Genomic DNA, 72089 nt, shown 5'->3' with positions numbered 1-72089 from the left:
AGAATAAAGTACATATGAATACAGCTAAGCAGGGAGGTGAAAAATCTCTACAATGAAAATTACAAAACACTGCTCAAAGAAGTCAGAGAAGACACAGATAAATGAAAAATCATTCCATGTTAATGGAGAGAAAGAATTAATATCATTTAAATGGTTGTACTGCTCAAGGCTATTCCTATTAAACTACCAATGACATGCTTCATGGAAGTAGAAAAAAGCTATTCAAAAATTCATATAGAACTAAGAAAGAACCTAAGTAGCCAAGGCAATCCTAAGCAAAAAGAACAAAGCTTGAGGCATCACATTACCCGACTTCAAACTATACTACAGCCCTATAGTAACCAAAACAGCAAGGTACCAGTGCAAAAACAGACACATACACCAGTGGAACAGAATAGAGAGGTTAGAATTAAGACCACATACCTACAACTATCTAATCTTTGACTAAGCTGGCAAAAACAAGCAATGGGGAAAAGATTCCCTATTCAATAAATGGTGCTGGGATAACTGGCTAGCGATATGCAGAAGATTGAAGTTGGACTTCTTCCTTATACCATACACAAAAATCACTGAAGATGGATTAAATACTTAAATGTAAAACCCAAAACTATAAAAGCCCTGGAAGACAACATAGACAGTACAATCCTGGACATAGAAAGAGGCAAAGATTTCATGATAAAGACATCAAAAACAACTATTGACAAGTGGGATCTAATTAAACTTAAAAGCTTCTGCTCAGCAAAAGAAATTATCAAGAGAGTGAACAGACAACATATAGAATGAGGAAAAAATATTTACAAACTATGTATCTGACAAAGATCTAATATTCAATATAAGGAACTTGAATTTACAAGAGAAAAACAAAAAACCCTATTAAAAAGTGGCCAAAGCCCTGACTTCTGAATGGCACTTCTAGACCCAGCCAGGGACTGAGGGATCTCACTGCCTTAAAGGAAAGAACACAGGTCTGTCTGGCTTTGCCAACTGCTAATTGTAGAGGCCAAAGGCCTTGAGTGAACATAGGCAGTCGTCAGAAAGTGCATGCAGCAGGACTTGAGCAAGACCCATGCTGTGCTAGCTTCAGGTCTGATCCAGGGCATCATAGTGGTGGTGGCCAGGGGTGCTTGTGTCTTTCTTCTCCCAGCTTTAGGTGGCTTAGAACAGAGAGAAAGACTCTGTATCTTTGAGAGAAAATAAGGGTAGGGAAAAAGAGTCTCTGGCTAGTAATCCAGAAAATTCTCCTGGATCTTGTTGAAGGCTGTCAGGGTGGTACTTCTGTGAGTCTGGAAGAATTACAGCATTATTGGGTATAAGGTGCCCCATAAAGCAGATATGGCTTAGATCACAACACCCAACTCTTTTCAAATATGTGAAAGCCTTCCTAAGAAAGACAGCTACAAATAAACCCAGACAATGAAGACTACAATAAATACTCACCTTTTCTCTCTTTAAATTTTATTTTTTAAACCTCTCATATGGTGCTGCATGCCCAAGATTTTAATGTCCAGACATCGAAGAACATCTACTAGCATCAACACCATCCAGGAAAACATGACCTCACCAAGTGAACTAAATAAGGCACTGGGGACAAATCCTGGAGAAAAAGAGATATGTGATGTTTCAGACAGAGAATTCAAAATAGCTGTATTAAAAAAAAAAGCTGAAAGAAATTTAAGATAACAAAGTAAAGAAATTCCAAATTTTATCAGCTAAACTCAACAAAGAGTTTGAAATAGTTACAGCAAATTAAGCAGAAATTCTGAGTGTAAAATGCAATTGGCATGCTGAAGAATGCATTAGAGCCATGTAATAGCAGAATGGATCAAGCAGAAGAAATAGTGAGCTTGAAGACAGGCTCTTTGAAAATACATATAAGAGACAAAAGAAAAAGAATAAAAACAACAAATCATGCCGACAGGATCTAGAAAATAGCCTCACAAAGACAGATCTAAGAGTTATTGGTTTTAAAGAAGATGTAGAGAAAGAGGCAGGGGTAGAAAAATTTACTGAAAGGGATAATAACAGAGAACTTTCCAAACCTAGAGGAAGATACCCATATCCATCTGCAAAAATGTTATAGAACATTAAGCAGATTTAACCCAAAAAAGACTACTTCAAAGCATTCAATAGGCTTCCAAAAGTCAAAGATAAAGAAAAGTTCTTAAGGAAGAAAGAGAAAAGAAACAAATAACATACTGGGGAGCTCCAACACCTCTGGCAGCAGACTTTACAGTGGAAACTCTACTGGCCAGGAGAGAGAAGCAATAAATATTTAAAGTACTAAAGGAAAGAAACGTTTACCTTAGAATAGAATATACAGTGAAAATGTTCTTCAAATAAAAAGAAGAAATACTGACTTTTTCAGACAAACAAAAGCTGAAGTATTTTATGAATACCATACCTGTCCTAAAGGAATGCTAAAGGGAGTACTTCAATCAGGAAGAAAAGGACATTAATGAGTAACAAATGATCACCTAAAGGTAAAAAAAAAATCCTCATTGCTAATAGGATACAAAACAAAACAGAATATTATAACACTATAGCTGTGTGGTGGTGTGCAAACTACTCTTATTCAAAGTAGGAATACTAAAGAATATCCAATCAAAAGTAATAGCAACAACAACATTTCAAGACATAGCACAATAAAATATAAATAGAAACAACAAAAAGTTAAAAAGTTAAGGGATGAACACGACCAGTCCTGAGCCGGCAGATGTGGTGGAAGCCCCGGAGCTCGGGAGCTCGCGGAAGGACTGGAGCGTGGGCGGAAAGGAGGCCGCCCCTAGAGCCGGAAGCCTGCGCAGGGGACAGAGGCCTCCGGCGGCGCCCCCCAGCAACAGCAGGGCGGTGCCACATTGGTCCTGAGCCAGGCCTGGCCGCCGGTGACGGCGGGACTCTCTGGGAGGCCGGCGGTCCTCGGGTGTAGAGGGAGACAGCTGCCCGGGGGCACGGGCGAGCGCCTCTGGGGGTCCTGGATCCGAGACCTGCGGCCCCGGGGTGGCGGTGACGCCTGGAGTCATGTGGGCTTGGCTGGGCCGGGCTCTTGGGGCAGCCAGGCGCCGCTACTGGCGTCTAGGCCACACCACCCTGAATGCGCCCGCTCGCCTCTGATCTGCTGAAGCTAAGCAAGGTCGGGACTGATTAGTACTTGGATGGGATTCCGCCTGTTAATAGCGGGTACCGTAGGCTTTTGGCTTCCCGCTCCCTCCCTCTTTCCCCCTTTTGTCTCCGTGCTTCCCAACCGCCCCCCCACCCCCACCGCCTCTGCTCCCCCTTGACCGACCCCGCGCCCCAGCCGAAGCCCAGGACCTGCTCCTGAAGATCCGCCACTGCAGCACCACCAGGCAGCAGCATCCCACCTCTTCCGACTCGCGGCAGACCCACCCAACCCGGGCGGGAGGGGACCGACCCTGAGGGCGCAGGCGCGGGTTCCCTGAGGTCCCGGGTGTCTTCACGATCCCCGGACTCCCAGGCAATTGTATTCACTCATTCAGCGTCACGCAACCGTCCAAGCTGGTGGAAGGGGCGAGCAGGGGCAGCGGGTGCCACAGACCCCAGCCAAGATCTCCGCTCCAGAACCCAAGGGCTGCTTTCCCCAGAGGAAGGACATTTTCTTCGCCAGCCACGAGGAAATCCGTCCCTGTGCACCCTGTTTCCCAGTGCCACCGACTTCGTGTAAACTCCAGTCTGGAGGACAGGAGAGAGACCCAGGCCTCGCCCCGTGGACACGCTCGGCGCCACGGCTCCCGCCAGACATGCGAGCACACTCTACAAATCTCTGGGCCCACCGCGCCAAGGAGACAGAAAGAAGCAAACAAAGGAAGGACCTTATGAAACGCACCCCCAAAGCAACCAACCAATCCAAGAAAAAAAAACACGTCTCAGGGCTCCATTGGTTTTCCTGGGTGGGGGGCCCTGACCCCCTGTTCTAGCCTGGCCCAAGCACCCTCCACCCCACCCCGGCCTGCTGAAAGGTGCCCTGTCTACCTGAGCAGAGCCTCCCTCTCCAAGGCTCTGTCACTGTCGCTCCACAACTCCCTCACCCTCTCCCTTTCTCTGCTTCCCCCTCCACCTCGCGCTCTACTGTGGCGCTCTCTCTTCCCCCCTCTCTCTCTCCTCCCCCCTTTGCTGTCTCTCTCTATCGCTGTCTCTCTCTCTCCCTCTGGTTCTATTTCTCCATTGCTGTCTCCCTTGCTCTCCTTCTGTAGCAGGAGGAGCTGCAGACAAAACCCCTCAGACACGGAGTTGTAGAAGGAAGGGCTTTATTCAGCTGGGAGCATCGGCAGACTCACGTCTCCAAAAACCGAGCTCTCTGAGTGAGCAATTCCTGTCCCTCTTAAGGGCTTACAACTCTAAGGGGGTCCGCGTGAGAGGGTCGTGATGGATTGAGGAAGCAAAGGGTACGTGACTGGGGGCTGCATGCACAGGTAATTAGATGAGAACAAAACAGGACAGGGATTTTCACAGTGCTTTTCTGTGAAAATAGATAACATAACCGAGTAGGTCAGGGGTCGATCTTTAACTACCAGGCCCGGGTGTGGCGCGGGGCTGTCTGCCTGTGGATTTCATTTCTGCCTTTTAGATTTTACTTCTTCTTTCTTTGGAGGCAGAAATTGGGCATAAGACAATACGAGGGGTGGTCTCCCTTCAAGCTATCTGTGTCTGTGTCTTTGTGTGTCCGTGTGTGTGTGCCCGGGTGTGCTGTGTGTGTGTGCATGTGTGCACCCGTGTGTATCCGTGTGTGTGTCAGGGTGGGTTTGCTCGTGGTAGTGGTGGGGTGTGTCTGGGTGTCCGTCAGCCCCTCTTTCCCGGGATGAGGCTGCCGGGGCTCTAGTGCCAGGGCGGGGCAAAGCAGAGACTTCCTGCCCCTTTGGCCGTGGCGGGTCCTCGTCAGAACAAGCGTCGATGGTGTGAGCATTGTGAGAAAAAGGGCCTGTGGGGCTGGGCCGGCTGTTTGCCCCTGGGCAGCCCTGGTGGCTCTGGGTGTGTGGGGCAAGAGGGGGCCTTGCAGGAGGGGCGGCGAGGAATCCAAAATAATTTTTCCGCAGCAAGGCGGAGGACCGGAGGGGACCCCAGGACCGTGGGCCCTGGGCCCTGACGCCTCGGAGCACACCCCGTCCTGAGCGGGCCCCAGGTGTTGGAAGCTCGGGAGCTCGAGAGCCTGGGGAAGGCCTGGAGTCTCAGCGAGAGGGTGGCCGCCTGGAGACTTCAGAGCCCTGGCAGGGGATGGAGGCCTCTGGCGCCTGGGCTGTCTCCCGCATGGCGCATGGTCTGGCCGCCAGCGACATCGGGACGCTCTGGGAGGTCGGTGGAAAGGGCAGCGCGGCGACTGGTGGTGCTTGGGCGTAGAGGGGGAGAGCAGCCCGGCCACAGGCAAGCGGCTTCGGGGTGCCTGATCCCAGCCTCGCGGCCCCCGGGTTGGTGGTGATGCCTGGAATCAGGCGGGCGTACCTGGACTGGGCTTTTGGGCCAGCCAGGAGCCACTGCCATTGTCTACGGCCATACCACCCGGAAAACGAGAGAGACCCAAGCCGCGGCCCGTGAGCACGCTCAGCGCCACTGCTCCTGCCACAGTGAGGGGCGCACTCTACAACTTTCAGGGCCCACAGCACCAAGAGGACAGGGAGGAACCAACAAAGGAATGACGCTACGAAAAGCACCCCCAAAGCAACCAACAAATCCAAGTAAAAACACGTCTCAGGGCCCTGTTGGTTTTCCCGCGTGGGCGGCCCTGCCCCCCTGTTCCAACCCAGCCCAGGCACCCTCCACCCTACCCTGGCCAAAGGGTCCCCTGTCTACCAGATAGAGCCTCCCTCTCCAAGGCTCTGTTGCTCTCCCTCTCTAGCTCCCTCATCCTTTCCCTTTCTCTACTTCCCTCTCCACCTTGCTCTCTCTCTCAATCTCCCAGGTTCCTCTCTGTCTCTCTCTCCATCGCTGTTTCTCTCCTTCTGTTTCTATCTCTCCATCCCTCCATCCCTCTGTCCCTTGCTCTCCTTCAAGCTGTCTGTGTTTTTGTGTGTCTGTGTGTGTGCTTGTGTTCCCGCGCGTGCGCCCGTGTGTGTCTGTGTGTTTGGGAGTGGGTTTGCTAGTGATTGTGGTGGGGTGTGTCTGGATGTCCATCAGTACCTTTGTCCCAGGATCAGGCTGCCAACTCTATTGCCAGCGCCTGGGTGTCACAGTTGCCGTGATAGTCTCACACACGCAGGTGTGTTCATCTCGTTCATTTTCACGTAGACAACGAGAGCGAAACCACAGAGAAAAGAAACATCCCGTGCATCACGGCCTGATGATGGATTCCTGTTTCCTGCAAAATAGGGAGTCTCCAATATAGCCTGTTTGAAAACTGGAAAGGAGAGCACCGACACGATGCTGGTCTTCCACGCATTCCTGGAAGTTTCTGGGGCCCCACAGAGCTCGGGAAACACACAGTCAACATGGTCACGCTTTCGGGGGGCAGAAACTTGAGCAACAGGCACCTTTACAGAGGGCAAAGAAACGTGGAATCCAGAATCACGCTTCAGTTGGCCTGGGTGTGACTCCTGTGTGGATGGGACTATCCGCCTCGAGCTCTGTTGCAGGGCTCAACGTGGGGATATGTCATCTGTGAACCATGTGGATGAAAAACAGACAACCACCTGAGTCTCGGCTCATTGCTCTCTGGGGAATTCGCTCATTCCTTCGGAAACAGAATTGGTCTGAATTGCTCCGGGATGAAGTAACCCAGGCTGGAGATCCAGAGGGCCGCTGAGCGCCCCGCCGGCCAAAGGGGCTGTGGGCCCAGCACTCAGCCCGTACTGGGCACCCAATATTTTCCCAGAGTTCTGGGTCTTGTTGGTTCCGGAGGCAGAAGACCGTTTTTCTCTCTGCCTTCCGTTCTCTGTTTCTTGCTCCTTTTGTCCCTCGGTCCATCCTTCCCTCTGTTCTTCCCTCCCTCCCCCGGTTTTTTCCTCCCTTTCTCCCTCCCTCTTTCTCTCCCTTCCAGGGTCCCTCCTTCCACCCATCCTTGCCTAGCTCCATCCTTCCATCTCACTCTGTCTCCGTTCCTGTCCTCATCTCTGCCTGCCTTCCCTCTTGCCTGGAAAGGGCAGCACCCTGGTTTGCGCGAGGTCTCCGGTCTTTATTTAGTTGCAAGGCGCTCCATGGTGCTGGCGAGGAGGCTGGCGGGACACGGGTTGGCAAGTGATGGTGAGCGAAGAGGCGGAGGAGTCGAGACGCAGAAAGGAGAACTGGCCTGGTTTCTGCCCCGGCCCAGTGTTTCACGGACTGTGGTCTCCGCCAACCCGACTGAAGAACGCGGGGGGAAAAGGGATGAGAGCTCCGCCTGGGCTAGTTAGCAAACCTAGGCTGCTGCCTGGAAACCCGCGCATGCGCAGTAGACAGCCCACCTCCCTGTACCTGGACCGGCCCTGGGATCCCCGGGATGCTCAGGAATTCTTTCTTGTCATTGTTGACAGCCCTCCTCTGTGTGGAGTCTCTCGCTGGACCTGGAACTCAGGGATCCTAGGCAGGTCAGCTGGAAGGGAAGACACACCTCTCCATACCAAGCCTGACGTTCACCGTGAAAGAGAGGCCGCCGCCCTGCCCCCACCCCGCCCCAAACCCGCCCCAACCTGCTCCTCCAGCAGAGCCCTGTGTTCTTCCTGGCTGAGGAGTGGTTCCAGCAAAGCGGGCTCTTCCACGTCCTTCAGCTCCCCCAGTGGCGCCGGATCTAGGAAAGGTTGTGCCTTTTGCTGAAACTCTGGGGTTGACAGGAGCTCATCTAACAGGCTGGAGGTGAGTGCAGACGAGAGCCCCGGCTCCTGGAGCGGTTGAGAGGTGCCTGGTTGGCTGGCATCTGTGCTTGACGCGGAGGCCTCCGGGGTCGCGAGCTCCGGAGGTGAAGGTGTCCCGTCTTCGGGTTCCCATGCCGCCCTGGCGACCTGGGGCTCCAGCCCCACCACGGACTCCGGTGGGACGTGGGTGGCGCAAGCACACCTTGCCCCTGTGACTCAGCTTGAGGGGCCCCAAGCTGTCCCATTGAGCACGCACCCAGCAGGCCGTCGCACTGCGGGTTCTGGTCTTCCTGTCATTTGTTGGGGTTCGGAGGCCACCAGGGAGTCTGAGGATGGGAGAGCCCCAGTTTCGGAGGAGCCAGGGCAGCGAACACAAAGCCCCGCATGCCCGGGCAGGTTGGGAGAGTCCTTCTGCCTGCGCAGCCTGGCTGGGCTGGAGCAGGGGGATGGCCCTTGCTGCCTGGCTCATGAAAGCCCCCTGTGGGAGAGCCCCAGGAGCGCAGGGCATGTGGGGTGCGGGAAGCGCCGTTCCCCATGCCCCCGTGTAGGTGAACTCGATAGAGGAGGGAGGAGGGTGACACCCACCAGGGGTGCTAATTAGTAACCACAGTGGCCTCAAAGAACTCAAATGAAAGGAAGACTTGCACGTCTCTCACTGTAAGTCCAGAGCTAGAAATGATTAAGCTTAGTGAAGATGTAGAATTTTCATAGCTAGAGAGAAGTCAACGCTTGGCTTCAAAACTTCAAAGGATGGGCTGACTCTCTTTGAGGACCACTGCAGCTGGTGACTTCAAGTTACAGCCAGTGCTCATTGACCACTCTGAAAATCTCAGGGCCCTTAAGAATTGTGCAAAATCTATTCTTTCTGTGCTCTAGAAATGGAACATCACTGTCTGGGTGACAGCACATCTGTTAATAGCATGGTTTACTGAATATTTTAATCCCACTATTGAGACCTACTGCTCAGAAAAAAAAAAACCCGATTCCTTTAAAAAGATTGTTGCTTGGCCAGGCATAGTGGCTCATACCTGTAATCCCTGCACTTTGGGAGGCCGAGGATCACCTGAGGTCAGGAGTTCAAGACCAGCCTGGCCAAAATGATGAAACCCCATCTCTAATAAAAATACAAAAAAAATAGCCGAGCACGGTGGTAGTACCTGTAATTTCAGCTACTCGGGAGGCTGAGGCAGAAGAATGGCTTGAACCCTGGAGGCGGAGGTTGCAGTGAGCCGAGACCACACCACTGCACTCCAGCCTGGGCAACAAGAGCGAAACTACGTCAAAAAAAAAAAATAAAGAAAGAAAAAGAAAAAATAAAATTAAAGAAAAGGAAAAAGGAAAAAAAAGATTGCTGCCTATTGACAATTCACCTAGCTACCCAGAAGCTTAGATGGAGATGTACTTGGAAATTAATGTTATTTTCATGGCTGCTAGTACAATATTTACCTTCAGCCTGTGGATCGAGTGGTTTTGACTTTCAAGTGTTTTTATTAATTAATAAATGCATTTTGTAAAGGTATAGCTGTCATAGATAGTGATTTCTTTGATGAATCTGGATAAACTGAATTGAAAACCTTTTGGAAAGGATTCACCATTAATCCTTTCATGATATTTGAACCTCCTCCCATGAATCACAAATGTCCTTAATAGCAATCCTTACATGCCATTAAGGACATTTGTGATTGATGGGAGGAGGTTGAAATATTAACATTAACAGGAGTTTGGAAGAAGTTGATTCCAGCCCTTATGGATGACTTTGAGGGCTCAGGATGTCAGTGGAGGAAGTCCCTGCAGATGTGGTAGACATCACAAGACAACTAGAATTAGAATTAGGGCCTTAAGGTGAGATGAAATTGCTATAAACTCATGATGAAACTTGAACAAATAGGGAGTTGCTTCTTATGGACGAGCAAAGAAAATATTTTCTTGAGATGGAATATAATCCAGGTGGAGATGCTAGCAACATTGTTGAAATGACAACAAAGGATTTAGAATATTCCATAAACCTAGTTGATAAAGCAGCAGCGGGGTTTGAGAGGGTTTACTCCAATTTTGAAAGAAGTTCTACTGTTGATAAAATGCTGTCAAACAGCATCACATGCTACAGGGAAATCTTTTGTGAAAGGAACAAACTTCATTGTTTTAAAAAATTGACACAGGCAACCAACCTTCAGCAGCCCCCACACTGATTAGCCAGCAGTCATCAATATAGAGGCAAGACCCTCACCAGCAAAAAGATTATGACTTGGTAAGGCTCAGATATTCATTAGCATTTTTTAGCACTGATGTATTTTAACTTAAGGTATGTACACAGTTTTTTAGACATGCTATTAATTACTAATTAATAATTATTAAATACTCATTAGACTACAATATAGTTTAAGCATAACTTTTATAAGCACTGAGAAATAAAATGTTTATGCAACTAACTTGATTGTAACATTTGCCTTATTGAAGTGGTCTGGAACAAAACCCACACTATCTCTGAGGTGTGCTTGTAGGTTTTTGTTTGTAACATTTGCCTTATTGCAGTTGTCTGGAACCAAACCCACAATATCTCTGAGTATGCTTCTAGGTTTTTGGTTTTTCTTTGTTTTGAGATGGGGTTTCACTCTGTCGCCTAGGCCAGAGTGCAGTGGCATGATCATAGCTCACTGCAGCCTCAAACTGCTGGGTCAAGTGATTTTTCTACCACAGCCTCCTGAGTAGCTGGGACTACAGGCATGCAGCACTATGCCTGGCTATTTTTTTTATATATATTTTTTTTCGTAGAGACGGGATCTCACTGTGTTGCCCACCTGGTCTTGAACTCTGGGGCTGAAGCAATCCAGCCACTTCAGCCTCCCAAAATGCAGCCATTACAGGCTTGAGCAACGGCACCCAGCTTGTCTGCAGTTCTTAAAACAAAAATGGCCAGTGTGGTGTCTGACGCCTGTAATCCCAGCACTTTGGGAGGCCAAGGCAGGTGAATCACAAGGTCAGGAGTTCGAGACCAGCCTGGCCAAGATGGTGAACGCAGTCTCTACTAAAAATACAAAAATTAGCCAGGCGCAGTGGCGGGCACCTGCAGTACCAGCTACTCGGGAGGCTGAGGCAGGAGACTCGCTTGAACCCGGGAGGTGGAGGTTGCAGTAAGCCGAGATCGTGCCACTGCACTCCTGCCTTGCAACAGAGCAAGACTCCATCCAAAAACAAAAAAAAAAAACAAAAAAAAACAACGTAATTTCAAAGATTAAAAGTTAAGATAGATTTTTACAAATGTATATATCTACCATTATAGTATCATACAGAATGGTTTTACTGCCGTGAAGATTCTCTGTGCTCTGTGTATCTATCTCTTCCTTCCCCGTGGTCCATGGCAACCACTGATCTTTCTACTGTTCCCATAGTTTCACCGTTTCCAGAACGTCATATAATTGGAATCGAACAGTACATAGACTTTTCGGATTGGCTTCTTCTTTTAGCAATATGCATTTAAGTTTCCTCCATGTATTTTTTTGTGGCTTGATAGTTCATCTCCTGTTAGCAGTGAATAATATCCCGTTGTCTTTATACTTTTGTGAAGACTCAGAACGTACAACGTGAAGAGTAAACGTGAATGTGCCCTGTAAGCTTTGAGTGATAATGAAGGGTCAAGGTAGGTTCCTGGTTGTCACAGGTGTGCTCCTGTGAGGCAGGAAGCTGTAGTGGGGAGGCTGTGTGTGGGGAAAGGGACATATGGGAAGTCTGTACTCTCTGCTCCATTTAGCTGTGAACCTGCACTTCTCTAAAAAATAAAATTAGTTAAAATTAAAAGCAAAAAATTAGAAAAATTAAAACATTACAATGTGTCATATAGTTTTCAAATCACAAGACCGAAAAAGACATAATAAAATAAACTATAGAAAACAACAAGGATAGGAATAAAACATCAGTGATAAAAGGTAGAAGACAGAAACGTGGAGCCAAACACATTAATTTATTTTAATCATTAGTTATACTCATTTATACTAATTTGTATTGATTTAACATATTAATTCTGACTGAATGGAATTAAAGGAGGTCTGAGGAATTTGCATGTCACATTCTGGATGAGAGGACTCAATAATATTAACTCTTTAGTTTGTTGTAAATCATTTAAAAATACGCTAAAATTCCAATAAAAATTCCAAGAAAAATATTTTCGAAAATCCATATATTGAACACACACATACAATGAGAGCCATTATTATAAAATTTACTGTACGATATTTAAGATTATTATCACTATTCAAAATTAAACAAATTTGAAATGGCACAAAAATAAACACATTAATGAAAGAGAATTAAAAACACAGAAATTGAGTGTAATTTTATCTAGTAACAGGGTAACATTTTAAACCCACAAAACAGAGCGATTGTTCCATTTGTGATATTAAAATATTGGGTAATGATTTGAGAATATAAAATGATAGAATTGAATCATTGTCCCACACCTTACATAAAAGTTAATTCCAGCATTAAATGTAAAAAAAAAAAAAAGAGAGAGAGGAAAAAGAAAATTAAATGTGTGTGTGTTTTATGACCTTGAGAATGAATGTCTTCTAAAATCAAAATTTCAAACAGAAACCATATAAAAAGGAATAAACCTAACTTACCTAAAATGTAAATTCTTAAACATTTCAACACCAGGTAAAAAGCACAAAACAAACTGGGGAAACTTTTACAGCAATTATGTTACATGAAAGTTAAAATCCTTATGACATATACAATGTATAAAACAGTATGATTACTGCTATTATTAATAGCATTATGATTACCTGGTCTTCCCACACACCAGTCCTCTTCAGGTTCCCTGTGGTGAAGCAGAGCCCTCCCTCTCTGGCCACAGTGAGGGATCCAGCAGGAACCTGTGCCTAAACCCACAGAGGGTGTGAGCCAAGCCAGGTCATCACATTCCCTCCTGCGAAATGACGCAGATACCCACTCACGACAGAAATTTGATCCCTCTCTGGAAAAGTTGTGTAATAATTATTGCAGAAACTTGTTTCTTATTTTCCCAGACACATGGAGAAAGCTGGTCTGGAAGACTGATGTCCACATGCTAAGAGAAGCAGTCACTTATAACACACACACTGCACACACCACACCACGTGCACACGCACACACACCCCACACACAGACACCACACAAACAGCACACACACCATGTGCACACACACCATGTGCACACACACCATGTGCACAAGCACACACACCCCACAGAAACCAAACAGCACACACACCATGTGCACATGCACACACACCCCCACACCCACTGCACACACCACACACACCACACCTACAGCACACACACCATGTGCACATGGATACATCCCATACAGACACCACACAAACTGCACACACTACACACACACCACATCTACAGCACACACACCATGTGCACATGCATACAACCCATACAGACACCACACACACTGCACACACACCATGTGCACACACACTACACATAGACACCACACACACTGCACACACCACACTATGTGCACACACCCCACACACACCACACACACTGCACACACACCATGTGCACACACACACCAGACACCACACACACTGCACACACACCATATGCACATGCACACACTGCACACACACAACACACTGCACATACACCATGTGCACACACACCCCACACACAGTACACACACCATGTGCACATGCACACACCCCACACAGACACCACTGCACACACACCATGTGCATATGCACACCCCAGACATCACACACACTACACACTCCATGTGCACACATGCACCCCAGACACCACACACACTGCACACACACACCATGTGCACACACACACCCCATACAACACACACACCACACACGCCATGTGCACATGCACACCCTAGACACCACACACTGCACACAGCAGACACCACACTACACACACGCCATGTGCACACGCACACACCCACATACACACACACTGCACACACGTCATGTGCACACGCACAACACCCCACATGCAGAAGCCACACACACTGCACACACCATGTATGCACACACACACACCATGCACGTGCACACACCCCAGACACCACACTGCACACACAACCAAGACACCACACGCACTGCACACACACCCCACACACACTGCACACACACCATGTGCACACGTACACACACACCACACACTGCACACACACCATGTACACATGCACACACCCCACACAGACACCACCCACACACTGGCACCACCCACACTGCACACAGCACACCATGTATACACACACACTGCACACACACCATGTACACATTCACACACACCCTGCACACAGACACCACTCATTGCACACACCACAGCATGTGCACACTCACACACACCCTAGACATCACAGACACCACACACTGCACACACATGTATACACGCACACACCACACACACACCATGTGCACTTGCACACACACCCCAGACACCACAGACACCACACTGCACCCACACCATGTATACATGCACACACCCCACACACTGTACACACACCATGTGCACACATGCACACCTCTGACACCACACACACTGCATACACACCATGTGCACACACACACCCCCACAGACATCACACACACCACACAGTATGTGCACATGTGCACACACCCCACCACACACATGAATCTACTACACATACACCACACACATACAGCACCACACACATCACACACCCCCACAGACATCACACACACCACACAGTATGTGCACATGTGCACACACCCCACCACACACATGAATCTACTACACATACACCACACACATACAGCACCACACACATCACACACCCCATACATACTCCCCACACACACCACACACCCCACACATACTCCCCACACACTGCACACGTACATACAGCGCCACACACAGAGCAAACACATACCTCACATACATACACACCACACACACATTCTACAAACACATCAAGCACACATCAAACACTACACACACTGCGCACACACAGCACCATACACAAAACACACACATCACATACACCACACACATATCACATGCACACCACACCATAGTACACATAAACACCAAACACACATACACCACGAACACAGCACATATACACACCAGGCACCACCCACATACTACACACAGTATACACACATAACACCCACAATACACTCCACACACACATATACATACCCCATGTACCTACTACACACACAGACCACACACACATATCATGCATACACCTGCACACACCTCACAGAATACATACAATCCTCACTTTTAGAAATTAATTTGGCTTTTAAGGAGCCTGGATAGTAAAATATTTTATTGGCGTTTGAGTGTGCCAAGAAAATGCGTATAAATACACATGCGTAACTATGAGGGCACAAGCAGCACTTTCGAAATCACAACATTAGATTAAACCGTGTAAATTTTTTATTGTTTTTAAAGAGGCAACTCTTTCTCATTTTACTAGAAACTATTTACCAGAGTAAACTAATGAGATTCTTCCTGAGGTCAAAAGACTTTCTGGAAAAACTTCTCCTTGATGAAATTGCACTTAAAACATCATTTCCATCGTGAAGTATTTCTTTAAGATGTTCTTGGTCCTTTTCCTGTCATGTGGAATCGTCAATTCAAATTTTAAAAGTGACTTTGAGATGTTTTTCATCCATTATTTTAAAAATGTTGAAGGGCTTTTTAATTCTGCCTTCAACAGAGATCGACACACTCTGATTATGATGTAAAACTGAACACGTTACCCTGACAGGCTTTCTCTTCTGCAGTGCCGCTACCATCATTATTAATAATGATTGAATGCTTTTACTCCATGCACAATCTATATTCCCTGCTTTATAAAGAATAGAAATCTAATTCTCACTATGAAGGCAGATAAAAGTAATCCCTTCAATCTACAGATGACTGAATCATTTACCAAAGCACACAGACTTTAAATAGAATTTATCAAATGTGTCTATATTTCTACGCATAATTCATATAAAGAACATGTAGTTTAAATCATTGCACATTTTATGCTTTTAATCAGTTGTGATGGTCATTAGTATTTTTATCACATTTCCCCAAAGGTAGGCTAATTACTATTATTATTTTCAGCTAGAAATATAAAATGTATTTTCTATTTTTGATGACTTTGAAACATAACCCTTGGAATATAATATCTGTGTATAATATCTGTGGAAAGCATGAAATTAATATTCAAACAGTATGCATTTTTTCCAGAATGAAAATTTCCTCTACAATAACATTCATCCTTTTTTCCTGGTGGACACATAAAAGTCAACATTTCTAACATTGCTGGACGTTATTTACATTAAACTTGCCTCAGCTTCAGGTGTTGCAGAAACTGGGCAAGAGGCCACAAGGTACACAATACACACACACACAAAAAACTTGTATTACTATACTTACCTAAGTGTCTAAAGAGGTGGATAAATATATTAGATTGCTCCAGAACAAGGATTTTTATGGGGCTTATTGGAAAGTATGACTGCAGTTTGAGTGAGATGCCTGTAAGAGATTCAATTTGGCCACTATTTATTGAGTATCCAATTTTAAAAGTACTGACAGAAGGCTCATGAGATAGAAATTTTCACCTAAGTCTATTGGAAATGTGCTACTAGATGCCGTAGTAAAGAGTGGTGTAGTTGTAAAACACATCTGATATCTAAACCTTTGTTTGTTTGTTTTTTACCTGAAATCCTTATGGGGGTGATTGTGTATGTCAATTTGAATCTTTCCATCAACAAGATAAATAAATAAATAGCCAGCCTACCTCGATAAATTAGTTCACCTTTTCGGCAGTGCTTCTCCTCCTTTGACAGCCACAAGATTCACCCGGGGATCTCCTTAAAATGCAAAACCATAGACCACACTTTGACTAGCTTGGATAAGGGGCCAGAGCATTGAAATGAGTGTGTAGGTGACTGTGCTAAGATTCTGCTGCTCATTTGGGCACTGGCTCACCATATAAACAAAGCTTAGGACCTCTAGTCCTTGCTGGAAAAGAAATACACATACATAGGATGTGACTACGGATATGGAATGTCTGTTGTGTTCTGGACATTGTGCTAGACAACAGAGATAAGAAGTCAAATAATCCCTTGTCTCTATCTGAAAAGAGCTTCCTACACAGTGGCTTCTGAGGTCTTTGAAACTAGATTCACTTTCAGATTTGATTATTTTATTTATGATTTGATATTTTCATTGAACTCCATGATATAATAAAGTTTTCCAGAACCTGCTATAACAATTGACTTTTCTTTCAGCATTATGAAGCCACTGGGGCATATAAGTAGTTCATTTATGTTTGTATTTAACCAGACAGGAATAAGTTGAGCTACTTTTCTGGCCACCTTCGTTTAGAGCTGTTTTTTTTTAGTTATTTTTGTTTGTTTGTTTTTGAAATGGGTCTCACTCTGTCACCTAGGCTGAAATGCAGTGGCGTGATCAGAGCTCACTACAGCCTCTACCTTCTAGGCTCAAGCAATCCTCTCACCTCAGCCTCCTGAAAAGCCGTGACCACAGGCTCATACCACCATACCCAGCTAATTAAAAATATATTTTTTTGTACAGACAGGGTTTTTCCATGTTTCCTAGACTTGTCTCCAACTCCTGAGCTCAAGCAATCTGCCTGCCTCAGCCTCCTAAAGTGTAGAGCTGTGTTTTTAGTCTTTTTTGAGCTGTTTTACGATGCAGTTTTGAATTGATAAGTTTGGATTCATTCTGATATTTGCAGATTTAACATCCTACTTCACAAGATGCTCATAGCCTTGATCCATTACAGCCGCTGCCTCATCCATCTCTGCTCATAGCCTTGATCCATTACAGTAGCCACCTTGTCCATCTCTGCTCATAGCCTAAACTAATAGAAGCCAACATGAGTCCAGAACACACATTTTATAAGAGCATAAGAAATTTAAAAATAGCAAAGTATATCATGAAGTTTTTAATAGATACGCGTGGCTAAAATTTATTCTTAATCAATATATTCTATAAGCTGGGAGAAAATATTAAACACATGAAAAGTAAGGAACTTGGGCTGGACGCGGTGACTCACGCCTGTAATCCCAGCACTTTGGGAGGCTGAGGTGGGCGGATCACAAAGTCAAGAGATCAAGACCATCCTGGCTAACACGGTGAAACCCCATCTCTACTAAAAATACAAAAAATTAGCCAGGCATGGTGGCGGGCGCCTGTAGTCCCAGCTACTCGGGAGGCTGAGGCAGGAGAATGCTGTCAACCTGGGAGGCAGAGCTTGCAGTGAACCAAGATCGCACCAGTGCACTCCAGCCTGGGCGACAGAGCAAGACTGTCTCAAAAAAAAAAAAAAAAAAGAAAGAAAAGTAAGGAACTTTTATCATTAATATATAACTAATATGACGAGAATGTGATTTATGTTTTTATCTTTACAAGATTTAGGAACATTTAGTGCAAAGAGGAAGAATTTATAATCATAGGGAGCATGTATGATACTGGAGGGAGCCTTTTGACAAGGGGGAAATGGCATCACGAGATATGCTATGGTCATAGCTATGTGGGAGCACAGCTAGCTATGATCTCCTTCATCAAACCCACTGGGCAGTGTTCAGTTACCAACCTTGAGATAGAGCTCACCCACCCAGGACAGAAGAGAATATATACACTGCAGTCAGAAGCCACTGAGTAGGAAGCTTCTTTCAGATAGAGGCAAGGGATATTTGACTTTTTATCTCTAGTGTCTAGTACAATGTCCAGAACACAACAGATATTCCATATGCACAGTCACATCCTTTGTATCTGTATTTCTTTTCCAGCAGGGACTGGAGGTCCTAAGCTTCATTAATGTGGTGAGCCAGTGCCCACATGAAGAATAGCATCTTAGCACTGTCACCAGGACATCCATTTAAATGCTCCTATCTTAGCTAGTCAAAGTGTGGTCTATGAGTTTGCATTTTAATAAGATCCACGGGTGAATCTTGTGCATGTTACAGAGGAAGCATTGTCCTACATCATATGTGACAGGCTCTCATACTCACCATCATCACGGGAATCTTGTACATGTTACAGGGAAGCACTGTCCTACATCATATGTGAAAGGCTCATAGTCACCATCATCATGGAAATCTTGCGCATGTTACAGGGAAGCACTGTCCTACATCGTATGTGACAGGCTTTCATAGTCATCGTCATCACGGGAATCTTGCACATGTTACAGGGAAGCACTGGAGTCCTACATCATATGTGATAGGCTCTCATAGTCACCATCACCATGGGAAGCTGCATTTAGAGCATTTTAACTATATGGGCTCTGAAATCAGATGACTTAGGTTTAGACTTCCTTCTACTTCTTCCTAAGCAGAGAACTCTGGGGTGAAAACTTTATGAGGCCCAGTTTTATCATGTCCAAATTGGAGGTATAGGGAAATTGTAGCATTTTGCATGGAATATTGTTTTAAGTATAAAATGAAATAGTACATAGGAAGCTTCTGCCATACCTTAACTGCACAATAAATATTAGTTAATATTAACTTATTTACTCCTAAGAAGAGGTCTATAAATTTGTACACAATTTTTTTTTTGTGGCTACTCAAATTTTCATAATTAATCTAGATTTAAAATCAAGGAATATTCTTACTTGTAGTTGGCAATCAATATGACATGCCAAAATTATATGTAAGTATTTTATTGTTGGTGGGAATATAAGAAATTTACCATCAAAAGAGAGACGATAATCTATGCTTGCAGACTCCAGAAAGCTGTCTCTCACATAAGAATTTGCAATTTCTGGGGGAAAAGAAAAAGTTGATTGTACAAATAAAGATTACTATGGAGTCTTCTCTATGGCAACATCAAAAATGAAAGCTGATTCTCATCTTCCTAACAATCTGCAAAGATGAGTGAAACACAACCTACTGAGCATCAAGTTAAAGAAGGAGAGAATTTGAGTGGCACAGGAGGAAATCATGTCACCGCTAGCGAAATCAATATGACCAGTGCTCCTCTGCCCTCCTCCAAGGCTAAGTAAGGATGGGTTAAATATCAGTGGCTGACCTCAGGTAATGGAAGGAGCAAAAAAGCTATAAAAATGCATGCATTACATAATTAAGAGGGTGGGAAGGGATTTTTTTAAAAAGGCAATTCCTACTTGGGTTCCTTCCTGTTCACCCCATTGGTGAAGAAGCTAGTCTTGCCCTAGAATTCTGGGAATGGCTGCAGACAAAACAAACACTGAGAAGAGGAAATTCCCAGTAATTTACTCGTCACACATACTCAGCCCAGCGGGGGATGACACTGCATTTATGCAGGTCTACCCAGGGTTGCACTTCGGAACAGAGGGTGTGGGAGGCAGGCTTGGTAGAAATCAGAGGGTGGGGTAACGGCTGGTTCCTTCAGGGATGTGCTTGACTAATTCAGAGTTTTGCAGTCTGGTGGGGGCATGAAAGCCATTAGGCTGAGGACATGGTGGGGTGCTGCATGAAATTTTAGGTGTCACAATAAAATTGACACGATGCTTTAACATCAGACATTAATTTTCATGATGACTAATATTTTGAGAGGCTGAGAGAAAGCTGCTGAGACATTGTAATAAGTGCTTAGGGACATGAGAGATTAGGAAGGCCACAGTTATGAGTAATGTAATGCGGAAGCCGATGCAAATCTACTGCCCCCATTTATTTAGCAGGAGGCAGGAAAAGTAATCTGGGGTCTCTGGCAGCACAAGTGTGTTCATAAATATTTGGGTGACGTCATGCATTCCCCATGCATTGGTTTAGAGATCTGGGGTCTCTGGCAGCACAAGAGTGTTCATAAATATTTGGGTGATGTCATGCATTCCCCATGCATTGGTTTAGAGATCTGGGGTCTCTGGCAGCACAAGAGTGTTCATAAATATTTGGGTGATGTCATGCATCCCCCATGCATTGGTTTTCATGTCTCCAGTGAGTTGTTGGGCAAGTCTGATATTACTGATCCACACACAGCAGGCAGCTTCCTGCACGGAGCTACCTCCACCCTTTGGACAGTCCAGGACTGAATGGTTGTCAAAAATGTGAACTCCTTGATGTCCAGTAAAGGCAACTGAGGGAACTGTGTAGCATTGGTGTAAAAAGTCCACTTTCCTATGAAGTATTAACTTAAGAGTAATCAAAGCCTGTGGCAACAGTGGAACCCAGCAGGGCATCCACTCGCTGCTTTGTAACTTAAATAGGAATTCTTTGAGGAGCTCAGTCTATCTCTCAACTAAAGCAGCTGCCTGCAGCCTATAGGGGCGGTGGAAGCCCTACTGGACACTTTCACAAGCCTAGCACTGTGTTTTCTGATGAAATGTTGTCTTGGCCACCATCAGTAGTGTCTGGAACTCTGCAGGGGATAAGGAGTGTCCCTGTGAGATCCGCACTGTGTCCTTGGTTAAAAAAAAAGGCATCTGTTACCTTGATTGTATTCTGAGTATCCATGAGGCAAGAAGTTTCTTTAATTCAATGGGGAGGGAAGGTGGACAATCCTTGGCAATTGCCAAAAATTTGTAAAAATGTACAAATGGGGCTAATTGTTGGCCCAGCATCAGTGCTGAGATGACCACCTCAAGTTTGGCCAGTTGTGCTGAGGCTTGGGTGTCATCCTTTATCAGGGACATCCTAGCTAATGGAGGGAAGGCAGCAGCATCCCACTGAGCTCCATCACATCAGATGATGGCATCCATTCAGAAGGTGGATGAACTTCACTGCTGGTCACTCAGTCGATCCCAAGGGGCCTCGGAGACGGGTGACTTCCAGCAACACAGCCTGAGGATGAAGGAGGCCAGTGTTTCCTGCAGATGAGAATGGCAGGGGGTCCAGGTTTGACTCCATTCTGAGGCAAGGAAGTCTCTGCAGCTGTGCCAACGCTGTGGGGTGCTGCTTCCCAAGGCCTGATGGCCAGATGGGCATGAAGGCTCGTGGACATGGATGCAGAGCCCTGTTTCCAGAGGGTCCAGTATGTGGTCAGCAATCACTGCCCTGATGCTGTACAGAGCAGGGTCAAAAGGGGTAGGTTTATCTTTTACATCAGAAGCCCATGGACTACTATGGCCACCATATGCAACCCAGATACTTCAGGAGGCATGGGAACAGGTTGCTAAAGCATCCACATTGTGTTCTCTGAAGGAATTCATAGGAGCACCTGTTAATTTAAATTCGGACAGATTCCACACTTGTTGGAGGAGGCTTCATTCAGGGTGGGTGAGTTTGCCAATGACAGCATCAGTGGGATTAAGTAAGATTTGTAAATAAGAAATATGTTGTCACCTGAACCCCAAGTAAAGAATTAAAGGGCTGGGCACAGTGGCTCACACCTGTAATCCCAGAACTTTGGGAGGCTGAGGCAAGAGGATCGCTTCAGCCCAGGAGTTTGAGATCAGCCTGGGTAACATAGTGAGACCTTTTCTCTACAAAAAAATAAAAAAAATTAGCTGAGTGTCATGGCACACACCTGCAGTCCTAGCTACTTGGAAGGCCGAGATGGGAGAACTGCTTGAGCTCAGGAGGTCGAGGCTGCAGTGAGCTGAAACCGTGCCACTTCATACCAGCCTGGGTAACAGAGCAAGACTGTGCCTCCAAAAAACAAAACACAAATTAAAGAATATTAGGCTTGTATTAACATTGTGGACGCTGAGAGGATGAATAACTATTTTTTGAAAGTCTCAGGAATAGGGCAGCCCCATATTTACCAAGGAATTTTCAGGAATTGAAGCAAAGTGGCAGGGCCTTGCACTACTGTGTTGGGAAACATCCATTCCCTTTGTGTAAGCCTCCTTGTATCTGTGTGTCCTTAGTGGGTAAAGCGAATTTTCTCTGAGAATGATGTCATCAGTATAATGTCACACCTGTGCTCCTGTAGAAAGGTGGTTGCAGTGAGATCTTGTCTGTGAAGATTGCATGCAATGACAAGGCTGCCGAGGCACTCCGTGGGTCACCTGGTCCCTTCAGAGACGAAGGCAGGCTATGACTGAGACTCTGTTAAAATAGGCACAAAAAGAACATGGTAGCCAAATCTGTAACAACAAAATATTTATCAGTTGCATGAATATATATAGGTTTATTGTAAGGAATTGGCTCATGTGGTTATGGAGGCTAAGAAGTCCCAAGACCTTCAGTCAGCAAGCTGGAGAACCAGGACTGCCGATGTTGGAGTTCCAGTCCAAGCCTAAAGTCCTGAGAACCAGGAAAGCTGATGGCATAAGTTACAGTCCACGTCTGACTTCAAAGGCGAGAGAAGATCTACGTCTCAGCTCTGAAATCAAAGAGAGTGAATTCTCTCTCCCTCTACCCTTGTGTTTTATTTGGGTTTTAGTGGACTGGATGAGGCCCACTCACACTGGGGAGGGCAACTACTTTACTAAGTCTACATATTCAAATGTTCATCTCATCAAGAAACACCCTCACAGACACATCCAGAGTGTTTAACCAAATATCTAGGCAACCCAACTTGGCAAATAAAATTAACCATCATAAGGCGAAAGATGTATACAATCTGAAGAGAAACCAGGGATGCAGGATGGTTAAACATCTGCAAGTCAATAAATGTGATACACAATATAAACAGAATTTTTAAAAAAATCACATGATCATCTCAATACATGCAGAAAAAGGATTTGACAAAATCCAGCATCCCTTTATGCCTAAAACCCTCAGCAAAATTGACATAGAAAAAGCATTTGACAAAATCCAGAATCCCTTTATGATTAAAACCCTCAGCAAAATCAACATCAAAGGGACATACCTTAAGGTAATAAAAGCCATATATGACAAACACACAGCCAACATTATATGGAATGGGGAAAAGTTGAAACACTCCCCCTGAGAACTGGAAGAAGACAATGATGCCAACTTTCACCACTTCTATTCAACACAGTACTAGAAGTCCTCACCAGAGCAATCAGATAAGAGAAATAAAGTGCATCCAAATCGGTAAAGAGGAAGTCGAACTGTCACTCTTTGCTGATGACATGATCATGTACCCAGAAAAGCCTAAAGACTCATCCCAAAAGCTACTAGAACTGGTAAATGAATTCAGCAAAGTTTCGGGATAAAAAATTAATGTACACAAGTCAGTGGCTCTGCTATACAGTAATAGTGAACAAGCTGAGAATTAAATAAAAAACTCACCCCCTTTTACAATAGCTGCAATAAAAACCTTAGGAATATTATAATTCCTATAATTATAATAGTATATTCCTATAATTGTCAATTGCATGCAATCTTTGCAGACAAAATCTTAATTATATCTGGAATACTTAACCAAAGAGACAAAAGACCTCTACAAGGAAAACTACAAAACACTGCTGATAGAAATCATAGATACAAACAAATGGAAACATACCCCATGCTCAAGGATGGGTAAAATCAATATTGTGAAAATACCATACTGCCAAAAGCAATCTACAAACTCAATGCAATCCCCATTAAAGTACCAACATCAGTCTTCACAGAACTACAAAAATTCACATGGAACTAAAAAAGACATAGAAGGGACATACCTTAAGGTAGTAAAAGCCTAGAACCAAAAAAGAGTCTGTATAGCCAAAACAAGACCAAGCAAAAAGAACAAATCTAGAAGCTGACTTCAAACTATACTAGAAGGCCATAGTCACCAAAACAACATGGTACTGATATAAAAATAGCCATATAGATCAATGGAACATAATAGAGAACCCAGAAATAAAGCTAAATACTTACAGTCATCTAATCTTCAACAAAACAAACAAAAACATAAAGCAGAGAAAGAATAGCATTTAACAAATGGTGCTGAGATAAATGGAAAGCCACACATAGCAGAATGGAAGTGGATGCTCATTTCTCACCCTATTCAAAAATCAACTCAAGATGGATCAAGGACTTAAATCTAATACCTGAAACCATAAAAATTCTAGAAGACGACATTGGAAAAACTCTTCTAGACACTGGCTTAGGCAAAGAGATCATGACCAATAACCCAAAAAGCAAATGCAACTAAAACAAAGATAAATAGATGAGACTTAATTAAACTAAAAGGCTTCTGCACAGTAACAGAAATAATCAGCATAGTAAACAGGTAACCTACAGAGTGGGAGAAAATCTTTGCAATCTGTACTTCTGATTAAAGGACTAATACCCAGAATCTGCAAGGAACCCAAACAAACCAGCAAGAAAAACATCCCATCAAAAAGTGGGCTAAGGACATGAACAGACAATTCTCAAAAGAAGATAAGCAACTGGCCAACAAACACATGAAAAAATGCTCAACATAACTAATTATCAGGGAAATGCAAATCAAAACCACAATACAATATGATACCCCTTCACTCCTGCAAGAATGGTCATAATCAAAAAATCAAAAACTATAGATATTGGCATGGATGTGGTAAAAAGGGAACACTTTTGCACTTTTTGGAGGGAATGTAAGCTAGTACAACAGCTATGGAAAACAGTGAGGAGATTTCCAAAGAAGTAAAAGCAGATCTATCATTTGATCCAGTAATTCCACTCCTGGGTACCACTCAGAGGAAAATAAGTCATTATATTGAAAAGATACTTGCACACGTATGTTTATAGCAGCACAGTATGCAATTAGAAGAATTTGAAACCAGCCTAAATGCCCATCAATCAGTAAGTGGAGAAAGAAAATGTGGTATAAATATTTACCACATGGATTACTACTCAGCCATAAGATAGAATGAAATAATGCATTCACAGCAACCTGGATGAAACTGGACACCATTATTCTAAGTGAAGCAACCTAGGAATGGAAAACCAAACATTGTATGTTCTTATTCATAAGTGAGAGCTAAGCTATGAGGATGCAAACGCATAAGAATGATACAATGGTCTTCGTGGACTCAGGGAAAGGCTGGGAGTGGTGGAGTGGGTGTGGTGAGGGATACAACACTACACATTGGGTACAGTGTACACTGCTTGGGTGATGGGTGCACCACAAATCTCAGAAATCGCCACTAAAGAACATATTCCTGTAAGCAAACACCACCTGTTTCCCAAAAACCTATTGAAATAAAAAAACAAAACACCATTATATTCCCCAAAAACCTATTGAAATAAAAAAAAATTAACCACAATATTAGGCATTGGGTACGAGGGCCTTAATGGATGGGAGCACTGCAGTCACATTACAGTAATCCACTGTGAAACGCCATTTATTATTTGCAGGTTTAAGAACAGGCCAAATTCTACTGCTAAACATTGAAGCAATGAGGATTATCACCCCTTCACTAATTAATTAGGTCTTATATAATAAGTTTTATTTATTTGAAGTCATGTTGTAATTTATGTTGGACCATATTTCCTAATTTATCAAGATGGGGAGGCTAGGTACGATAGCTCACACCTGTAATCCCAGCACTTTGGGAGGCCGAGGCAGGAGGATTGCTTGAGGCCCGAAGTTAGAGACCAGCCTAGGCAACATAGCAAGACTTCACTTTTTTAATTGGCTGTGTTGGTGCATGCCTGTAATCCCAGCTACTTGTAAGGCTAAAATGGAAGGACTGCTTGAGCCCAGGAGTTCAAGGCAGCAGTGAGCTATGATTGTGCCACTGCACTTCATTCAGCCTGGGTAATGGAGCAAGACCCCATCTCTAAAAAAAATGAAAAATTAAAAATAAATCAAATTAAAAAAAACAGGAGAGGGAGTTTTGTAAGGTTACATTTGGTGAAGTCAATGCGTAAGTGCAAATGATTTAATATCAATTTGTTTCTCATTAGGTCAGAGCATCCATGTCCCCTATGGACAAAGACTTCTATGACTACGGGAAATTTAGTCAAGGTAACAAATGTGAGGCATAAATATGTGTCCTCTATTCTATATGCAGTTACTCTGCTAGGATTAGGGGATGCAATGTTTAAATTTAGTGAAATCTCAGGTATAAACAAAGTTTGAGCTCCAGTATTAAGTTTGTGAAAGTATGCCAATTGGCGGATTTCAGCAGATGTTAAAATTGATTCGAATATGTGCTAGAGAGTTACAAATACCAATCAGCACCCTTTTATCTTTGGACTGTATAAGTTGTTTTAGAAAATAGAACATTTTCAATTAGGTCAGATGATAGACTTCCGTTTTAATTTAAATTTTGTTTTTGTGCGTATCCAAGTTCCTTCCCTTCCTTCCTTCCTTCCTTCCCTCCTTCCCTCCTTCCTTCCACCTTTCCTTCCTTCCTTCCCTCTTTCCTTCCTTTTCTTCCTTCCCTCCTTCCTTCCCTCCTTCCTTCCCTCTCTCCTTCCTTCCTTCCCTCCCTCTTTCCTTCCCTCTCTCCTTCCTTCTTTCCTTCCTTCCTTCCTGCCCTCCTTCCCTCTCTCCTTTCCTTCATTCCTTCCCTCTCTCGTTCCTTCCATCCCTATCTCCCTCCCTCCCTACTTCCTTCCTTCCTCTCTCCTTCCTTCCCTCCTTTCTTCCCTCTCTCCTTCCTTCCCTTTCTCCTTCCTTCCCTCTCCCTCATTTTTTTGCCACTGGATATTGGGAAGGTTGTTCTCTTTCCCGCTCATATTTATAATTTCTTTCTTTGAAACAGCCCCAAATCAGTATCTTCAGAGTTAAGGTCCTCCTTGTGAGCAGATTGTGTGGTTTAAGAACCCTAGACTTAAGTCAGGTTTGGATTTCTCCCTTCTCTGTGCCTTAGGGGTACCGCATGTGTCTTTTCCTATAACCCTGAGAATTAGATCTTTGTTGCGGCAGAACCATAAGTCACAGAGCGATGCAGCACAACCAGCCCACAATTCAGGGGTCAGTGGATTGAAATCATCTTCTGCTACGGCCCCATCTGGTTCTTCCAGGACTTCCCTCACCCATTTTTTTCCTTTTACGGTGTTGAAACTTTAGTGGTATACACATTGCCTCATAATCAGTCAAAACTCCCCTTATCCCACATCATGGATTAAAGAGAACATTGCCAGGAGCCCTTCACTGTCTAGAAGGACTTTATTTGATAGGTCCTTTTTCCATGGTTTAGAATAAAAGAGGTAATAACTAGAAATATCTCCCTCATAATAGGCTCTACAGCAAATTCTACTTTAAAGGCTGTTGTTCGTGTCTTTAACTGTGGCTGCCCTTAATGTTTTGATCATCCACAGACAATTGTTGTCTCATTTTGGTCCTCTTTAAATGATGGTTTTATAATCAGCTATAAAATTTAACAGATGCCCTTAAATGCAGGATTCTGATTAATAACGCTGGAGATTGTGACATTAGAATAGAGGGAAAACTTTCAAATTGAAGAGTGAATGGTGTTTGGTCTACTTTGGACTGTATTTTTATAAATATGTTATTAGTATGTGTTCCAACATTATTGGAAACTTCTATAGAAATGTAATCCCCAGTTTCGGAGATGGGGCCTGCTGGGAGGTGGCTGGTCCATGGGAGCAGTTTCCAGTGGTTCCCAGTGTCAGAGACGGGGCCTGCTGGAAGGTGGCTGGTCCATGGGAGCAGCCTCCAGTGGTTCCCACTCTCAGAGATGGGGCCTGCTGGGAGGTGGCTGGTCCACGGGAGCAGTTTCTAATGGTTAAGCATAATCCCTCTAGCGCTGCTCTTGTGATAGAGTTCTCATGAGATCTTGTTGTTTAAAGTGTGTAGGACCTTCCCCCTCTCTCTCTTCCTCCTGCTCTTGCTTTCCCTTCCACCATGATTGTTAAGTTTCCTGAGGCCTCCCCAGAAGCTGAGCAGATGTCAGCATCATGCTTGCTGTACAGGCTGCGGAACAGTACTCTTGTTTTCTTTTTATTTTTTTAAATTATATTTTAAGTTCCAGGATACATGTGCAGGACATGCAGGTTTGTTACGTAGGTAAACGTGCATTATGATGATTTGCTGTACCTATCAACCCACCGCCTAGGTGCCTAGGTATTAAGCCCCACATGCGTTAGCTATTTATCCTGATGCTTTCCCTCCCCGTCCCCACTGACAGGCCCCAGTGTGTGTTGTTCCCCTTCCTGTGTCCAGGTGTTCTCATTATTCAGCTCCCACTCATGAGTGAGAACATGTGGTGTTTGGTCTTCTGTTCCTGTATTAGTTTGCTGAAGATGATGGTTTCCAGATTCATTCATGTCCCTGCAAAAGACATGATCTCATTCCTTTTTATGGCTGCATAGTATTCCATGGCGTGTATGTACCACATTTTCTTTATCCAGTCTATCATTGATGGGCATTTGGATTGATTCCATGTTTTTGCAAATGGGAATAGTGCTGCTATAAACATATGCCTGCATGCATCTTTATAATAGAATGATTTATAGTCCTTTGGATATATATCCAGTAATGGGATTTCTGGGTCAAATGGTATTTCTGGTTCTAGATCCTTGCAGAATCGCCAAACTGTCTTCCACAATGACTGAACTAATTAACATTCTTACCAAGAGTGTAAAAGTGTTTATTTCTCCACAGCCTTGCCAGCATCTGTTGTTTCTTGACTTCTTTTTTTTTTTATATTATACTTTAAGCTTTAGAGTACATGTGCACAACGTGCAGGTTTGTTACATATGTATACATGTGCCATGCTGGTGTCCTGCACCCATTAACTCGTCATTTAGCATCAGGTATATCTCCTAATGCTATCCCTCCTCACTCCCGCCACCACACAACAGTCCCCAGTGTGTGATGTTTCCCTTCCTGTGTCCATGTGTTCTCATTGTTGAATTCCCACCTATGAGTGAGAACATGCAGTGTTTGGTTTTTTGTCCTTGTGATAGTTTGCTGAGAATGATGGTTTCCAGTTTCATCCATGTCCCTACAAAGGACATGAACTCTTCATTTTTTATCCTGCATAGTATTCCATGGTGTATATGTGCCACATTTTCTTAATCCAGTCTATCATTGTTGGACGTTTGGGTTGGTTCCAAGTCTTTGCTATTGTGAATAACGCCACAATAAACATACATGTGCATGTGTCTTTATAGCAGCATGATTTATAGTCCTTTGGGTATACACCCAGTAATGGGATGGCTGGGTCAAATGGTATTTCTAGTTCTAGATCCCTGAGTAATCACCACACTGACTTCCACAATGGTTGAGCTAGTTCACAGTCCCACCAACAGTGTAAAAGTGTTCCTATTTCTCCACATCCTCTCCAGCACCTGTTGTTTCCTGACTTTTCAATGATTGCCACTTTAACGGGTGTGAGATGATATCTCATTGTGGTTTTGATTTGCATTTCTCTGATGGCCAGTGATGATGAGCATTTTTTCATGTGTTTTTTGGCTGCATAAATGTCTTCTTTTGAGAAGTGTCTGTTCATTTTCTTTGCCCACTTTTTGATGGGGTTGTCTTTTTTTTTTTTTGTCAATTTGTTTGAGTTCATTGTAGATTCTGGATATTAGCCCTTTGTCAAATGAGTAGGTTGTGAAAATTTTCTCCCATTCTGCAGGTTGCCTGTTCATTCTGATGGTAGTTTCTTTTGCTGTGCAGAAGCTCTTTAGTTTAATTAGATCCCATTTCTCAATTTTGGCTTTTGTTGCCATTGCTTTTGGAGTTTTAGACATGAAGTCCTTGCCCATGCCTATGTCCTGAATGGTATTGCCTAGGTTTTCTTCTAGGGTTTTTATGGTTTTAGGTCTAACATGTAAGTCTTTAATCCGTCTTGAATTAATTTTTGTATAAGGTGTAAGGAAGGGATCCAGTTTCAGCTTTCTACATATGGCTAGCCAGTTTTCCCAGCACCATTTATTAAGTAGGGAATCCTTTCCCCATTGCTTGTTTTTGTCAGCTTTGTCAAAGATCAGATAGTTGTAGATATGAGGCATTTTTTCTTAGGGCTCTGTTCTGTTCCATTGATCAATATATCTGTTTTGGTACCAGTACCATGCTGTTTTGGTTACTGTAGCCTTGTAGTATAGTTTGAAGTCAGGTAGCGTGATGCCTCCGGCTTTGTTCTTTTGGGTTAGGATTGACTTGGTGATGCGGGCTCTTTTTTGGTTCCATATGAACTTTAGTTTTTTTCCAATTCTGTGAAGAAAGTCATTGTTATCTTGATGGGGATGGCATTGAATCTGTAAATTACCTTGGGCAGTATGGCCATTTTCACGATATTGATTCTTCCTACCCATGAGCATGGAATGTTCTTCCATTTGTTTGTATCCTCTTTTATTTCACTGAGCAATGGTTTGCAGTTCTCCTTGAAGAGGTCCTTCACCTCCCTTGTATGTTGGATTCCTAGGTATTTTATTCTCTTTGAAGCAATTTTGAATGGGAGTTCCCTCATGATTTGGCTCTCTGTTTGTCTGTTATTGGTGTATAAGAACGTTTGTGATTTTTGTACATTGATTTTGTATCCTGAGACTTTGCTGAAGTTGCTTATCAGCTTAAGGAGATTTTGGGCTGAGACAATGGGGTTTTCTAGATATACAATCATGTCATCTGCAAACAGGGATAATTTGACTTCCTCTTTTCCTAATTGAATACCCTTTATTCCCTTCTCCTGCCTGACTGCCCTGGCCAGAACTTCCAACACTATGTTGAATATGAGTGGTGAGAGAGGGCATCCCAGTCTTGTGCCAGTTTTCACAGGGAAAGCTTCCAGTTTTTGTCCATTCAGTATGATATTTACTGTGGGTTTGCCATAGATAGCTCTTATTATTATGAGATATGTCCCATCAATACCTAATTTATTGAGTTTTTAGCATGAAGTGTTGTTGAATTTTGTCAAAGGCCTTTTCTGCATCTATTGAGATAATCATGTGGTTTTTGTCTTTGGTTTTGTTTTTATGCTGGATTACATTTATTGATTTGCGTATGTTGAACCAGTCTTGCATCTCAGGGATGAAGCCCACTTGATCATGGTGGATAAGCTTTTTGATGTGCTGCTGGATTTGGTTTGCCAGTATTTTATTGAGGAGTTTTGCATCAATGTTCATCAAGGATATTGGTCTAAAATTCTCTTTTTTGGTTGTGTCTCTGCCAGGCTTTGCTATCAGGATGATGCTGGCCCCATAAGATGAGTTAGGGAGGATTCTCTCTTTTTCTATTGATTGCAGTAGTTTCAGAAGGAATGGTACCATCTCCTCCTTGTACCTCTGATAGAATTTGGCTGTGAATCCATCTGGTCCTGGACTTTTTTTGGATGGTAAGCTATTGATTACTGCCACAATTTCAGAGCCTGTTATTGTTCTATTCAGAGATTCAACTTCTTTCTTGTTTAGTCTTGGGAGGATGTATGTGTTGAGGAATTTATCCATTTCTTCCAGATTTTCTAGTTTATTTGCGTAGAGGTGTTTGTAGTATTCTCTGATGGCAGTTTGTATTTCTGTAGGATTGGTGGTGATATCCCCTTTATCATTTTTTATTGCACCTATTTGATTCTTCTCTCTTTTCTTCTTTATTAGTCTTGCTAGCGGTCTATCTATTTTGTTGATGTTTTCAAAAAACCAGCTCCTGGATTCATTAATTTTTTGAAGGGTTTTTTTGTGTCTCTATTTCTTTCAGTTCTTCTCTATTTTAGTTATTTCTTGCCTTCTGCTAGCTTTTGAATGTGTTTCCTCTTGCTTTTCTAGTTCTTTTAATTGTGATGTTAGGGTGCCAATTTTGGATCTTTCTTGCTTTCTCTTGTGGACATTTAGTGCTATAAATTTCCCTCTACACACGGCTTTGAATGTGTCCCAGAGATTCTGTTATGTTGTGTATTTATTTTTTTTAAGGCAGAGTCTTGGTCTGTCGCCCAGGCTGGAGTACAGTGGCTCGATCTCAGTTCACTGCAACCTCCAACTCCCAGGTTCAAGCAATTCTCCTGCCTCAGCCTCCTGATTAGCTGGGATTACAGGTGCCTGCCACCACACCCAGCTAATTTTTGTATTTTTAGTAGAGATGAGGTTTCACCATGTTGGCCAGGCTTGTCTCAAACTCCTGACTTCAAGTGATCCACCCGCCTCAGCCTCCCAAAGTGCTGGGATTGCAGGTGTGAGCCACCGTGCCCTGCCTGTTTCTTGTATTTGATGATGAAAATCTGTTATTGACAGTAAGAGGATGGGGGCTCAGCTTAACAACAGGGTGTTAGAAAAGCAGCAGTGAAATTTTGGTTCTCAAAACAATTTGATGTCTTATTCCTTTTTTTGAACATAGGTTTTGCTAAAAAAGGCCAGCCATTTTGAAACTTGATTTTATTGTCGTGTTCTCATTTTGAAATTCATCTTTTTGTCTGTATGAATTGGCAGCTGTATGTGGGAAATTTCAGTTTTGCATATTTTCAGATTACTTTCATTTTTACATCAGAGATTTTGAACAGATGCTATACAAAAGTATTCATTTATTTATTCAACAAAATTTAGTTCTGGTTATTTTGCAAGCACTTAGTGAACTTCATGGTGTACGTGCCTCAGATACTTTTGTGAATGTAATGGCAATATCAAAAACTTTGCCCTTATGCACCTTATAAACCTTTAATTTCAAGGCATGTTGATGAGTGAGCATCTGCTATAACATAATTTCATTGTCATTTAATTAACCATTATTTGGGTATACCTTATATTAAAGCTGATTATTAAAAACTGTAAGACATTTAACACATCTTCATCTTGCCTTTTTCCTTAACATATATAGATCAAGGGAGTCACTGAGAATCAATTTTAGGGATAGTTACAAAATCTTAACTTTGCAACTATAACTTTGTCCTCAATGTAATAACTGGAAAAAATAATTTACGTTTCAAAGGCTTTACTCTTTGTATTTTTTTGAAAAGGAGCCTTCACCGAGATTCTTTAAAAATTCTTGCTCTGTCCTACAGTAGAGACTAATGGACTCATGGATATGGTCCTGTAATGGATCTGTACCACCTCAGTTCTCTGATTGTCGCCCTCCTGTGGTGAAAATTAAAGCTTATTTTCATTTCATGTCTAGGATGTAGTATGTTCTTGTTGGGAGAAAATGATGTTTCTTGAGAAATAAGTGCCTTCAGTATCACTGTGTGTCACTTAATAAATATGACTAATATCTACTTTTACCAATTGCTGCAATTTGATCCTTAAACAGCCACCTTTAAATTATACTTTTTCTTTGGTTAAAGAAATTATAATAGACATTAATTATTTTACATTATTTTCTTATGTGGACAGCCATTCTTAGAACTAAAACTTTCAGATGTTTATATTACAAGTACAATTATTATTTACTATTATTAATGTCAGTGGCCAAATGTAATCAACTCTCTTCCTTTTACTTCCTTTTTTGAATCAAACTGTTACACTTATACAAGCAAGAGCAACCATTCTATATCTCGATCACTGCAGTGCCTAGAAGATACAACAGCATAATTTACAAATCCAAATTTCCAGGAAGTCTCTGCACATACCTCTAGTACAAAAGATGCTTCAGAGACTAGAGGGTCAGAGGGCAAAGAGAGGAAATATTCAACTCCCAGTTCAGGTCAAAAGGGAAGAAAACCTGGTGTTGAAAGAAATCCAAGAATGACTGTGTCTGCCACTCGCTCCTTTCTGTAAAGTATTCATGGTGTTTTACTTAAAATATTTGCTCTTATGATGGTCAATAATATTAATAGTTAGGCTTTGTAAAAGAATTTATGCTTTACTTATAATTAATGGATCATTCTAAGTTACTATATGTTTAGTTGCTATAGTAAGATGATGTGAAAGATTTGTTACCTGTTAAATGTTTCTGGGATCTTTATTATGATCTGTGCTTCCAAAGTTGAGCTGTAATTTTATTGTTTATACAAATGTAGAATAAAGCTTAAGTATGGGGAGAAAAATAAAAGCTAGAGTTTTCCTTTCAGCTATAGAACAGTCACTTATTTCTATAAATGTTCTTTATGTAGCTTTCCTAGTTCCATATTTAAAAAGATAAATATGGGGATCTACACAGGTCTCATTAAATAATAGTTCTCGATTAATAATGAATTTATTATAAAGCTTGAAGTTTAAACTAGAATTTTGCTCAGCCTACATACCTTTTATGGTCAGGCTGCTATAATTATGTAATACCCAGTTAAATTTCAATTTCAGATAAACAAGGAATAATATTTTAGTATAAGCATGTCCCAAATATTGCATGGGATATACTTACACTGAAAAAAGTATTTGTTTATCTGAAATTTCAAATTAACTGGGCATGTGATATTTTCTGTGGCAACCTGTTTTACAGAGAACAGAGTAAGTCAGCTGAATTTTAGAATACTTAACCCTAACCTGGTGTTCTAACTCTTTCCTTTTTGTAATTATTATTATTATTTGGAGTCAGGGTCATGCTCCATCACCCAGGCTGGAGTGCAGTGGCACAATCACAGTGCCCTGCAGCCTTGAGCTTCTGGGCCCAAGTGATTCTGTCACCTCTGCTTTTGCCTCCCAAGTAGCTAGTACCACAGGTACGTGGGCCCAGCTAATTTTTTTTTTTCTCATAGAGACAGGGTCTCAGGCTGGTCTGGAACTCCTGGGCTCAAGCAATCCTCCCACCTCTGCCTTCACTTCCCAAATAGCTGAGACCACAGGCACATGCCACCACCATAACCAGCTTATTTTTTATCAGGTTGGTGCAAGAGTAATTGCGGGTTTTGCCATTGAAAGTAATGGCAAAACCCGCAATTACTTTTTGCATCACCCTATTAATTTTTTGTGAAGACAGGGTCTTGCCCTGTTGTCTAGGCTGGTTTCCAACTCCTGGGCTCGAGTGACCCTCTTGCCTTGGCCTCTAAAAGTTCTGGGATTACCGATGGGAGCCACTGCACCAAGCTACTTTGTATAATTTTTAACATAAACATAAATATTTTGAGAAATAGAAATGTTAAAACCATTGGAGGAAAAATTATTGTAAAGTATACAATAGAAAAAAAATCAAACAAAATACAACAAACAAAAAATTATCAAAATTTTCAGAGGAACAAAACAAAATCTAGTTTTACAATCTTCAGAATTCAATCCCATTATATCAAACATATAAAGAAACATATTCAAAGAAAAAGGCAATCAATAGAGACTGACCTCAAGATGACCCAGATGTTGGAATTAGTGTGGATTTTTAAAGTAGTTATTGTAATTCTTACTGAAATCAAAACCCAAAAAACCCTTAAAATAAATCAATAGGAAATCACAGCAGAGAAGAAGAAACTACAATAATAACAAAGGCTCAAGTGGAAATTCTAGAAGTGAGAAAGTTTTCAGAATTAAAAAATAATAATCAGTTGTGTTCAGGAGCAGCTTGGAGGTGGTAAAGAGTCAATGAACCTTAAAATACAACTGAAATGATTCAATCTGAAAAATGTGAGCAGTCATAGGTTGGGGTGAGGGAGCTTTTCCTTTGGTTAGTACTTTTAGGTAATCTTGGTTTTGATAAGGTTGCTACACTGATCCGTCAGGGGCATGCTAAGCCAGAGTTTATCTTGGTTTCAGTAGTGCTTTAAATAAAACTCATGATATCCTTGTGTACAAGATGGAAAAAGAGTGGACCAGATGACAATATTTAGATGCAGTCATTCTTAACCTCTGTTGCTCTCCCAGTGGTCTAGCTGGGGTTTGTATAAAGTGGAATGGGAGGAATAGGGAAGGAGCCCCCACCTACCCTCTCCCCTTGTCCACTTGTCCTCCACTAGTGGATAAAGTCCACAGGAACAGGCAAGTTATTTTAAATCTGTAACTTCTGTTGTCAAGATCTGTAATCAGTTCTGCTCGCTGGACTGGGGACAGGAACCAAGGGAACATGAGGGTGGATGGGTTGACATGGAGTCCAGGAACACACTGTGCCTACAGGCAGAATGTTGTTCCAGGAAAGCCAGTCAGCAGGCAGATGGTCTCAGATACCAAGCTAGTGTTGGGAAGCAAGATTCAGTCTCTTGAAGGTGGTGTTCCTCATTCTGTGGTTTGTATCAATTGCTTCAGAATGACCTGGAGTACTTGTTAAAATGCAAAGTTTGAGCCCAATCCTAGACCTCCTAAGCCTGCATCTCTACGGATGGGTCTCAGTAGTTGATATTGGAAATGTGCATGTCCCTAGGAGATGCTTATGCATATAGATTTGAACTGTTGTGTTTTAGGGTTAGGGAGCTGGCAAAAGCAAGGAATAGACCAAGCCCTTGGGTGGGAAGGCTCCATAACCTTGGCACTGTTAGCATTCTGAGCGGAACAGGATTCTGCCACATGCTTCTCAGCATCCCTAGCCTCTACTCTCTAACACTGTATTCCAGTTGTGAAAACAAAAATGTCCCATGGGAGGCAAAATAGTCACCAGTTGGGAACTGGAACCACTGCTTTGTGGGATCAGAGTGGTTACTTTGTTCCCAATCCAAGGATCAGAACACACGATGAGAGAAAGTCCAGCTATTGGAACTGGAGTGCCAAGTTGGAGCTAGACCTACAACAAAAGCTCCAAAAGCTCCTTTACAGAGCTGATCCCATGCCTCAGCTACCTAGCTTGTACAGATGCCATGTAACTCTAGATTTGGTGACAGAAGGAATTTAAAGGCTAGAACTAGATAGGGTCTTTCAGGTTGGGCCAGCACACAATGTGGAATTTTGACATCATCCAGATGCTTGAACCAACCTCAGTCCTGAGGCAGAATTTCCTGTGGCATCTGATACACAGCCTGGATTTGGAGCACTCACTGGGATTAGAGGCCACGGGAATATTGTGTTTAGGAACTCTGAAAGAGACAGGCTTCAACAAAGCAGACCTAAGCAACACGTAGCATCTGAACTTCTTTATCAGCTTCCATTCCAGCCCATGAGGACAAAAGCATCACATACATAACCACTGTGGCAAACCTGTCCTCAGTAGGGAGTTTCCCCAGTACTACTCTCCTCTCTGTTCTGAGCCTACTTGCTCCTTTGTAATGTTTCCACTTTCTGTCCCACTCCCTAATAGATGATTTGTCCTCTTTGTCCAGCCCCCTAGTTCTGATATTTGGATTGTCTGTGATCTGGGTAGTACTTAGGAGGTAGAATCAAAGCCTTGTTGATTGGATTGGGAGTTTCTAACTTCCTATTAAAGGCACTGATTAAGCATCTATTGTATAAAGTAAAGTAAGATTATGATCCAGTAAGAAAGATTCCACAAGTAGAGCAGGAAGAATTGGTTTCTAGTACACTTCATGCTTCAGGACTGGAAATCCAGAAAAAAATTCTGTGGTACGTTAAGTGTTTACTGTAAGTTTCATTTCCATGTGAAAAACTGTAGTTAGCTAAAAAGTACATCCATGAAGAATCCTGATTAAACTTGTTTAATCCTGGTTAAACTAGCTACTAGCTAAACAATAAGTTCACAACAACTCAATAACTCTGTAAAAGCATTTCCTCTGAATATTTTATTTAGAAAAAAACACAAAAAGATAAGGCAGAAACAAAAATCCCAGTCATTTGCAGTATCTGTCGGCTTTCAATTTGGTTCTCTTGTTTAAATAAAGAAAAATAGTAAAATTAATCTATGTAAAACATGTCATGTATATTCAACTGCTACTAAATATAAAAAGCTTTAAAACTGCGTGTTCAATTTTGGTTAGTGTATTACCACAACACTTATATTAATTATGTATACTTTTAAATTTGGTTTCTATAAAAAATGGATCCTAATCTTATAAAAGTTATTTCCTAATATTCAATAAATGTTGCCTAAGGGCTTTTTCATTCCAAATAGCAATTTTAATTATTCCAGAATTTAAGGGTGCTCTAAATTTCCATTTAACAGGGTGAGAATGCTGTATTATTACAAGTGAAAAAAGTTACAGGACATAGAGCTTATTCCATTTTAGACTCCACAACCTGATTATATTTTATATCCTCTTCTTGATTTCTCACAACTAGATACATATTCATTTGCTCAGCTGGAAAAAATTCTTAACATTATTTACTGACTTTAGGTATGAACTCTACCAGCTAGTTAACAGGAAATATGTAATTAAACATTGCCTTCATCAAGTAATGTAAAAAAAGGGTAAGAGTAACTTTCCAACATAGGACTTGAATGAGCAGCTGGTGATTATCAAAATCTGGCACTTAATTGATTTATACTTGTACCCTCACAGCTAAACGTCTCTACCTGTTTTTCTATGTTGTAAATCTAGGACATCACTTATCTACATAGGAAGAGTAATAAATATTAATAATGTGCTATGATAAACATCCTGCACTCTTCCAAATCTTACAATAAAACTGCTTCAATTTCACTTGTTTAGCTTTTATACTCAGTTTTTTAGTTGATCTATGCTTATTTTAAGGAACCTGAACTACTCTAACAGAATCCACATAATTTTTATATTAGTCAAACTGCTTCTTTCTAACTCTGGTTCTAAAAGTTATAAAAAGATAATGATAAATTTATCAAGTAGATACAGTCAAACCTGAATTTCTTAAAGTATATACTTAGAATTGGTTATAATTTTTAGATATTCTTTCTTGACAGTCTTTTCCCAAACTCATGATGTCCTCTCTAGGTAATATTACCACACTCATAAATTAGAAATAAAGACAAAAATTTGAAAACTACAGTAATTTAAGAGAATGTAGGTTTTCTATATGCCATTTCTATTGGCTACTGAAAATAGTGGAAATAAGTAAATAGCTACCTGTCCAGAAGCGTCTCATGCAAAAATCCATCTTTCTGAGCCTTTTTAAGAATTTTACTGTCTTCTTTACTTATTTTAAGTTTGTGGTCTTGGAAGCTCTGAAATTTCTTTCTGCAAAGAAAATGTCTTCATTGAAAAATACCTCAAACTCTGATTATACATATTTACTATTAAATTTATAAATACTGTTAATTTCTTTTTCACTTATTAAAAAAGTTTAATTGTAGGCCAGGCGCAGTGGCTCATGCCTGCAATCCCAGCACTTTGGGAGGCCAAGGCAGGCAGATCACTCGAGGTCAGGAGTTCGAGAACAGCCTGGTCAACATGGTGAAACCCCGTCTCTACTAAAAATACAAAAATTAGCAGAGTGTAGCGGTGCGTGCCTGTAGTCCCAGCTACTCGGGAGGCTGAGGCAGTAGAATCACATGAACCTGGGAGGCGGAGGTTGTGATGAGCCGAGATCGTGGCACTGCACTCCAGTCTGGGGGACAGAGCGAGACTCCGTCTTGGGGGAGAAAAAAAAAGTCTAATTATATTTTTTAAATAAGCTGGAGCTTTTGAACAACAAAGATGATCTTCGTGACCTCTCAAGAGGAGGGCCACTCATTGACTGGGTAGCAGAAGGCCCCACTTCTATTAGGGCATGCTGTCTGGAGTCCCGTGTCCTGGTCATAGCACAGCCTTTGACAGGCATTACGCCCATTCTATGAATGAATACAGAGATTGACTAACCTGAGTGACTAGCTTTGGGAGCTGGTAGGATGATTAGGAAAACTGAACCCTCAAGAAAAGAAAAGCATTTAGCTCAGTGCTCTGTCCCAGAGGCTACATTGTGTTGCCTCTTCTTGACCATCAGTTTTCATTTTTTCAGACAGGGTCTTGCTCTGTCACCCAGGCTGGAATGCTGTGGTGATCAGAGCTCACTGCAGCCTTGAACTCCTGGGCTCAAACAATCCTCCTGTCTCAGCCTCCCGGGTAGCTGGGCCTACAGGCGTGCCTCACCATACCCAGCTAATTAGGTAATTTATTTTGAAAGCACTTTGAGAAGCACTTCACTGTCAAATCTGTAGGTCTAAAAGGAAAAGCATACATACACATAACTGATTTCACCTTGTTTTACATTTCATTTGTCTTCTTCTGGAATGTCATCTTTTTTCTTGGTTTCTCTTTCAGCACAGGATCTAATCTAGATATTTGAAAAGAGAATCCAATGGGTTATATGTTTATCTTCCATCTTCCCCACTTTACGTATCACATAAGAACATTCGAGATGATTTCTTATGCAGAAGAAAAAATTAACTGAGCAACTATATTCAGAAAAAGACAGGTTCTGGCTATGTGTTTTTACTTCATATATATAATCTATATGAGTAAGTGCTATCACATGCTTCCTCCAGAGCCCTTGTGTCAGAAACACTACAGACAAAATTATTTCAGAAACATTTTACACATCAGATCCTGTTAGGCAGTAAAGCAATCATTAACTAATTTAATTTTGTCCTCCAAGTCAATACACTAGGATCAAATTATCCCTAGTAGACAAGTGTTCATTTGATCAGATTGAAAGCTTAATAGCTATTTTAGATTGCACAGACTATTACCAAAGTATTAAAACGTTTAACATTACACAACTTGTTTTTAATTAATTGGAACCCACCTATTTTACTAGCTTCTTATATCCTCCTAAGTTTGGATAGATGCTTACTATCACATGTCATAAGTTAATTGATCTGCATTCAACAATTAGGATCGCCCACAGAACAGGCAATTGGCAATGGTAAGGACTCATGTCTCCTAAGGGATCTCTGTGGCCAGAGTCCAGTTCCAGGGCTGCTTAGAAAGTGATGACAAATAACGTGTTTGTGCCAATGACATCTTTGTGACAGTTTTGATTAGAGGGGTCCCAGACCTGAAAACATTCCCTGCTAGGGCCTGTAGCACAATGCTACCTTTAGTAAGAGGGATCTGTGTTCTGGTAGATAAGGCAAGGTCATAAAGGTGAAGGGCTGACAGAGATTAGGAGGTCCTGCAATTAAATGGTACGAAAAGAGTCCTAAATAATCACTGTTCAGAGCTTCCAAGTACTTGACTAACCAAAGAGATCCAGAAAACTTTGTATTTCATCTGAAAATTGCTTTAAATAGTGAAAAACTCAATCTTTGTGTAAGTATCATTGTATCTTTGTATAAGTGCAAAGCACTGCACATATATTTGCAATTGTTGCCTTCAATAACACTTTTGTGATGATATCCAAATGAAAAATAATTTAAACATGATACAATAAAATATAAATAAATAAAATTAAATGTAAGTCACAAACCAATCTGCATTTCCTCAGTGACCTGTTTCCTGAGAAGCAATGTGCTATGAAATACTGAGACTGGCCTCTGGAGTCAGCTGGGCCTGGGTACACATCCTCTCTTACCACACCTTGAAATCACTGTGATTTCCATGAACTGACTGACAAAAACCACGAGGATGTAAGGAGGTTCAGAGGCTGTCTTACTGTCTGTAAGGCTGAGCTCACATCCACCTCACAGGAGCATTATGGAAATTCAAGACTACAACGCATGTGCCGGATGCATGCAACGAAAAAATATAACACTTCACTTCTTTAACTGTAAGAAAATTCCTACATTTTAGATTGAAATTGTTTGAGCTTTAGATTTGAAATTATCTGAAATCAAGACTATTCTAAAAAGAAAATCAAACATATGACCGGAAATCTAACATGAAGCACATACAGAGAATTGATAGATGCTTTTAAATTACACTGGTAGTAGAGAAAAATGTAACATAAATTTTTATGCTCTGATTATAAGAACGAAGGGCATTTTAGAAAAGGCATTTGCCCCCTCTCTGAGAGCCTTCCACTCTGGCCCCCACAATGCCTGACAGAGCAAATCTGGGTCAGACTGGATACAACCTATGATTCCCAACAGAGACAAAGCAGATTCAGGATGCTCAGTACTGCGATGGAATGCCAAGACACAGAAAAACCATGTGTCAAGAAGGGGGGAGTTATTCTTTAGACACATCCTGGTATATGTTTATCATTAAAGATCAGTGGCTTTTGTGAGTCTAAAAAATTAAGCCTTAAATGTTTTCATCAAATTCCAGTTAACTACCTGATTTATCTAGGTTATATTAACAGTATTATTTAGAATTTCACCTTGATATGAAGATGTCTGTGTAACTTTTACAATGATGTAAAACAAAGAGTAGGATTAGGGAGGGCACAGGCCACTGGTGCAATGCATAACGCGTCTGACTACAGATGAGGGAATTTAGCCTGGAATAAGGAATTTTTATTTCCAGCTTAGTGATGCACACAAATTTTAAAAATAAAATAAAAATCATGTTTTATGTGATTCATGTTTCTCCTAATGCAAAGAAGATGGGTACTATTAATAAAAATATTTTTAAAATGTAAGGGCTAAGGCCCCAGAAGTTCTGCTATGATTTTTTACGTTTCATAGAGTGATTATCATCACAGAAGCTCAAGCATTACATAAATACAAACGTGTATACCCCGACCTGGTAATTCTGCTTCTGGAAATTTATCTTCAGGTCCACCCGCACATCTACAAATTGATGCATATTCAATGTTATGTACTGCAGCAGTGTTTATAAGAGCAAAAGACTGGAAACAGCCTAAATTTCCATCTACAAAAGACTAAATAAATAAAGGTACATCCCTAAAATGGAATATTATGTGGCTGTTAAAAAAGAGAGAGAGAGAAAGAGAGGAGAAGCAAGAAAAAGAGAAAACTTTCTACATTCAAACTAATAGTAGAAAACTCTCCAAGATACAATTTTAAGGAAAAAAATATCAAAGTCGAGAAGACTATAGAGGAGACTGCCTTTAGTGTAAGACAGTTGAAAATTATAAATATATTCATATGTTTATAAAGAAATTTTAGGAGGCTATAAAAAAACAAAACAAAGGGAAAGAGGAACAGGAGCTGGGACACAGGTGAGTAAGATGCATAGCAGGCATATGTCTTCATCTTCGTATGCTTTTATTTAAAAATGTTGGACCACATGTACATGTTATCTATTTTAAAAATTAGATTTTAAAATACAAGCAAGAAAACAAGAAAATGAAAGCATGAAAAGAGCATGTGGAACTACCAGAAAAAGATACTAATCCATGGAGATAATGGCAAGGTAGCTCCTAGATACACTGATTTCTCTACCACATTGTATAAACAAGCCATCAACTATGGGATTTATAATTAAAAATGAGTCTATCTGAAATACCACATTATAAAAAGCTATTAAGTAAATCTTTAAAGTGACAGTAAATGATGACTTAACATTTTAAAGACATACAGTCACATCGCATGTGTGAATGCAGTCATCTGTATAAAATGTCATCATTACCTTGATCATTTCTTCTTCTGCTGTTTTACTTTTTGCTTCTATGTCCCCTGCTTCATTGCATCTAATAAAGCAGCTATTTGAGGCCAACAAAGCCATTTTCCCCTAAGTGCAACAAAATAACGAAATAGCCATGAGGATACTTCTTGTAGAAGAAACATTAAGTGTTTAGACTGAATTAATTTCTCCTCCCTGATTTAAAAATCAGAGAAAAAAACTTAGAGAAAAACCTGAAAAATATAATACAAGAACATATAGAAAAGGAAACCAAAATCACCTTTCATTTTGCTATTCGAAGATTACCACAATAAATATTTGTAGTGTATCTTCCTAGTAGGACTAAATTCTAATTACATGAGGTAGGATTGCTTCCTTTCTAAAAGATCTAATGAAGATAAAACTGATTTAGTTCTGTTTGAAAAATTAACTTTAAAGACAAGAACATAATTATGAATGCATACTTTATTCAAATATTAGCATTTTAAGTAAAATTTATTTTCTTCACAATTAGAAAACATGAAAAGGCATATACAATGCCTTTGGTGTTTTGAATTTAAGAATCAATGTCTGAGGGACTTTTGTGTGTGAAAATAAATATTCATATACATTTTCATTTGTTTAATGTTTGATGTATTACACTGCTTTCTATTAAACAAAACTTTAAAAATTGATTTTCTTGCGTATCTAAATCTGGGTTATAAATTTGGTTAGCTTAACTCCCGTAACAAATATATTGTTTATTTATAACTTGTATTTGGTTGATTCTTTTGGAAAACTTGGAATACAATAACATTTAGACAAAATATTTATAAATATAATGATTACAAAATATGTTAACCTTACATCACATCCAGTTAAAAACGTGCTGATAACATGGATTTAATTTCTTAGTTAAGTCACAAGAGCTGGGTGGTCTCTCATCTCAATGGCTCCCGGTGAGCCCTGGAACATGGCGGTGTGGTCCAAGGTGATTTAAACCTGTGCCACAGATTATTCAGTTGAGTCCTTTTTGCAATAGAGTTTTAAGACCCTCTTTCATTTAAATTTAAATTTTTGAAACTTAGTGTCCTTCCTAAAAATAAAATGAAATGAACTTTCCTAAAGTGTGGTATTATTAGTACTATCTAAGTCATCATCCTGGCCTTATGAAATATTGGCATTTTCTACTGGTGTAACTTTTATTAGAAGCATCTCATCATAACTAGTAGGATCATCTCAAAGGGGTTGCAACACATTAGCAGGTAATGAAATCAATGTAGTGTTTCCTGAACAGTACTGGGTGGGTGGGGGGGAAAAAGAATACACACAGACACACAGAGGAAGGGGTAAAAGAGAATAAGAACTATCAAGATGCATAACACATGGATAAGTAAGTATTGTTAAGTACAACTCTTGCTTCAGTTACACATATGTGTGTGCTGGGCTGCAATGTAAAAATGCATTTCTCAATGGATTGGGTCAAAATAGTTTTCAAGTCACTGACTTATGATTTTATCCTAGGGGATGAGGAAATTAGTGTAAGTGATTACCACTTTCTGGTGGGATGTTTGTTTAATCTGTCATTTTAGAAAACACTGCTGAGTTCCTATTTTCAGTTCATTATTGTATACTGCCAAAGCTGCTACTCAAAGGCTGAGCTTATCTTCTATTTGCTTGTTCTGCGTGGTGCCCATTGGTCCTTACTGTTTTTGATACAGTTATCTACTTTTTAAAGACAGTTTAGCACTCACATATTTTTGTTCAATATTTACTTCTCACATAGAAAAAGGAAATTATGTATTCTGTATCAACAAAGATTTAACAAAACATCCATATACTACAACTGTCTACTTACTAAAATTAAGAATTAGTATATTATCTTTTTTCTTCTTATATTAAACTATCTTTTCATACACTATTTTAAGCTTATGAACTGAAAATCTTTTAGAGATAATTTACTTCAATGAACTCTAATTATTTAGATTTTATACGCAAATTGTCACAACTTGGTCTTAGCTAGCTCCACTGTTTGCTTACAGTCTGTAATGTTTCTGAAAGCATCCATGATTTCTGCTACAAAGAAGATACTTAGGAACTATTCTGTTTTCCTACTCTGTGACCTAAAATTGACTGGTTCTTCAATGGAAATGAGATATATATCTAGGCACTAAGGGTATACGAAATAATTGTGGGCAAAAGTACTAATGCTATTTTTGTTGCACTACATTTTGAAATCTCTTTAAGGCTCTATGTTCTGATTTATTCCAATTTAATGTATTATACTATTGCATCCTACTTTTTCTTTTTAAATATATTATGATTGACTGTTACAGACTTTCTGTTAAACTGACAGGAAGTTTTTATAAACAATAACAGCACTTACATTTTGAAAGACTGTTTCCCATTGTTCTCTTGGTCCAATTGCATCTGAACGCCCAACAACAAGTTCATCTGAATTTATACCAAGATATTTTCCATAGCCAGATTTCAGGGTGATTCTGTACATTAATAAGATAAATAAAAGTTAAAAACTGAGAGAAAATTAATTATAGGACACCAAAACAGGACATGTGTATGTGGGTGTGTACACATCTAAAATTTCAGACTGGACATATTCCAAGTGTTCAAAAGATGCATGTGGCTGAGTGGTGACTCACTCCTGTAATCTCTGTGCTTTGGGAAGGCAATGGGAGGATTGCTTGAGGCAAGAAGTTCAAGATCAGCCTGGACAACATAGTGAGACCCCATCTCTACAAAAAATTTAAAAAGTTAGCTGGGCATGGTGGTGTGAGCATGTAATACCAGCTACTTGGGAGGCTGATGCAGGAGGAGTGCTTGAGCCCAGAAATTTGAGGTTATAGTGAGCTATGATCACACCACTGCCCTCCAGCCTGGGTGACAGAGTGAGAATCTGTGCCTTCAAAAAAAAAAAAAAAAAAAAAAAAAAAAGCTACATGTGACTAGTTGTTGCCATATTGGACAGTGCAGTTTTAAATTTAGTTTTATATTTTGCTTTTTTAATATAAACATTGTGCCTTATATATTACATAACAAATATTTTCAAAACTCATCATTCTTTAATTATACCTCTTTAGTTATAAACTTCAATAATAAATTCTAAAACTTTATGTCATCAAACTGTTTTCCAGAAAATGCTGCTTCCATTTACATTCTTACCTCAAATTAACAGAATATGTTTTGTATCATGGATTTTTTTTTAAACATTATGACTCTAAAAAATACTTGAAAACCTGATATGGAAAAAAACAGTACCCTATTAATTTGCATTTTAGTAGCTAACTAGAATAACAATTGTTTTTGTTTTCCTTTCCTTTTTAGTTTTTAGATTATCTGGTAATGTCCCTTGTCCATTTTTCTATTCAGATCTGATTGTTTGCAATTTTCCTACTGGGGTCTTCAGTGCTATGAATTCTATACAAGATACATATGAAGATTAAGAACTCACTGCCTACTAAGATTGTTGCAAATATTTTCCTCATTTGTCAGTTAATTTTCTTTATAATCCTTTTTTGTTTATAATTGTAAAGCAGTTTAAAACTATTTAATTTTTTCTTCCTCTGCTTTTCTTCTTTGTCTTTCACCCTACTTATCAGATTTTCAAAGAAAGTATAGAAATAATCATCTTAATGTGATTTTTTAAAATTATGATTTCTTTTACCTTACCAACAATCTCCTCGGATGCCAGAATTGACTTCTACTCCTTTATATGTTAATGATTATATAACAGAAATCATTATCATGTTGATGTAACCAATTACTAAAATATGTAAATTCACTTTCAGTATCTTTTACCCAAAGAATCATTTTATACTTCTGCACAAGGTGAGAATAAAAAAGGTTACTTTATAAAATGACTGTAAAAATAGTGAGTAAAAATATTCTTTTGGTCGTTATGATGCTGTAACATTCTCTGCTGGTTTCAACAATATTCCTTTTTTTAGTCTTCCTGTTTCTCTTTAGACTTCCAAACAGTGAGTTTAAATATCATAGCAACAGTGAACCAGGTTTTGTACTATTTGATTTATTTTTTAATCTATCTTATTTGGTGTGTGAAGTTATTAATCTTCATTTTTTAACTTACATATCTTTTTTCCAGCCTAGCATTATATATTGATAGGAAATCCATTAAAAGTTGATCATATAATCTACTTTTCAAAAAAGCTATTTCATTTTTTATATCAAAATTACCGTGGGCTTAAGACAGATACTAAAATTTTTAATGAATACAATTAAATTTTTAAAATAACTGGTTACTAATTATATTACAACATAAGCTCACCTGGAATCAGATAATTTGACAGCTGTAAACTGCTCTGGAGGACTAAGGCCCTCATCAACTATTGGAGAAAAAACATTTGAAAATAAATTTGACATTTGCTATAAATATAAAGACATTATTTTGCTTTAAAAAATGTGGCTATTTTCTTCTGCAATTAAATGTAAGAATATTCAGATATACTGATGTCACTGTAATACTGTATCTTTGGAATCAAGATCTATTTTACCTTCTTTTAACTACAGTGCTAATTTTATACACTGAGTAAGACAGGGTGATATAATGCTTATTTAACAACTTTCGAGATAGCTTCTCTTTATGTTTTAAAATACAGTCATAAATAAGCACTTATTTAAAAAAGCTAAATGCTTTCATTTATTCAATGGATGGCCTTGCTGACCAAATGATACTGCTTTTTATCTTCTAATTATTTCGTATCTCATTAGTGCTTCCTCTAATGGGCTAAAGAAAATGAAGAAACTTCAAATTGTTAAATGCACCCAGGTTAGTTTTGGTAATAGGTCTGAATGAAAAAGAAATTCACACATGTTTGACTCAAATAGGTTTTCTTTTTTCTTTCCACTTACTATTTTAATTATTCATATTGTTTTGATTTCCAAAGATACTCTTCTGGAACAATACGGAATGTTTTCCAATGCTTATATTAGAAAAAGGGACTTGCCAATGGCTGGTAAATATTAAGCAATTAAAAAAAAAATGGAAAAGTCAAATGCAATGGTTCCATTCCTTTGGAAAATGTTTGAGACTAGTTAGAGTTTGGCCTAAGTGAATGAATGTCCTAAAATCTACACTTGTGTCAGGATCTTCCCTTCCAGACACAAACCTTCTTTGTGTGGAGCTCCCAGGGTAAAAAGACCATTGTCAAGTGCATGTATATAGGTTCCCTCATCCATTTCAATGGCTATGGTTCCTGAAATTTCACCAAAGTTTGTTACTGTCCGCCAGATTCCTAAAAAATAAAATTGATATTTCAACTTTATATCTTAGTTTTGACACAGAGTTCTTTGTTATTATAACTTAGTTTTAAAAACTTTTTATTTGGCAGTCGTAAGAAATAATATGAAGATCTCACATATCCTTTACTTGCTTTGTCTCAATGATGACATCTTGCGTAAGTATCATACACTTTTAGAATCAGGAAACTGACACTGATATAATCCATGAAGCTTATTCAGATTTCACCAGTTTTACATGTACTTGTTTGCATGTATGTGCACAGATTCATGTGACTACCAGCACAGTCAGGATTAGGTTTTTAAAATACATAATAGCAACATACAGCCAGGCATGGGGGTGCATGCCTGTAATCCCAGCTACTCGGGGAGCTGTGAAAGGGGATCACTTGAGCCCAGGAGTTCAAGGTTATAGTGAGCTATGATCACACCACTGTACTCTAGCCTGAGTGACAGAGCAAGGTCCTGTCTCAAAAAAAGACCAAAACAAAACAAAAGGCAACATGTGAAGGTACAAAGTGATATATGGAGAACGGTCTCTCTCATGATAGACCCCAGCCTCTATTCATGCCTGCTTTCCAGAGGCAATGCCTATCATAATGCTTCTTAAAAATGCCTCTACAGGAAGACTTTCTAGCATAGTAATCTTTTTTTTTTGTTTGTTTGTTTTTGTTTTAGACGGAGTCTTGCTCTGTCGCCCAGGCTGGAGTGCAGTGACGCGATCTTGGCTCACTGCGACCTCCACCTCCTGGGTTCAAACAATTCTCTGCCTCAGCTTCCTGAGTAGCTGGGGTTAAAAGAGCCTGCCACCATGCCCGAAAAATTTTTTTGTGTGTTTTTAGTTAGAGACAGGGTTTCACCACATTGGCCAGGCTGATCTTGAACACCTGACCTCATGATCCACCCGCCTCTGCCTCCCAAAGTGCTGGGATTACAGGTGTGAGCCACCGCACCCGGCCAGTAGTCTTAACTATGATTTTAGATTGAAAGCAAAATGAGCAGAATCTATGTCTATGTATACTAATTTCCAATTTGCCAATAGAAATGTTAGACTCTAGCAACAATTATTTTAGCAGTTGTTATAAAAGTTTATATCTTAATGTTAAAAAATATCCTCAAACCTCCTCCTAAATTGTACTTTAACTAGAGTAGAAATGAGTCAATCATTAACTGGATATGACATATTAAGGAATTCTTGTTAATTTTACAAGGTCTGATAATGACATAGTATAATATATAGAAGTAAAGAACAAAACATGTGATGAGAGAAAGACATACCACGTTAAGAAATGTACATTTATGTACTTATGGGTAAAATGATGTAATATCTGTGATTTTACTTAAAATTTTATAGGAAAAAATGTGTGTGGGGGTGTGCATGTAAATGAAACGAGATTGGCAAAATACTGATAATTAATGCTAGGGCCTAGACACATGGGGGACTCATTATATTCTTCTACGTATGGATTAGTTGGGATATTTCCATAATAAAAAGGTTTTAAAGATTCAGTTAATTCCACTGCACAAAATTTTCTATTCAACTAAACATTTCATGCTTTTCATAATCAATTTTAAAATACATAAAATTTTAGCTAAAATGAAGTTGGACCCTTATCTAACACCAAATACAAAAAGTAACCTAAAATAGACCAAAGACCTAAATGTAAGAGCTAAAGTTAGAAAACTTTTAGAAGGAAATGGGAAAAGCTTCACGATAATGAATTTGGCAATGATTTCTTATATAGAACATCAAAGGCACAGGCAACAAAAGAAAACACAGACAAACTGGACTTCATCAGAATTAAAAACTTTTGTGCATCAAGAACCACTGTCAACAAGAGTAAAAGGCAACCCAGAGAATGGAGAAAATATTTGTAAGCTACATACATTATAAGGAATTAATATCCAGACTATACAGAGAACTCCAAAAAGACAAATACCACAATTCAAAACTGGGCAAAGGATATACACGGGCGTTGCTCCAAAGATGATATACAAATGGCCAATAAGCACTCTAAAAGATGCTCAACATCACTAGTCACTAGGGAAATATAAATCAAAACCATAATGCAATACCACTTCACACCCATTAGAATGCTATTATCAAAACAAACAAAAAACAGAAACCAAGAAAACCAGAAAAACAAATGTTGGGCAGGATGTGGAGAAACTGAAACCCTCTGCAATGCTGGTGGGAAGGTAAAATGGTGCATGTATTTAAATGCCACTGAAGTGTACACTTAAAAATAGAAAAACTGGCAAATTCTATATTCTGTATATTTTACCCCCCCACACACACGAAACCAATGGAGAAAAAGAAAATTAATCAAAATTAAAATTTCAGCTAAAGATGATTAGAAAGCAATAAAACTAATGACAATTTAGATGATTGAGTTATAGCTACAATTGTTTTCAGGAAAAGAAATAATGCTTTATTCAGAATCATTATGAACAGTGTTATGATTAGCAAGTCTTTCTTATAAATGTAATAGTTAATAATTTTAAATTAGTTTTATTTTGTATGTTCTATGCCACATTCACCAAGTACACTTAATATTAAATAAAATCATTTAAATACAATATCTCATTAATGTTTTGCAAATGAAGAAGAAATTTCTGGCAGACAAGCTCCTCAAAATTTTCACACTCTGTCCAAGTAGGGAAATGATACAATAACATTACTTATAATATTGTCAACTGAAAAAGAAATTACATTGAGCAGATGCCAGTATTTCTTCTCAATGAGATTTCAAATAATAAGAAAGCTAAACACAGTATCATCAAGAATTAAATGTGAGCATTCTGCCTACTTTCTGCAAGTGGCCTACATTCAACATTTGGAGGTATGCTTATACGTTTAACGACTAAAGTAACATAACATAATACTTAACGGTGCCACTCGGGGGTTTTAGCTGTGAAAAAGCAGTGGATCCTAAGAACAGTGGGCACTGAAGTTGCCTGTCTCTACGTCAGGTGACAGCTCAAGCTGTGTATATGCTGCAGACGCCCGAGCTGAATTTAAGAGAATCCGCTCTAAAACATTATTTGCTATTTAGACACATGCTTAAAGTTATTTCCTTTTAAACCTTAGGCAGATGATGAAATATTCCCGCTGTGTTGTCTCACAATGCATAACAAAGCTTTTCACATATTTTCACATAGTTGAGAATGTTTCCATATGTCTGGCATGCCTGTAATCCAGCACTTTGAGAGGTGGAAGCAGGAGAATCACTTAAGCCCAGGAGTTCAAAATCAGCCTAGGCAACAAAAGGAGACCCCTACCTCTACAAAAAAATTAAGAAATTAGCTGGGTATGGTGGTATAAGCCTGTGGTCCCAGCTACTCGGGAGTCCGAGGTGAGAGAATTGCTTGAGCCTTGAGCCTACGAGTTTGAGGGTGCACTGAGCCATGATCATGTCACTGCACTCCAGTCTGAGCAACAAAGCAAGAGCCTGTCTCAAAAAAAAACAAAAAACAAAAAACAAAAAACAAAAATGGCCCGATGCACCAGTGTCATGGCTGATAAGATACTACCAGGGCACCATCATTCTAGCATCAAGGCTGTGAGACAGCTCACATCACCTTCTGACTAACCCAGTGCTTCTGTGCTAAGGGCCCCCTTAAATCTCTACCTTCATTATGTTCTTGGCACAAAGGAATGATATATCTTAGATTTGGAAATGGAATTTTCTTCCCCAATCTTACTGTAGTCTAAGTACCCTTCACAGACCTTCTATTAACCCATAGTTTACTTAGCTTTAGTTCCTGGGTAAATCAAATCTGTGTTTTGCAAACTACGATGTTGTAAGTTCAATTGCTTCTGAATCTAGCAGAGCTCAGTGAAACCCTTTGCTTACAGACATGCTCATTTTTATTAATGTCACACATGGTATTCTCCATGTGAAAGACAGAATTTCTTTCATCCTATTTACCAATCCCTTCAGATCCTTGTGAGGAACCAACAGAACAGCTTTAAAAAATTAAAAGGGTTTTTTCCTTTCCCTTCACAAATAGGCACATGCTTACTTATACGGCAAGTTTAGAATATCCACAATGCAAAAGAAGGTGGAAGGACAAGGAGAAAAAGACGCAGAAGGACTTCCTCTTCCAGCCAAGATGGACTTGCCCTCCCACCATGACCAACGAGAAAACTGAAACTGGTTAGAATATTTGAGAAAACTGTTTTCGGGGATTGGAACACAGGCAGAACAGGACTGTGATATTTGAGAACAGGAAAACACAGGAGGCAAATCTCACACACACTTCTGTTTTCTGCCCAATGGCAGTTTCTTGACCACACAGAGAGAGGTAGAGACCTCCAAAAATGAGGCAATGTCACTGTCACTAAGCTGAGAGTCTTGCAGTACTAACATGTTTGGAGTTTATAGAATAAGGTACTGGAGAAGAGAGAACTACATACAGGTGAGGCCTCAAAAGAGAATGCAAAAGTTCTCTGCAGGTCTGGGGCCAAGGGCTGGGGGGAGTGCATACAGCAGGCAGGCTCCACAAGGCCTCTGCAGAGTGGCTGGCACTTCTGAGGGCTGACTGGAGATGCCAGAGATCACACAAATTTGGGACATAGCAGAGTGGAGAGAACTCATCAAGTATACATAGAACATGTGGCTGAGGCCCATGAGGATGAACCTTTCCTAGAGTAAGAGTCACTGTCTAAGTCTACAGGCAAAAACCTAATAAATAAGCACAAACTAACAAAGGCCCAGGCTTGACAGGAGAAAAAGGGTGGCCAAATAATATAACTAGGCATCAAGACATTTAACAGAAATAAAGGTTAAAATGTTATGAAAATGAAAGACTGAATTTATAAGGAAGACTTAACAATCCTAAGTGTGTACACATGACAGCTTCAAAATACTTTAAGCAAAAACTGCTCAAGTAGACAGATCTAGAATTACAGCTGGCGATTTTAACATAACTCTCAATACATTGTAGGATGAGTAAAAAATCAGTAAGGACACAGAAGATGTGCATAGTCACAAGCTCCACCAGTTGATCTAACTGACATCTAAAGAACACTGAACCACCGGGCGCCACGGCTCATGCCCGTAATCCCAGCACTTTGAGAGTGAGGCGGGCGGATCGCCTGAGGTCAGGAGTTTGAGACCAGCTTGGCCAACGTGGTGAAACCCTGCCTCTATTAAAAATAAAAAAAAAATTAGCCAGGCATGGTGGCAGGTGCCTGTAATTCCAGCTCCTCCAGAGGCTGAGGCAGGAGAATCACTTGAACCTGGGAGGCAGAGGCTGCAGTGAGCCGAGATCGCACCACTGCACTCCAGCCTGCTGGGCAACAGAGCGAGACTTCATCTCCAGAAAAAAAACCAAAAACAAAAACAAAAAAACCCTGAACCAACATCTGCAGAATACACATTCTTTTCAAGTGTACATGGAAATTCACTAAGAAAGTATGTTCTCCAACTATACTATAAATGAATTAGAAATCAGCAACAATAACATACCTATAATATCTCTATGTAGTAGAAATTAAAAAACAATACACTTTTAAATAACTCAAGCATCCATGAAAAGAAAAATCACAAGGAAAACTAGATGATATTTTGAATGGAATGAAAATGAAAGCAAAATGTGTTGACTATAACTAAAACTAACGTGGAATGAAGAGATCTAACTCTCTTCTTAAGAAGCAATAAAACAAGAGCAAAGTAAACTGAAAATAAGTTAAAGGGAGGAAAAAAAAGACTGAAAATAAATGAAATAAAAAATGAAAAAAAGAGAAAATAAGTAATACTGAAACAGGCTTGTCCAACCTGAGGGCTGCATGTGGCCCAGGCCAGGTTTGAATGCAGCCCAATACAAATTCATAAACTTTCTTGAAACATTATGAGATGTTTTTTCCTTATTTTTTTTTTTTGGCTCATCAGCTTATCGTTAGTGTATTCTATGTGTGGCCCAAGACAATTCTCCTTCCACTGTGGCCCAGGGAACCTAAAAGATTGAATACCCCTGTACTAAAAGATCATTAATGATCTAAAATAAGTGATCTTATAAAGAATTGATAAACCTCCAGCTAGACTGACTGATCCAGGAAAAAATAGAAAAAAAACAAATTACCAATATGAAGAGACTGCAATACAGATTAGATTCTACGGATATTAAAAGGATATTAAAGGAATATTCTGAAAAATTTTATGCCAATAAATCCAACAACTTGGATAAAATGAAATTTTCCTAAAAGACACAAATTACCAAAACTGACAACAGAAAAATCTGAAAATATCTCTTAAAAAATCTTAATTCTCCCACAAAAAACTAAAACCAAACCAAACAAAACCCTCTAGGTTCAGATGACTTCACTGGTAAATCCTATCAAACATGTAAAGAAGAAATCATACCGATCTTACACAGCTATTTCCAAAAACAGGGAAGGAGACAGCACTTCCCATCTAATTTTATGACACCCAATATCACCTTGACACTAAAATCAAATAAAGACATTACAAGAAAAGGATACAAAAGTCCAATATCTCCCATCAACACCAATATAGAAATCTTAAAAAAAAAAAAAAAAAAAAAAACCTGGAAATCAACTCTAGCAATATCCCAAAGGACAATGCACCACAACCAAGTGGGGTTTATCTCAGGGATGTAAAGTTAGTTTAAAAGTTGAAAATGAAACCAATGTTATTCATTGGCAGAATGAAGAAAGTTGTATAATCATCTCAACAGATACAGAAAGAGACATTTGACAGCATTAAACATCGTTATGATAAAAACTGCGAGAAACAAAGTTTAAAAGGAATGTCCTCATTTTGATAAAGGTTTTCTCTGCAGATCCTACAGACATACCATATGGTGGACCACTGAAAGCTTTCTGCCTAAGCTTGCAAACAATGCAATTATGCCCATTCTCGTGACTTCTGTTCAACACTATGGAAGTCCTGGACAGTATAATAAACCAATAAAAAGCAAGACAAGACAAAAGGATTAGAAAGAAAGAAGTAAAACGATAGTCACAGGAAACATAATTGCAAATTTCTTAGTTTTCTATATAAACAAACCACTAGAAGTAATAAGTGAAACAGACTTATCAGACTACAAAGTCACTATACAAAAATCAATTGCATATCTACATACTGACAGCAAACAACTGGAAAATCAAATTCAAAAGTTCTACTGACAGTAGTGTAAAATTATAAAATACTTAAGAATAAATTTTTAAACAGGCATGCAAGACTGCTACATTGAAAATTATGAAATATTGAGGCCCAATATTAAGATGTTGATTATCCCCCAAATGATGTGGACTCAATACAATTCTCCGAGAAAATCCAACAGGCTTCACTGTAGAAATTAATAAACTAATAGTAAGTACAAAGTTGGAGGACACACACTACCTGATCTCAAGACTTCATGAAATTATAGCAGTCAAGATAAATATATCAAAAGAAAAACAGACAATCGATAGAACAGAGTCCAGAAATAGACCAATACACAGAAAGTTAATTGACTTTTTATGAAGATACGAAACTGGATTAATGGAAAAAGGAAACACCAGTGGTGCTGGCACAAATGGCTATCAAGATGTTAAAAAAAAAAAAAAAAGTAAATCTTGAAACCAAACTCACACCATGCCAAAAATTAATTTGAGATTAATGACAGATTTAATGTAAAAACTAAAACTATGATGCCTCTAAAAGACAATGTAGAATATTTTCCTGACTTTGGGGTAAGCAAAGATCTCTTAGATCAAAGAGATAAGGCAGTAACCATAAAAGAAAAAAAATAAACTAAGCTTTATAAACATTAAAAGCTTCTGACCATCCTGGCTAAAATGGTGAAACCCTATCGCTACTAAAAACACAAAAAATTAGCTGGGCGTGGTGGCAGGTGCCAGTAGTCCCAGCTACTTGGGAGGCTAAGGCAGGAGAATGGCGTGAACCTGGGAGGTGGAGCTTGCAGTGAACCGATATCGTGCCACTGACCTCCAGCCTGGGTGACAGAACGAGACTCCATCTCAAAAAAAAAAAAAAAAGAAAAAGCTGTCCATCCAAAAACCATTAAGAAACTGAAAAGGTAAAACTCAGACTGGGAGAAAAGACTGATAACACCATCAACTCTTGGCAAGGATGTAACTGGAGAACTAATTCATTCTTGGTGGGAGGATAAAATAGCACAACCACTTTAGAAAATTGTTGACAGTTTCTTATATAGTTAAACATTCACCTATCCTTTGACACAGCAATTCCACATCTACATATCTACCCTAGATATTTACCCTAATTTTAGAATTGTTGATTTGCCATTTCAAAAGCAATGATTCTTCCAGAACATTAGCTTTACATCATTCCATATTTTATATATTTTTTAAGCTAACATAATTTATGAAGATTCAAAATGCAACTTGCCAAGTTTTAAAAGAGAAAAAATAGTATGGAAACAGCTAAATGGAAAACAGGCTGGTTAAGTGTGTTTGGGTCAGTTTATTTCTAGTATCATTTACAGGCTACCCTGATATTGTAATTAAAATTTTCATTCATTTCAGAGTTCACAAAATAATGATTTTTCCTGTGAGGATACTTCGTTTAAGAGACAACTGACTTCTACAACAAAAATGCATACATGTTCAAAGAAAATATCTTGTAAAATATATTTGGTTGAATAATATTTACATTAAGCCTTTAAAATTATGTATCAGAATCTGCGGCTATTAAGCAGTCTAATGGTGCCTATTAAGTCAGAGAGTTGTAATTCTTCTCTCCTGTGCTCTGTTCTGATAATGAAGTAAAGGGATCAGTAGCATATACTGTGCTAAAGAATAAATGGAATTTGCAACTGTAGGTAATATTTAAGCACTTTAAGACAAATATGAATACATCATAAATTTCTAACTAGGAAAATATTTTCAATGAGATCTCAAGAAATGTTAACTTTTTTCAGAATAAAGCACTGAAAACTGACTCACCAACATATCAAGCTGGGTTTCTTCATCTTCTTCTCTTTTTCTCTTCTTATCTTTGCTCTTTTTCTTCTTACTACAGGACATCATTTATATAGATGAGTTTAAGTATATTGATTTGTGTGATAAATAAATATCGTTAAGATTGAAACTTGGAAGTCTTTTAAGTTGTTTCATTTATAAATTATTGATTTAGGAAGACTTACATTGCTATGCCCTCTTAAATACAGTACTGAGAATTTGCTTCCGGCTTTGTACATATTATGTTAAAGTTCAAAGCAGATTGTAGAGCCACACTGCCAGATTTTAAATCCTGATTCTGTCACTTCTTAGCTCTGCAATTTTTGGAAAAGGTACTGAATCTCTCTGTGAGTCAGTTTCCCCACTTAAAAAATTAGGATAACAACTCTTAAGGCTATTGTGGGGATTAAGAGGTAATATGTATCTTCACACATTGCTGGTGGAAATGTAAAATGGTGCAGCATCTACAGTAAACAGTTTGGGGTTCCTCAAAAAGTTAAAGAGTTACCATATGACCCAGCAATTTTACTCCTAAGTATGTATACCCAAGGGAAATGAAAACATACACCCACAAAAATACTTACATAAGAATATTCACACTCGCATTAGTCACAATAGTCAAAAAGGGGAAACAATCTAAATGTTCATCAACTGATGAAGGGATGAACAAAATATTACATCCATACAATGGATTACACTACGCAGCCATAAAAAGGAACAAGTGCTACAACAATTATGGACCTCAAGAATGTTATAAGTGAAAGAAGCCAGATACAAAAGGCCAGATGTTGCATGATTTCTTAGGAAATATTCAGAATAGGCAATTTCACATAGATAGCAGACTAGTGGTTGCCAAGGACTAGGAGAGGGGGAAGATCGGATGTGACTGCTTTAATGGGTAGGAAGAGATTTCATTCTGAGATGATGAAAATGCTGAGCAACTAGACAGTGGTTAACCTCTTGAATATATACTAAAAACCACTGACAGTACAAAAGGGTGAATTTTATAATTATGAATTACATCGCAATAAAAAAATGAAAACCCAAGAGCGATTTGAAAAAAGTTAATGTGCAAAGTGCCTACAACAATTTCTGGTCAGACTGAAAGTGCTATATAAGCATTAATTATGATTATTACGATAATCTTAAGACACTCTTGTCTGCATTTTCATCATAAAGTTTTCAGAAGATAACTCTTCTGAAGAGTTATCTTCACTTCTCACAGGAAATTCACAGAGTAAAAATCTCACATTCATTCAGGATGTACCTGCCATTTATTCTGGCATCTTCATGAGGCCAGACTCCTCGAGAGGGTTCTCAAGGGCAGTGGCTTCAGCTCACTCCTTGATACTTTCTTTCCATCTCGCCTAACAATATCAAAACCTCTGTTTATCACAGAGGCCAGGAGGAAATGCTCAATATTTGTATGTACAGTCAACCTCAGGCAAATCTGCCAGTTAAAAAAGAAGCGGGGATATGAATGCACAGGTATTTTTCTCCTAAAGAGCTAATAAATTACCACTACAACCTCCTCCTCATATTTGGCTCAATTTATTTACTGTATGTATGTTCTCTCATTTAATCCTCACAGTCTTCTAAAGGTATAAAAAATGGTCTGAAAGTATAAATGTGTAAACGGAGGTTCAAAGATACTTGATCTCTTAATGAGTAAATGGAAGTTCAGACATATTGACCAATTTGCCACAAATTACAAAATTAGTAAATGACAGAGTGCAGGTTCCAACCCATATCCCTATCAAAGCCCATATACACCTCAACCACTGTGTGATTCATCCTGGTTTCACTCTACATATTAGCTTTGAAAAAAATTAATAATTTTTCCAGGAAGAGACAATAGAGAAAAGAATAATCCCTAATAAAGGAAGTTATTATAATGAACTACAAGATCAGACTAACACAGACCCACCAGGCAGAGGCCTGGAGAGATGCCTCAGGGGACCCAAACTCGTGGGTACGGGGCCACGGGTCACCCGCCCTTCTATCCTGTTTCCAGGGTCGTCCGCGCGGGAGGCTGCCCCTCTCTGCACAGGCGCCAGGAACCGCGGTCCGGCCTCCGTCCAGCCCAGACAGGGTCAGAGCGAAGCCTGGGAGGCCACGAAGCCGGCTCTCCGCACCACGGCTTCCACCGGATTCGCGGGGGTGGAGTGCGTCCGAAAAGAACTGAGGAGGCTCCCGCCGGAGCTGCAGGACCCAGCTCTTCACCTCGGTTCCCTTGAGCACAAGCTTGGTAGACTTCACATAAGAGTACTAGGCCATGGCTCCGGGAGACTTCTGCGCGGAGAGGCTGAAGCCAGCTCAGGATGAGTATGTGACCTGGAGCAGCACCACGGCGGGGAAGAACAGAAGTGGAGGCGAAGTAAACACTCCCTGACAGCGTACGTCTGTCCAGAACCCGCCTCCGTCTTCACCCAAACGCTGAATGACTGAGATTTCCACTTCCGAGTTTCTGCCGGCGAGCTATGGCGGCTGCAGAGGGCCGAAAGGTGTCCGCACGCATCTGCTCCCTGGCGCCCTCTCCAGGAGCCCCTGAGGATTCGTGCCTCCCAGACGTGGGGAAAGCCCGCCCGAGGCGCAGGTGCTGACGGTGGCGGGGCTGTCGGGCGCGCTGTGGAACCGCCTCCCGCTAGAGCTGCGGGCTGGCGAAGGTTCCCGCGGGGGCGGGAAGCGGCTCAGGCTGCCCTCCCTGGCCTGCGGTGGCGCGTCTGGAAGCGCGGGCCACTCGTGCGCGGGTCACTCGGGGATGTGCCTCGCGCGACTGTGTGTGCAGGAAACAAGCAGGAAATACCCTAAAATAGAATGAAGCGCCATGTTGAGGGCCGCGGACGTCGCGAGTGCTGTGGGAATGTGGGCCGAGGTGGAGAGTTATGGTGGCGCGTGTTACAGGCTCAGGAGTCAGGAAGAAACCTAATCGTGGAGGCGGCATCTGAGGAGGGTCTTGAACGCTGGGCAGGCTTTTGCCCGATAGAAAAGGAGGAAGCTAGTCCTGTCTGATGGAGGAAACAGGGCAGAGGCGTGGAGGGAGCCGTGCAGCGCTGGTGTGAGGAGCCGCGAGCAGGCCAGGCCTGTAAAGCAGAGTGGTGGGAACCAGGATAGAGAAGGCAAGTCGGGGTCCTGTGGTCGCTGAAGAATTTGAATGAAATCAGTAAACAGGTGAGAGGGATCCATCGCAAGAGCATGGGATGAAACAAGGAGTAGTCCACGGTGATTCCTCTGCAGCGGTGGGTATTATTAATCGCGTATGTGACACCAAAACGGTGAGTATTATTGATAGCGTATGTGACACCAAAACCACCCCACTCAAGCTGTGGCTCTTTCCCTAAAGTAGAAAACAGAGACCAGTTGGGTTCCAAGCATCCACGAAGATCTTATTAAATTCGTGATCCCTGGTGGCACCATGGGATTGGCTCATCTCAAACCTGACTCAGAAACAAAACTATCTCAATGTGCGGAGATGAGCGTCCTTACCCGCTATCATAACGTATTTTCTGGTGTTTTCACAGTGCTGCGCTTCCTAATCCCCATTCTAGGGCAATCCACATGCCATGATGCCCAGAGGCATTAACAAAGGAGACACACAGGGGCTCCTCACGTTGGCTTTCCATGGTTTTGATGAAAATCTCAGTTTCCTCATCTCATACAATGTGGCTCATAATAGTATCATTTAGGGTTGAAGAATTAAATGGTACAAATTATATAGTATGCTTATTATAACCTACATGGAAAATGCCTAGGATATGTTAGCTATGCCCATCACCAACATCGTTATATGATGGTAATAATCAGATAGTCAGGAAGGCCGACACCAAGAAAATGGATACATGCTCTGAGGGAATGAATGTGGAGAGATCAGAAGGTCAAGAACAAAGCCATACAACATGTCTGCAGTAAAGGGATAGAGAAAAGAAAGGCTATAAAAGAAGGAATGAAACAGAGTAAAATTATAAAATCAAAGCTAAGGAGAATTTCCAGAAAGGGTAATATCATTTAATATCATAGAAGTTTAGGAGCACAAGATGGAAAAAAGGCCTCTGGGTAACTGACATTGAGGCAGTCTTTAGGGCAGCTCCGTTTCCGATAGAGAAGTAGACACAAAGTCAGCTTGAAGCAGGGACTAGGTGAAGAAGTTGTTGGCTGGTCGCATGGGGAAATAAATAAGGATGGCTTATGCCATATTTCTGGATTTCTTTCTTGCCCAGCCTCTATATATGCATAGAGTTTGGCAAAAACTTACAAAAAATAAAAATGAAACCAATTTCGTTTGTTGACTCAAATACAATGCTTTGTGTTAGAATCAATATAAATTCATGCCTCTCCCTTCTATTGTCACCGTCAGTTTTGAAATTAAACATCAGCTTTTCTTCTTCATTAAAAATCATTTTCAACTCCTACCAGGTGTTGGTGGTTTGGGGGAGTTACATAAGCAGTCAGGTCTTGATGAGTAGAGGAGGAGGGAACAAACACTTTCAGCAAAGGCAGAATTCTGAAATTCTGCTCGTATTTTTCTCCAGTAACTTTCCTATGTTTGTGAGGTTATTCAGTCATAATGATCGTAGTGAAATTTTTTTCAAGCTTGACTAATCGTAATCACTGTGGATGTTTGTTTAAAATGTGTATTCCCAGGCCTCTCACCTGCTGATTCTGATTCAGGAGATCACGGATGGGACTCAGAATACACGTGTTTGACAAGTACCACAAGTGTTTCTTATGGTCAGGCAAATTTGGGAATCTAACCAGAAATTTATGTTTTTATGACTGGCAGCTAGAAAAGATTCCTAGAGTCTTTGCTATTTGAAAATAAAATATTTCTTTTTTAAAAGGAAAATTGTATGACTAGATACAACATTTATACATGTGGCACATGTACTATACTGTGTGCTTTTGTCATATTTACAGTTGAAGATGTGTAAGAACACTCTGAGAAAAATTATATATTAAATGCAAAGAGGGGTAAGTCAGGGTTGGGGAGAAATGGGAAGGTTGTGCTTATTGTTGCTAAAAGGTAGAAAAGCCAGAATGATAGCATCTAAGGTTGCAAATAGCACATTGTAAGTTGAGGGAACTTCGTAATCATGTCTGAAACCTTTGATATACTGAGTTGTAAACAGTGGCTTTGGACAAGATTTGAGGGAGAAACCAACTATGCTTTAAAGTGTTAATTTAAAAGGCTTTAATTAAAGGAAAGTCTTTATATTTACTTGAGCTAATTTAACTTCAGGACTTTAACAAATTACTAGCCCTTAACCTCTTAAAAATTGTCTTTCATTTCAAATGAAAGTTTAAGGTGGCCTTTATGTTCGATTGGTATACTTGTGCGAAGACTTAACAGCAAGGTACTGTACATTTCTAAATGTTTACTTCTTAATTTTGCTGGAAGAAATATACTACTCAATTGATTATTTTTAAAGCAAAGTAAAACAATTTATTTTGACAAGCGACACTGTATTTTCCCAGTTTTCTGGTGGCAAAGATTAGGCTTAACATCACTAATCATCAGAGAAATGCAGATCAAAACCAAAACGAGATACCATCCTACACCAGTCAGAATAGCTACTATTAAAAAATCAAAAAACAACAGATCTTGGGAGGCTGTGGAGAAAAGGGAACATTTACACATAATTGATGTGAATGTAAATTAGTTCAACCACTATTGAAAGCAGTTTGGAAATTTCTTAGATAATTTAAAATAGAAATTCCTTTCAAGCCAACAATTCCATTACTGGTATATGACCCAAAGAAAGTCAGTTATTCTACCAAAAAGACATACGCACTTGCATGTTCATCGCAACACTATTCAGAATAGCAAAGATATGGAGTCAGCCTAGGTGCCCATCAACAGTGGATTGGATCAATAAAATGTGGTACATCCACATTAGTATTATTAGGCCATTCTTGCATTGCTATGAAGAAATACCTGAGACTTGGTAATTTATAAGGAAAAGAGATTTAATTGGCTCATAGCTCTGCAGGCTGTACAGGAAGCATGGTGACAGCATCTGCATGGCGCCTGTGGAGTCTCCAGGGAGCTTTTACTCATGATGGAAGGCCAAGAGGGAGTAGGTACATCACATGGCCAGAGCAGGAGCAAGAGAGAATGGGAGTGGGGGTAAGTACCACACACCCTTACACAACCAGATCTTGAAAGAATTCACTATCACAAGGACGGCATCAGGCCATGAGAGATCCACCCCCATGACCCAAACACCTCCTACCAGGCGCCACCTCCAACACTGAGGATTACATTTCACCATGAGATTTATAGGGGCCACCTTCCAAACCATTTCACACACCATGGAATACTATGCAGCCATAAAAATAACAAAATCATGTCCTTTCAAGCAACATGGATGCAGCTGAAGGCCTATCCTAAGTAAATTAATGCAGGAATACAAAACGAAATACCACATGATCTCACTTATAAGTGGGAGCTAAACACTGGGTACTCATGGACATAAAGATGGAAAGAATAAACACCAGGACTACTAGAGGGGAGAAGGAGGAAGGCAAGGTTTGACAAACTAACTATTGGGTAATATGCTCATGTATTAATCTGTTCTCACACTGCTATATAAAACTACCTGAGGCTGGGTAATTTATAAAGAAAAGAGGTTTAACTGACTCACAGTTCCACAGGCTGTACAGGAAGCATGGCTGGGAGGCTTCAGGAAACTTATAATCATGGCAGAAGGTGAAGGGGGAAGCAAGGCACGTTCTACCATGGTGGCAGGAGAACAAATGAGCCAGGGGGGATGTGCCATATGTTGAAACCATCAGATCTCATGAGAACTCACTAACCATCTAAGAACAGTAAGGGGGAAATCTGCTCTCATGAGCTAATAACCTCCCACCAGGTCAGTCCCCCTACATTGGGAATTACAATTCAACATGAGATTTTTGTGGGGACACAGAGTCAAACCATACCAAATCAGCATCTGGATGATGGGAACATTCATACCCCAAAACTCAGCAATATGAGATATACCCATGTAACAAACTGGCACACGTACCCCTGAATGTAAAATACAAGTTAAAATTATTTTCAAAATAAATTAATTAATGAATAAATAAATATGATTAAATGAAATTAAAATTTTGAATTAAAAACATTTGAGAGTGATTTCAGCTTGACAGTTATGTAAGTTATGTAAATTGAAACAGTGAATTCTGTAGGGTTCGGATCAATTGCACTATCTGTACTAAGTTGATGACCAGTTGTTTGGATGAAAAGAAAAGAGGAGAAACATATAGATCTAACAGGAAAAAAATGGACCAGTTTTTATGATAACAAAAAGAAGAATGGAGGAAACAGGACTGAGGTTATAGTGACTGATAGATATTAATAGACGACTAAGTCAAAAGCCACTGGTTGCAGAAAATATTGATTAATTTTGTTTTATTCCAGTCAGACAAAAAAATCCTATAACCTGCCTCTAGAGAAAACCCTTTTAGCCCTGTAATTATCTTTATTCCAGGCACCATTCCATTCATTAAGTAGTGTATAGGGTGATTAATAAGTGAATTATTCACAGAAGTAAGACAGAATTTTTGAGTATTTCAGGACATTAATAGTATAGTCAATGAACTAAAATAAAATTTGACTAGAGGTGTACACGATCACCATGAATGCCATGTTGGTCTCTTGTTAGATTTGGCAACCTAAAGTTGACAAATTTATTAATAAAATAAACGTTCCTTGATGATTAATTTACATTTAGTAGACATGCTCTTTCTTCTTCCTTCCCTTTCTTATTCATTCATTCATTCATTCATTCATTCCTACAGAGCAGTGACTTTCATTCTAAGATTCCCAGAATCCTAAGGAATTCTTGAATGTCATCATAGGGAGCCAGGTGTGAGGATTCCCAAAAGTTGTATTTAATACTTGAAAAATCTCGAAAAGTTATATATTTACACCAGAAAAAGCTATACAAGTTTGAAGTTATATATATATAGTTGAATACTTTTTATTTCTATCCAGAACTAAGTCATTAGAGTTAATAATGTTGATTATTTCATACTGACCTAATGGTTAGCCTTTATATATCATTGATTACTTATTAGTAAAATAAGAACCCCCCCAAAATTACAAAATAAATATATTTTGTGGTTTTTTCTTAAGGCTTTTGAAACATAAAATCAGAGGAGAGGATTAAAAGTAATCCTTGATTGTTAAAAAGGCAGGGAACTACTAACTTAGAAAATTGTATGAAAACAGCAAGATATATACATGGCCCTCAGACCAGCTGCCTGTTTTAATAAAGTTTTATTGGAGCACATCCATGGATCTACGGTGCTTTCCTGCTACAATGGTAGAGTTGAATGGTTGCTATAGAGACCGTATGGTTTGCAAAGCCTAAAATATTTATCATCTGGTCCTTTATAGCAAAAGTCAACCCAGTTTTAGAACATTCACTTTACAAATTAAGATACAGTGGATGCTGCCTTAACTGACCTCCACTTAACTGATTTACAATCAGCACTTTTTTGTACCCCTGTACAACTTATTGACTGATGTTCACTGCAAACTGAAAGCCTTTGAGCTACTTTTAATGCCTGTACATTTCTCCTTCCATCACAGAAATTGTATAGTTTCTAAGAGGAAGCTGTGTTCATTCCTAAATATGTTTACACCATTTGTTCTTGTTCTTGTAGTTATGCAATTTAATTAAATATGATGTTGAGAGGCTGAGACGGGCGGATCACTAGGTCAGGAGATCAAGACCATCCTGGCTAACTTGATGAAACCCCGTCTCTACTGAAAATACAAAAAATTAGCTGTGCGTGGTGGCGGGTGCCTGTACTCCCAGCTACTGGGGAGGCTGAGGCAGGAGAATGGCATGAACCCGGGAGGCGGAGCTTGCGGTGAGCAGAGATCGCACTACTGCACTCCAGCCTGGGTGACGGAGCGAGACTCCGTCTCAAAATAAATAAATAAATAAATATTACGTAAACTGAGAAAATGAGTATAACAAGAGTAGTATTGTTGTTTCTCTGAGAAATAAACTAAATGTGTTGGAAAAATGAGAAACTCAAACAGTTGCTGTCAGCTTAACTGTTGGCAAGACAACTAGAAACAAATGGGAAAAATTGTGTAATCTAGGATTTCAGATTGCTTTACCCCAGTTGTCTTCACAGAAAGTGAACAAGAAATCAATGACAACATATCATTGGCGTAGTTTCCACAAGAAACTCCACTCTGAATCCGTGCAAGGCTTTGACCTTGTCATCAAAATTCTGGCAAATTTATTTACACATGTCTTTTAAATTAAAGTTAAATTTTAAGGACTTACATCTAATACGTCTTATGATTCCTCCATCTAACTTAAATTTGTGATTAATCTGTTTATTACTGGTCCCAATCTGATTGAATAAGGGGATTTCTACCGTTTTTGCTAACCAAAAGTTTACTTTGATGAAGATGGGATTATAAATACAATAATTCAAGTTTAAAGAATTAGAATGGTAATGGTTAATACAATTTAGTATGCCTAAAAATCACTTGAAAAGCTTAATAACAATGTAAATTCTTGTGCCTGAGATTTTGATTCAATAGGTCTAGCATGGGGCATAGGAATCTGTATTTTTAGGAATGATAAAGGAAAATTGCTTAAAATAGGGTAAATTATGACTTACAAATATAAAATGAACACTTGTCTAAGATTTTTGTTTAACTCATTTATTTAATGAGGGAGCCAGTAAGATGTTATACTGAGTTTTATGGAAAATTAAAAGAGCCACACGTATCTAGGCACTAAGGAACACTGAAATAAATTTGCTTGATAGGTTCAAAACTGACTTCTTGATGGAAGGTGGAAAAAGGAAAATTAATTATACTTCCACCAAAATCAATCATTTGCCTATGTATAAACATGAATATTTGCATTACTATCAGTAATCTACAACTAACAGAATTGCTAATAACAAAGAAAACAAAAGGCACAGAGACCCCATAGAAACAGATAACTCAGGTTATTCTAGACAAGGCTGAGGTTTCCATTAAAGACACTCAGTGGTAATTTCGTTGGTCCATCTTAAAATCTTTCCATTTTCTCCTGAAACAAATTGCTCAAGCAATTCAAATACAATGAATGTGGTCAGTGGGTCACACCTGGAGAAATCATTTTCTAACCTGTAATCAAGACTGTTGAATTACTCCCTTCACTGGAAAGAATAAAATATTACCACATAAATTTGTATTATGATAATGACCCACTATGAATGCTTTGGTGTTCTTAATTTTCTTAAGATTTATTAATATTTCTGAAGTAACTACTGAATGCCAAGCAATATATCTTCTAATTTAATCTTTCATTGACTTTTACTTTCACTTCAATTGAGCTACTCACTTTCATGGCTATAAACTTAACTTTTCAATAACTTAAAAATTGATTTCTAATGTTATAAACTTTAATGTTCCACTCTGTGACATGCTCTTTCAGACTCTCTCTTCCTTACTGCCAATTCACCTTCTCTTCTATCTCTTCCAGTGCCTCAGTATCTTGACTCTTCCATTTTCTTTTTTCTTTTCTTTTATTAAGTGGATACATGATAATTTCACATGTTGATGGGGTACAATGTGGTATTTTGATACATGACACATTGTTAAAACCTCTCCTCCCTATCTTTCCCAGTCTGGTAACCACTCTTCTACTTTTTATTAGATCGGTGTTTGTAGATTTCACATATAAATGAGATCATGTGATATTTGTCTTACCGTAGTTAGCTTATTTCACTTACCACAATGTCGTCTATGCTCATTCATGTTGTCACAAGTGATACGATTTTACCCTTTATTATGGCCAAATGTGCATATGTTATAGTTTGGATATTTGTCCTGACCCTTATCTCATGTTATATTGTAATCCCCACTGTTAGAGATGGGGCCTGGTAGGGGGTGTTTGGGTCATGGAGGTGGATCCCTCATGGCTTGGTGCTATCCTCATGATAGTGAACGAGTTCCCAAGCTTCCTGACTAGTCAAGCAGATGTTGGCATTATGCTCCCTGTACAGCCCATGGAACCAGGAGCCAATTATGTCTCTTTTCTTATAAATTATCCAATCTCAGGTATTTCTTTATTCTTGCAATGCAAGAATGACCAAATACAGCATATATGCCACATTTTCTTTCTCCATTCATTCATTGATGGACACTTAGGTTGATTCTAGGCTATTGTGAATAGTGCTGTAATAAACATGAGAGTCCAGAAATCTCTTTGACATACTGATTTAATATTCTTTGAATATATACCCAGTAGTGGGATTGCTGGATTTTATGATAAGTCTATTTTTAATGTTTTTGGAAGTTATATTGTTTTCCATAACAATTGCTCTAATTTACATTTCCACCAACAGTGTATGAACATTCCCCTTTCTTCACATCCTTGCCAGCGTTTGTTATTTTTTGACTTTTTCATAAAAAGCATTCTAAGCAGGGTGAGATGATATCTCACTGTGGATTTGACTTCCATTTCTCTGATTATTAGTGATGGTGGGCATTTTTTCATACACCTGTTGGTGATTTTTTTGTCTTATTTGGAGAAATGTCTATTCAACTGTCTTGACTATTTTCTAATCCAATTATTTGTATTTTTGCTATTGAGTTGTTTGAGTTTTCTATAAATTTGGGATATTAACCCCTTGTGAAGTGAATAGTTTGCAGATATTTTCTCCTGTTTTGTAGGTTGTCTCTTCACTCTCATGATTGTTTCCTATGCAGTGCAGAAGTTTTTATTTGGTGTAATCTCATTTGTTTATTTTTGCTTTTGTCGTGCATGGATTTTGATGTCTTTTCTAAAAATTCCTTGCCCAGACCAATGACATATAACATTTCACCTACGTTTTCTTCTACTAGTTTCATAGTTTGGGGTCTTACATTTAAATATTTAATTTATTTTGAGTTGATTTTTGTATATGATGAGAGATAGGGGTCTACTTTCATTCTTTAGTATGTGGATATGCACTTTTCCCAGCACCATTTGTTGAAAAGACTGTCTTTTCCCAATTGAATGTTTGCACCTTTGTCAAAAATAAGTTGCATGTACATATGTGGATTTATGCCTGGGCTCTCTATTTTTGTTCCACTGGTCTACGTACCTTTTTTCATGCCAATACCATGCTGTTTTAGTTCGGATAGCTTTGTAATATATTTTGAAATTAGATAGTGTAATACCTCTAACATTGCTCTTTTTGCTTAAGATTTATTTGGCTATTTGGGGTGTTTTGTAGTTTCACATGGATTTTAAGATATTTTTTAATATCTGTGAAGAATGAAATTGGAAATTTGATAGAGATTATATTGGATTTATAGATTGATTTGAGTAGTATGGTCATTTCAACAATATTAATTCTTCTAGTCCATGAACATGGGATATCTTTCTATTTATTTTAATTTTTTAAATTGCTTTTATCAATGTTTAATAATTTTCATCTTTCCATGGCTTAATTTACTTGTAGGTATTTTGTTTTTTTAATAGCTATTTTAAATGGGATTATTTTCTTGATTCCTTTTTCAGATAGTCTGCTATTGATGTATAGAGGTGTTACCAATTTTTTATGTAGATTTTGTATCCTGAAACCTTATTGTATTCATTTACTATTTCTGATTCTCAGTGGCGTATTTAGGGTTTTTTACATATATGATCATGTCGTCTGCAAAGAGGGACAATTTGACTTTTTTTTCCAATTTGGATGCCTTTTATTTCTTTATCTTACCTAATTGTTATGACTAGGACTTCCAGTACTATGTTGAAAAAAGTGATTAAAGTGAACATCCTTGTCTTGTTCCAGATCCTAGAGGTAAAGCTCTCAAGTTTTCACCATTCAGTACAATGTTGCCTGTGGGTTATCACATATGGTCTTTATTTTATTATGTTCTTTTATAATAACTAATTTGTTAAAAGGTTTTATCATAAAAGGATGTCTAATTTTGTCAAATGCTTTTTCTGCATCTATTGAAATGATTATATGTTTTTTATCCTTCTTTGTTTAATGTTATGTATCACATTTTATTGATTTACATGTATTAGACTATCCTTACCTCCCTGGGTAAATACCACTTGATTATGGTGAATAATCTTTTTAATGTGCTTTTGAATTATCATTGCTAGAACTGCTGGCTTTGAATGTTTGCATCTATGTTTATCAATGATATTGGCCTGGAGTTTTCTTTTATTTGCTGTTCTTGTCTCATTTTGGAATCAGGAAATGCTGTCTTCATAGAATGAGTTTGGAAGAGTTCCCTCCTTTTCATTTTTTTGAAATAGTTTGTAAATAATTTGTATAAGTTTTTTAAATGTTTTGTAGAATTTGTCAGCGAAAACCACCAAGTCGTGAACTTTTCTTTCTTCCTCTATTTTTTTAGAGACAGGGTCTCACTCTATCACTGAGGCTGGCATACAGTGGTGCAGTCATAGCTGACTGCAGCCTCAAACTCCTGGTCTTAAGTGATCCTCCTGCCTCAGCCTCCTGAGTACAAGTACACACCACTATATCTGGGGAATTTTTATTTGTATTTTTAGAGATGGAGTCTCATTGTGTTGCCCAGGCTAATCTTGAACTCCTGGCCTCTAGTGATTCTCCTGCCTTGGGCTCCTAAACTGTGACAATACAGATGTGAGCTACTGTGTGAAGTCTTTTGGATTTTCCTTGACTGAGAGCCTAAATCACTCCTTCAATCTCATTATTTGTCATTGGTGTGTCCACATTTTCTACTTCTTCTTTCTTCAATTTTGATGGGTTATATGTGTCCAGAGCATACGTATTTCTTCTAAGCTTTTCAATTTATTGGCATATAATTGTTTGTAGTACTTACGATTCCTTATATTTCTCTAGAGTCTATCATAGTATATCCTTTTTCATCTCTGATTTTATGTGAATTTTCTCTTTTTTTCTTAGTCTGACAAAACATTTGTCAATTTTACCTTTTCAAAAAAGATTCCTTCATTTAATTAGTCGTTTGTATTTTTTGTCTTCATTTATTATATTTGTGCTCTGACCTTTATATTCTTTTGCTAATTTGGGTCTTAGTTTGTTCTTGATTTTATAGTTCCTTGAAATACATTGTTAGATGCTTTATTCATTATCTTTCTTCTTTATTGATGTCGAAATGTATTGCTATAAACTTCCCTCTAAGAACTGTTTTGCTGTATTTCATAAGTTTTCATATGTTCTGATTTCATTTTTATTTGTCTTAAGACGTTTTAAAATTAAATTTTTTTCATTGACCCATTGGTTGTTTAGGGAT

At 39.7% G+C, this 72089-nt stretch overlaps 1 pseudogene; it reads right to left on the bottom strand.

Annotated features, from left to right (window-relative positions):
* Positions 1 to 37959: 37959 nt before the first annotated feature.
* LOC134808105 (protein FRG1-like) lies at positions 37960 to 60348 on the bottom strand (annotated as a pseudogene).
* Between the last annotated feature and the right edge of the window lie 11741 nt (positions 60349 to 72089).

This window comes from Pan troglodytes, chromosome 14 (assembly GCF_028858775.2).
Source record: "Pan troglodytes isolate AG18354 chromosome 14, NHGRI_mPanTro3-v2.0_pri, whole genome shotgun sequence".
Lineage (NCBI taxonomy): Eukaryota > Metazoa > Chordata > Mammalia > Primates > Hominidae > Pan > Pan troglodytes.
This window is presented reverse-complemented; position numbering and strand designations above follow the sequence as displayed.